At 43.7% G+C, this 71512-nt stretch overlaps 4 protein-coding genes across 11 annotated transcripts in view; all 4 read right to left on the bottom strand.

Annotated features, from left to right (window-relative positions):
• Positions 1 to 17576: 17576 nt before the first annotated feature.
• On the bottom strand, positions 17577 to 28081 carry LOC135542505 (NGFI-A-binding protein 1-like). Of its 3 annotated transcripts, none has more exons than XM_064969511.1 (7): positions 27942 to 28081; positions 22448 to 23265; positions 22047 to 22180; positions 21549 to 21720; positions 20988 to 21162; positions 20112 to 20249; positions 17577 to 19908 (listed from the first exon to the last, which is right to left on the bottom strand). In XM_064969511.1, exons 2-7 carry the CDS (start codon positions 23261 to 23263, stop codon positions 19832 to 19834), a joined length of 1512 nt encoding a protein of 503 aa, XP_064825583.1. In that variant the 5' UTR covers positions 23264 to 23265; positions 27942 to 28081; the 3' UTR covers positions 17577 to 19831. The 3 variants fall into 3 exon arrangements, with proteins under 3 accessions (XP_064825583.1, XP_064825582.1, XP_064825585.1); XM_064969510.1 differs by lacking the exon at positions 27942 to 28081 and adding an exon at positions 24122 to 24389; XM_064969513.1 differs by lacking the exon at positions 27942 to 28081 and adding an exon at positions 24122 to 24389 and having other exon boundaries at positions 20994 to 21162.
• A 2219-nt stretch (positions 28082 to 30300) lies between these two features.
• On the bottom strand, positions 30301 to 39786 carry LOC135542503 (major facilitator superfamily domain-containing protein 6-A-like). Of its 6 annotated transcripts, XM_064969506.1 has the most exons (12): positions 39488 to 39782; positions 37314 to 38626; positions 37086 to 37156; positions 36801 to 36855; positions 36346 to 36674; positions 35565 to 35662; positions 32630 to 32791; positions 32249 to 32347; positions 31956 to 32041; positions 31618 to 31818; positions 31166 to 31187; positions 30879 to 30957 (listed from the first exon to the last, which is right to left on the bottom strand). In XM_064969506.1, exons 2-12 carry the CDS (start codon positions 38622 to 38624, stop codon positions 30947 to 30949), a joined length of 2445 nt encoding a protein of 814 aa, XP_064825578.1. In that variant the 5' UTR covers positions 38625 to 38626; positions 39488 to 39782; the 3' UTR covers positions 30879 to 30946. The 6 variants fall into 6 exon arrangements, with proteins under 6 accessions (XP_064825576.1, XP_064825577.1, XP_064825579.1 ...); XM_064969504.1 differs by having other exon boundaries at positions 30301 to 31187; positions 39488 to 39783; XM_064969505.1 differs by lacking the exon at positions 31166 to 31187 and having other exon boundaries at positions 30301 to 30957; positions 39488 to 39780.
• Positions 39787 to 39969: 183 nt separating this feature from the next.
• Positions 39970 to 45041, bottom strand: LOC135541182 (insulin-like growth factor-binding protein complex acid labile subunit). The gene is made up of 6 exons (XM_064967292.1): positions 44777 to 45041; positions 44507 to 44639; positions 41933 to 42072; positions 41291 to 41634; positions 40963 to 41122; positions 39970 to 40837 (listed from the first exon to the last, which is right to left on the bottom strand). Exons 4-6 carry the CDS (start codon positions 41617 to 41619, stop codon positions 40265 to 40267), a joined length of 1062 nt encoding a protein of 353 aa, XP_064823364.1. The 5' UTR covers positions 41620 to 41634; positions 41933 to 42072; positions 44507 to 44639; positions 44777 to 45041; the 3' UTR covers positions 39970 to 40264.
• A 19206-nt stretch (positions 45042 to 64247) lies between these two features.
• ahr1b (aryl hydrocarbon receptor 1b) overlaps positions 64248 to 71512 on the bottom strand; it is a 96776-nt gene continuing 89511 nt past the window's right edge. Inside the window, 3 exon segments of the mRNA XM_064969503.1 lie at positions 64248 to 64456; positions 68300 to 69533; positions 69765 to 70268. Coding sequence (XP_064825575.1) covers positions 64304 to 64456; positions 68300 to 69533; positions 69765 to 70268 — 1891 coding nt within the window. The 3' untranslated portion in view covers positions 64248 to 64303.

Genomic DNA, 71512 nt, shown 5'->3' with positions numbered 1-71512 from the left:
CTACATATTCGTCACCAGACCCACTGGCTCCAGGTCATCTATAAGTCTTTGTTAGGTAAAGCTCCACCTTATCTCAGCTCACTGGTCACGATAACAACACCCACCCGTAGCACGCACTCCAGCAGGTATATCTCACTGGTCATCCCCAAAGCCAGCACCTCCTTTGGCCGCCTTTACTTCCAGTTCTCTGTTGCCAATGACTGGAATGAATTGCAAAACTCGCTGAAGCTGGAGACTTATATTTTCCTCACTAACTTTAAACATCAGCTATCTGAGCAGCTAACCGATCGCTGCAACTGTACCTACCTCATCCCCATATGGTTTTATTTACTTTTCTGCTCTTTTGCACACCAGTATTTCTACTTGCACATCATCATCTGCACATCTATCACTCCAGTGTTAATTTGATCAATTGTAATTACTTGCTACTATGGCCTATTTATTGCCTTACCTCCTCACGCCATTTGCACACATTGTATATAGGACTTTCTTTTTTTCTATTGTGTTATTGCCTGTACGCTTGTTTATTCTATGTGTAACTGAGGTTGTTGTCTGTGTCACACTGCTTTGCTTTATCTTGGCCAGGTCGCAGTTGTAAATGAGAACTTGTTCTTAACTAGCCTACCTGGTTAAATAAAGGTGAAATAAAAACATTAACTTAAAATAATGCTGCCTGTGATGTCAAGCTGCTCTCTTGGCTGCTGGGCTGACATTGACTTTGCCGAAGCAATGCATTTCAGACTCCAGCCTTGATGGATTTGCTTTCATTGATCAGTATTGTTCAGCCATTTCTACCAGGGCCTCACTGTAGTAGTCATCCTTGGTCAAGGAACTGAAACCCTTTAGCATGTCTTTCACCAGATCAGGTGAATCAGGCCGAATGTCTGTAAGATAAACACATGATATCGATGAGGGGAACTTAAACTGTTCGAGACAAACCGTATCATTCAAATGGATTGGAGTTAAAGGTTTTATTCTGGGACTTTTAGTTAATAAAACTCATCAACTGTTGATATACAGATGTATATACAGTATCAGTCAAAAGTTGACACACCTACTCATTCCAAGGTTTTTCTTTATTTTTTTAAATGATTATTTCCTACATTGTAGATTAATAGTGAAGACATCAAAACTATGAAATAGCACATATGGAATCATGTAGTCAACAAAAAAGTGTTAAACAAATCAAAATATATTTTATATTTGAGATTCTTCAAAGTAGCCACCCTATGCCTTGATGACAGATTTGCACACTCTTGGTATTCTACCAACCAGCTTCATGAGGTAGTCACCTGGAATGCATTTCAGTTAACAGGTGACCCTTGTTAAAAGTTCATTTGGGGAATTTCTTTCCTTCTTAATGCGTTTGAGCCAATCAGTTGTGTTGTGACAATGATGTATCTTATGAGGTCATTGCGTCACCTGAAATGTAGCTGTTAAATACATAATATATACTGTATCTATATTTAATAATACAACTAAAATATACTTCATAGTTTTATGAAGCAAATAAGTAACATAGCTGTGGTAATTCATCATGGACTTCATCAAACTAGTTATTCCGACAGGTCACGAGCTGGGCTGGGACGTCACTAATTTGTCAAGATGCTTATGAATTCCTCAAATGGCAATTTGAAACTCTTCAAACTAGTTGCATGTGTTTTCATTTTGAAATACTCAAATAGATGTCTATTAAAATACCCTGAAATAAAAGATGACTGTTAAATGTGCTCACTCACCAGCTAATGGCTGAATTGGCTATCTCAATGGCTGCAGAAAATCCAGAGGTATTGTTGCCATAAGATATATTTTAAATCAATTTCAGCACTCTGCTTTGGTACTTAAAATACTAACATAAATGATTGTCTAACAATCAACTATAATAAAATAGTCACTATTTTACCTCTTGTTATCTTCAGCAACTCAGCCCTCATCTCCAGTGTTGTCGGGAGGAAGTTGCTGGACAGGCATTTGCATATCTGGACCAGGACCACAGCAGCCAGGTGCTTGCATGGAGCTCCTGTGTGCCCAACTGGACAAGTGCAGAGGTCCATCTTCATGTCCACAGTATAGGTCTGGCCTGGTGTGGTGCCCTTTACCCTGTACTGCTTCTCCCTCAGCTGGCAGACATTAGGAGAGATAGAGGATAGACAACTTATAATGTGAGCTATAAGATATAATAAAATGACCACGATGGGTTTTTGTAATATAATATTACAAACCTATTCATCACTATGTTACCTGCTCGATGTCAGATGGGTTGACGTTGCTCTCCTGGGCCAGAAAATGTGAGCACTGGAACGATCTCCGGCGGGCCAAGAGCAACTTCAGTCACCCAGCCTCCAGGCAGCATGTCAGAAGGTCAAATCAGGCAGGGAGTTTCAACGTTTTGTCATCTGGAGGATTTTCTCCTTAAGGACCCGCATTGCTGCCTACACAAAGTGTTTTGTGTTGTTCCCTTGGGTTGGCAGCTCCTCCCGATAGCGGAGTACCCAACAGTCTCGATGACTGAACCATCAGTCCAAGTAGGCTGTGAGTTTCTTGTACCTGTAATTAGGGTCAAATATGTCATTGAACAATGTCTTGTACTATCACATGTTGGTGTCAAATAAGGGAAATGTATCCCAAATAACAACATATCCCAAACATGGACTGGGAAAATGTCATTTGACAAAAAACTAAAACTGATCAGCAAGTCCTGGTTTTATCATAAAAACAGTTACTAAGAATAAAGCATAAATTGGGCAAGTTGCTGCAGGGGGTGCTGAGATGTTGGCCGGGGAAGGGGTAGCCAGGTGGAGAGGATGGCCAGCCGTTGAAAAATGCTTAATGAAATGATCGATTATTGTAGATTTATCACTGGTGACAGTGTTTCCTATCCTCAGTGAAATGGGCAGCTGGGAGGAGGTGCTCTTATTCTCCATGGACATTATAGTCTCAAAACCTTTTGGGAATTAGTGCTACAGGATGCAAATTTCTGTTTGAAAAAGCTAGCCTTAGCTTTTCTAACTGACTGAGTATATCGGTTCCTGACTTCCCTGAAAAGTTGCATATCGCAGGGGCTATTCGATGCTAATGCAGAATGCCACAGGATGTTTTTGTGCTGGTCAGAGCAGTCTGGGGTGAACCAAAGGCTATATCTGTTCTTAGTTCTATTTTTTTTGAATGGGCATGCTTATTTAAGATGGTGAGGAAAGCACTTTTAAACAACAACCAGGCATCCTCTACTGACGGGAAGAGGTCAATATCCTTCCAGGAATCCCGGGCCAGGTCGATTAGAAAGGCCTGCTCGCTGAAGTGTTTTAGGGAGGGTTTGACAGTGATGAGGGGTGGTTGGTTGACCGCGGACCCATTACGCATGCAGGCAATGAGGCAGTGATCGCTGAAATCCTGGTTGAAGACAGCAGAGGAGTATTTAGAGGGCAAGTTGGTCAGAATGATATCTAAGGGGGTGCCCATGGTTATGGATTTAGGGTTGTACCTGGTAGGTTCCTTGATCATTTGTGTGAGATTGAGGGCATCTAGCTTAGATTGTAGGACAGCTGGGGTGTTAAGAATGTCCCAGTTTAGGTCACCTAACAGAACGAACTCTGAAGATAGATGGGGGGCAATCAATTCACACATGGTGTCCATGGAAAGGTGGATTTTAAAAAGTAGAAGCTCGAATTGTTTGGGCACAGACCTGGATAGTATGACAGAACTCTGCAGGCTATCTCTGCAGTAGATTGCAACTCCGCCCCCTTTCGAATGTCTGTCTTGTCGGAAAATGTTATAGTTAGGCATGGAAATTTCAGGATTTTTGGTGGCCTTCCTAAGCCAGGATTCAGACACGGCTAGGACATCCGGGTCGGCGGAGTGTGCTAAAGCAGTGAATAAAACAAACTTAGGAAGGAGGCTTCTAATGTTAACATGTATGAAACCAAGGCTTTTACGGTTACAGAAGTTAACAAATGAGAGAGCCTGGGGAGTGGGAGTGATGCTGGGGGCTGCAGGGCCTGGGTTAATCTCTACATCACCAGTGGAACAGAGGAGTAGGATAAGGGTACGTCTAAAGGCTATAAGAACTAGTTGTCTAGTGCATTTGGAACAGAGAGTAAAAGGAGCAGATTTCTGGACGCGGAAGTATAGAATCAAGGCATAATGTACAGAGAAGGGTATGGTAGGATGTGAGGACAGGGGTGGTAAACCTAGGCATTGCGCGATGATGGGAGAGGTCTTGTCTCTAGAGGCACCATTTCAGCCAGGTGAGGTCACTGCATGTGTGGGAGGGCTATCTAAGGCATATTGAGCAGGCTGGAGGCTCTACAGTGAAATAAGACAATAATCACTAACCAAAACAGCAATAGACAAGGCATATTGACATTAAGGAGAGGCATGTGTAGTCAAGTGATCATAGGGTCCAGTGAGTAGCTAGGAGAAGGATTTGAGTGGTATGTAAAGCTGGAGACACGGCGATTCAGACAGCTAGCGGGCCGGGGCTAGCAGATGAGCCTCCGGGGGACAACGCAACGGAAGAGCCTGTTGAAACCCCCTCAGACGGTTACATCAGCAGACCAGTCGTGATGGATCGGCGGGGCTCTGGGTCGGCAGTAAAAGGGTCCAGGCCAACTGGCAAAATAGGTATTGTAGCCCAAGAATTGGCTGATGGACCTCTTCGGCTAGCCGGGAGATGGGCCCAGCTCGAGGCTAACTGGTGCTTGCTTCGGGACAGAGATGTTAGCCAGGAGTAGCCACTTGGAGGGCAGCTAGTTAGCTGCGATGATCCGGTGTAAAGGTTCAACGCTTGCGGTAGGAATCTGGAGATGTGGTAGAGAAAAAGCAGTCCGATATGCTCTGGGTTGATATCACGTTGTGCAGACTGGCAGGAATTGATCGGGCTGAGGCTGGCTGATGTCTGAGTTAACGGTGATGACCGCTAGCAGTGGCTAACTGACTACTAGCTAGTAGCTAGTTAGCTGGCTAGCTCTGATGTGGGTTCCGGTTCTAAAGTATAAAATTAGCAGATCCGTACCACATGGGGTGAGGCGGATTGCAGGAGAGTATGTTCAGTCTGTTGATGGAAATTGAGATTAAAAATATTGAATATAGAAAACAATATATACATGGTACGGGACAAGGGAAAACAGGCATCCGACTGCTATGCCATCTTGAAACATGCAAGACCATTAACTAGACCATTTTTAAATTGTAAAGTTAGACACATGATGACTTAGACCCACTTAACTACGTATTTTATTCTATTTTCTCTGTCAGTAGTAGATTTTTAGTATGGTAACCTTTGTAGGAGTGAACATTAAACCTAAAATTCCCTTTGTTTACTCACTTCCTAGTGCCCAAAGAGACCCAGGTAGGCAGAATCTCAGCAGAAAGCTGTCTGGCAGAGCAGGAAGAGGAGTTAAAGAGTAGCAGCAGTGCCAGTGAAGGAGTAACAGAAGAGATTGAACAAGCAAGTAATAAGGGAAAGGAAAGGTATGGACAGATTCGAATTGAGGAAGAGGAGGTTTTAGATGATCCAGCACTGTGGCCAGAGAAAGTACAAGAACATGAAAGAGAAGCTATTGTTCGCAGACTAGCCAACAGGTGTGGTGAGGAGACAGAAGTGTATAAAATCATGCCCCCAGACTCAGAAGGCAAGACATTTCCCAACTATTTACAGTACAGTAAATCAGCAAACGGGAAGAGAAAAGGTGCAGAGAGACGGGCTTATTTGTAGTAAGAGTGTAAAGGCATTCTATTGCATTCCATGTGTTCTCATGAGCAAAGTAAACCATCACCCTGTTATCTGAATAGTAAGGAAGGCTATAAGATATCATCAGTGAAATGACGGAGAATGTCTGACAAACTACCAGAGCATGAGGATGACGTCTCACAAGGACTGTTACTGGAAATGGACAAATCTGCAGCATACCGTCACAGCTACAGGTATAGACAGTCAGCTGCAGAAACAAATCCAGTCAGAAATGTATTAAAACAGAGCACTTCTAGAAAGGATTGTGGATGATGACACTGTACTTAGCATCTAGGAACCTGCCATTCTGGGGGGAAACCACTCAAGATTGAGGATGTGCATAATGGACATTACCTAGGCTTACTCCAGTAACAGTTCTTGTGAGACACAATCCTCCTGCTCTGGTAGTTTGAACTGTTGTCAAATTGGCTATGATAACGGTCAGGGAAAGTGAAGGGAGTTCAAGCACACATACTGCAAAAATAATCCACTGGCCACATACTCACCTCGTGCCTCCCGTACTCTTAATCTCGAGGGTGTACATGCAGCTCCGTCGTGCCCAGAAGTATCAACCTTTTTTGGCCGTGTGAATCATATTTACAATCTGATCAGAGCCTGTCCAGAGCGATGGGCCATTCTCAAGGAAAGGACTGGCTGCTGTCTTAACCACCTTTCAGACAGTTTTGCAGTGTATTGAGAATAGAGGCATAATTCTTCAGTCCAGGAAATGTTTCTCTGGACACTGAAGCAGCTCACATTAAGGCACTACAGGAAGAAATACAGGCGCTGCGTAGTCAAAGGGGCGCTCTTCTGGCAGAAGCCTCCATGGTGGCAAATTAAATGGGTGTAACTGCTCCGTTTCACAGTGAACAGAGGAGCCGCCAGAAAAAAAAGAAAACGTTGCCCTGATGAGACTGAAGATTACATAGCAAATGAACAGAAGACAGTCACTGGATTTCGCAACACAGTGTTTTATGTGGCTCTAGATAGAATGTCATTTGGACATGCGGTTCCACATGATTGCAGCTATATGTGAGGAGTTTTCACCAATACTTACATTTAGGAAAATGACTGAAAACCAAATTTGTGTATCTTGCCACAAATTTAGAAACAAGTACTCCAAAGATTTCACAGATGGATTTGAAAATGAAGCTGGACATCTAAAGACGCTATATGGTGCCACTTCTTCAGATGGTCTTTCTCCTGTTGAAATCCTAAATGTCATCCACAGAGCATTTTTGGAGAGGTGTGCACTGCACTGTGAATCTTCTGCACAATGCCTGTAACAGTTGCTGGAGGTGAACGTGCCTTCAGTAAACTGAAACGTATAAGGAACTAAGATCTATAATGTGCCAAGACAGGTTGAACAGCCTTGCCATCCTTTCAATTGAAAACCAGTTAACTAGAAAATGTTACTTTAAAAATACATAAATGAGTTTGCTCACAAGAAGGCTCGACGCTGGGCTCTTGGTGCAGTGTAATCTCTCAGTTTTGTTTACAGGGAACAAACACAAGGAGAAATGCCTTAACGTGTTCTACCCAATCCTGCCCAGGGATGGGCAAAAATACTGTCATTTTCTGCTATGGTTTATCTCCTGTTGAACTTACTCAGGAATTCCCACATAATGTATTGACACTACAGTTGCAGTTTCACAGATGCTTGATCTCTGTAGGTACCACATTTATGCCTGCAGTCCACATAGTTTGGGGAAAAAACATTTTATGTATGTTATTTAGGCATATATTTAGGAATTATGCATAGGGCAGAAGAGGGTTAGCCTTGTTTATAAGAATTGGTAATACATTCTTTATTCTGAAACATGGATCATTGGTCATTTCTTAATTAAAACTGACTACAATGCCATATATTAAACAATAAGTTACCAATTGTGTAGTTATTTATAATAAAGCATCCTAAAAATCTCATGACACAGACAGCTTTTGTTAACATTGGGAACCAAAAATGTTTGCAATAATGTTAATATATATAGGCAAAGGATGAAGGTGGAAAATATTGTAGTGTAGAGCAGCAGAAGCTTATAGTTAGTACATTTAATAACACATATTGTTCAGTACGTTATTGTAATCTGAAACATTCTTTCTATGTTAGGGGCCCTGCCACCATCTTCCGGTCTAGTCAGCATATGTTAGCAGGATACAGGTCCTCTTTGCCTTACAGCAGGTATTCTTGAACAGTCTTCTGTCATTGGTTGTTTGGGCCCTTCTTCTGCTTTAAATTTGTATTGGAGGATTGCAACCAACTGAAAAGTGCATACACTGCCACCTACTGTACTGGAGTGTGAGGCCTCCTTATTACTATACAGTATCTAACCATGTTCCCCCTACTGTTTTCAAGTGTGAATTCATTACACTTTGTGACACAAAGAGGGAAGGGGAAAATTATGAGGAAAAGGGAAGAAAAATTGCCCTACCACCTACCATCATTGTCGGTGATCAGGCCTAGAGTGGTTCCTCCTTTAAAAGTTGCGGGCTGCTGCAGCATTCTGTGGCACGTTATCTATTTGTCAGCCATTTTTTATGTTAATGCTAGTTATTGCTAGTTTGACCACCAGAGGGCATCTTTGAGAAGCATTTGATAGTCTTCCATATTGCAGGCACGCGGGAGACTGGCATTCAATTTCCCGACAGGGAGGAAGGAGTAGACTGTCCTTGCAAATAAGAATTTGTTTTTAACTGATTCCATATGTGTTATTTCATAGTTGTGACGGCTTCACTATTATTCTACAATGTAGGAAATAGTACAAATAAAGAAAAATCCTGGAATGTGTAGGTGTGTCCAAATATGGCACTGTACAACGTGACGGTCGGGAGTAGGCTACAGCATAAGTGGATTGGAGGATTCTAAATTAATATCTAAGGGGCATAACATTTCCACACCCTAATTGTAGTGCAACCAAACTTTCAGTTGAGTGTACTAGCTCTTTGCCTTCACTACCAGAAGTTGATGCTGTTGCTATTGTATGCAACCTCTTGCTAGCTAGTTAGCATAACAAATGACAAGTTAGACATTTTTCGACTTTGGGTGTGTTCTTAAATTCAATCTGGACTGCCTGCACTCATACAATCAGAGCATTGTCAGATTGTCAGTTTGTAAATTCAGACCAATTCGCTCTCAGAGCGCACACTGGACGTTCGGGCCGAGGAGTAACGTTAGGGTTGATTTGAGCGTTCTGGCCTTACAACGGCAGTCAAGCACCCAAGCTAAAGTTGGCTAGCTTACGAGCTACTTCCAAACACAAATGAAACCACTCTGACCATACTCACCCTAGCAGAGCTGGTTATGCAGTTTTCGTGTTAACCAGAGCGTTGGTGACTGTAACTGTGCAGCTGAAACAATTCAATTGCGCTTTTTTGCCGACGTTTACTGACACCGGCCATATTAAATGGGTGTTGAGCGCTCATAAATTCATTATTCTGCACTCTGGTACACTCAGACGAGAGTGCTCTGAAATCGATGTAGATAGGCCAGAGTGAATTTCCCGAAAGCACCCGAATGTCCATTGACAACGCACAACGACTATACCATTTAGCTAAGCTAAGAATGACGGGGAAAAATCAAGTCAATAAACGTTGGATGAGCTAGGCTGAAATAACTGCATTTTGAAGCTGCCTTACTTAACTTAAACTTAAAACAAAACAGAGACCATGTTTGTATGTGGCTTTAGAAACTCAATGAGATATATATATATCACACACTACCGTCACTTAGAAATGTCCTTGTTGTTGAAAGAAAAGTATGTTTTTTGTCCATTAAAATACCATCAAATTGATCAGAATTATAGTGTAGACATGGCTAATGTTGTAAATGACTATTGTAGCTGGAAATGGCAGATTTTTAATGGAATATCTACATAATCGTACAGAGGCCCATTATCAGCAACCATCACTCCTGTGTTCCAATGGCACATTGTATTAGCTAATCCAAGTTTAAGGCTAATTGATCATTAGAAAACCCTTTGCAATTATGTTAGCACAGCTGAAAACTGTTGTGCTGATTAAAGATGCAAATAAACTGGCCTTCTTTAGACGAGTTGAGTATCTGGAGGATCAGCATTTGTGGGTTCGATTACAGGCTCAAAATGGCAAGAAACAAAGAAATTTCTCCTGAAACTCATCAGTCTATTCTTGTTTTGAGAAATGAAGGCTATTTCATGCGAGAAATGACCAAGAAACTGAAGATCTTGTACAATGCTGTGTACTACTCCCTTCACAGAACAGCGCAAACTGGCACTAACCAGAACAGAAAGAGGAGTGGGAGGCCCCAGTGCACAACTGAGCAAGAGGACAAGTACATTAGATTGTCCAGTTTGAGAAACAGATGCCTCACAAGTCCTCAGCTGGCAGCGAAATAGTATCCGCAAAACACCAGTCTCAATGTCAACAGTGAAGAGGTGACTCTGGGATGCTGGCCTTTTAGGCAGAGTTGCAAAGAAAAAGCCATATCTCAGACTAGCCAATAAAAAGAAAAGATTAAGATGGGAAAAAGAACACAGACACTGGACAGAGGAAGATTGGAAAAAAGTGTTATGGGCAGACAAATCCAAGTTTGAGGTGTTCGGATCACAATGAATAACATTTGTAAGACGCAGAAAAAATGAAAAGATGCTGGAGGAGTACTTGACGCCATCTGTCAAGCATGGTGGAGGCAATGTGATGGTCTGGGAGCGCTTTGGTTGTGGTAAGGTGGAAGATTTGTACAGGGTATAAGGGATCTTGAAGAAGGAAGGCTATCACTCCATTCTGCAATGCCATGCCATACCTTGTGGACAGCGCTTAATTGTGGCCAATTTCCTCCTACAACAGGACAATGATCCAAAGCACAGCTCCAAACTATGCAAGAACTATTTAGGGAAGAAGCAGTCAGCTGGTATTCTGTCTATTATGGAGTGGTCAGCAGTCACCGGATCTCAACCCTATTGATCTGTTGTGGGAGCAGCTTGACCCTATTGTACGTATGAAGTGGCCATCAAGCCAATCCAACTTGTGGGAGTTGTTTCAGGAAGCATGGGGTGAAATCTCTTCAGATTACCTCAACAAATTGACAACTAGAATGCCAAAGGTCTGCAAGGCTGTGATTGCTGCAAATGGAGGACTCTTTGACGAAATCAAAGTTTGAAGGACACAATTATTATTTCAATTAAAAATCATTATTTATAACCTTGTCAACGTCATAACCATGCCAACAGCTTGACTATATTTCCTATTCATTTTGCAGCTCCATTTCATGTATGTTTTCATGGAAAACAATAACATTTCTAAGTGACCCCAAACTTTGAAATGTTCTTGTTTTCCATGAAAACATACATATATATGTATATATAGGGTAGAAGTCGGAAGTTTACAGTGGGGCAAAAAAGTATTTAGTCAGCCACCAATTGTGCAGGTTCTCCCACTTAAAAAGATGAGAGAGACCTGTAATTTTCACCATAGGTACACTTCAACTATGACAGACAAAATGAGAATGTAGGATTTTTTATGAATTTATTTGCAAATTATGGTGGAAAATAAGTATTTGGTCAATAACAAAAGTTTATCTCAATACTTTGTTATATACCCTTTGTTGGCAATGACAGAGGTTAAACGTTTTCTGTAAGTCTTCACAAGGTTTTCACACACTGTTGCTGGTATTTTGGCCCATTCCTCCATGCAGATCTCCTCTAGAGCAGTGATGTTTTGGGGCTGTTGCTGGGCAACACAGACTTTCAACTCCCTCCAAAGATTCTCTATGGATTTGAGATCTGGAGACTGGCTAGGCCACTCCAGGACCTTGAAATGCTTCTTACGAAGCCACTCCTTCGTTGCCCGGGCGGTGTGTTTGGGATCATTGTCATGCTGAAAGACCCAGCCACGTTTCATCTTCAATGCCCTTGCTGATAGAAGGAGGTTTTCACTCAAAATCTCACGATACATGGCCCCATTCATTCTTTCCTTTACACAGATCAGTCATCCTGGTCCCTTTGCAGAAAAACAGCCCCAAAGCATGATGTTTCCACCCCCATGCTTCACAGTAGGTATGGTGTTCTTTGGATGCAACTCAGCATTCTTTGTCCTCCAAACACGACGAGTTGAGTTTTTACCAAAAAGTTATATTTTGGTTTCATCTGACCATATGACATTCTCCCAAACTTCTTCTGGATCATCCAAAATGCTCTCTAGCAAACTTCAGACGGTCCTGGACATGTACTGGCTTAAGCAGGGGGACACGTCTGGCACTGCAGGATTTGAATCCCTGGCGGCGTATTGTGTTACTGATGGTAGGCTTTGTTACTTTGGTCCCAGCTCTCTGCAGGTCATTCACTAGGTCCCCCCGTGTGGTTCTGGGATTTTTGCTCACCGTTCTTGTGATCATTTTGACCCCACGGGGTGAGATCATGCGTGGAGCCCCAGATCGAGGGTGATTATCAGTGGTCTTGTATGTCTTCCATTTCCTAATAATTGCTCCCACAGTTGATGTCTTCAAACCAAGCTGCTTACCTATTGCAGATTGTCTTCCCAGCCTGGTGCAGGTCTACAATTTTGTTTCTGGTGTCCTTTGACAGCTCTTTGGTCTTGGCCATTGTGGAGTTTGGAGTGTGACTGTTTGAGGTTGTGGACAGGTGTCTTTTATACTGATAACAAGTTCAAACAGGTGCCATTAATACAGGTAACGAGTGGAGGACAGAGGAGCCTCTTAAAGAAGAAGTTACAGGTCTGTGAGAGCCAGAAATCTTGCTTGTTTGTTGGTGACCAAATACTTATTTTCCACCATAATTTGCAAATAAATTCATTAAAAATCCTACAATGTGATTTTCTGGATTTTTTTTCTCATTTTGTCTGTCATAGTTGAAGTGTACCTATGATGAAAATTACAGGCCTCTCTCGTCTTTTTAAGTGGAAGAACTTGCACAATTGGTGGCTGACTAAATACTTTTTTGCCCCACTGTACGTACACCTTAGCCAAATACATTTAAACTCAGTTTTTCACAATTACTGTCTTCAAGAAATCCTTGTCTTAGGTCAGTTAGGATCACCACATTATTTTTAGAATGTGAAATGTCAGAATAATAGTAGAGAATGATTTATATCAGCTTTTATTTCTTTCATCCTAACCGACTTGACAAAAATATAGTTTGTTAACAAGAAATTTGTGGAGTGGTTGAAAAACTAGTTTTAACGACCCCAACCTAAGTGTATGTAAACTTTCGACTTCAACTGTGTGTATGTATGTGTAACCGATGTGAAATGGCTAGCTAGTTAGCGGTGGTGCGCGCTAATAGCGTTTCAATCCGTGACGTCACTCGCTCTGAGACCTTTAAGTAGTTGTTCCCCTTGCACTGCAAGAGCCGCGGCTTTTGTGGAGCGATGGGTAACGATGCTTTGTGGGTGTCACTTGTTGATGTGTGCAGAGGGTCCCTGGTTCGAGCCGAGGTAGGGGAGAGGGACGGAAGCTATACTGTTACGTATGTATGTATGTAGTTTGCAAACTGATATGTGACACATATTAATGTCAAAATAACATGCCAAACAGGCAAGCCCCCCGTCAAAAGAAAATCTGCCCCACCTGCCCTGAATGATGGGTCGTCATTGATCCTTCGACATCACCGGACCATCTGGTGAAGCATCCAGGGTCCCAGACCCCGTGACCCAAAGCTCGGACTCCTGCACATCCATCCCTGTAGTCATTTTGAATGCCTTGACGCCCTCCTCTTTGTTATCTGTTCCCCACTACAAACAACACTCATCCAACGACTCATTGACTGAACATCTTGAAATACATTCATTTTAATAAATGTGCTATATGAATAAAGTTTGATTTGATTGATGACATTACAGCTGTAGAATATTTAAGTGCAGTTTTTCCATAAACTTTTAATTGTTAACTTGGGATTGTATCACTTGACCTATCAATTATATAATGGAAATTATCCTATAAATCAAGACTGTGAATGCATGTACCACTCCTAATAAATAAATAAGTTGCATTTGAAGATTTGTCTCTGGTCATGAAACTACAATACAGGCTGGATGTCTAAACAAAGTCAATTTTGAATGTCAATAGATTTTTTTGATTCATTCTCATCAATGAAAACATTATAGAACTGAGTTATCAGTCATCAAGGTCTGGTATCCAGGGTAATCTGGTTAATTGATTAAGTGGCTCTTTCCTTGTAGAATGTTGACAGCTGTATGAGACACATTGTATTGCTAAGACGCTCAAACGTAACTTAATAGCTACACTCACCGACTCAGGATAAACGTTTATCCCTCATACGTGCCCTGACCAAACTGGTAAGTTACCCCTCAGTATATCTGCATTTCTCCGCATGGCCAGACTTCTAGTGGTCTTCTCCCCTTTTATTAATGCACTTCTGCTCATCCTTGAAAAATGTCATAAGGTCTGAAATACACACCAAAGTCGACATAATGTACAAACAATGATCTTGGCTAAGTAAAACAAAATGATTGTTTTGATATACTGCTCTGCTAACTAAAGTCTAGTCATTGGCAAGCTAAGACAGAAAGGGGACATACATTCATGGATGGGCACAAGGGTTTCTGATCGTGTTGGTGAACGGTAGCTGACGGTGCCAGCTGGAGATGATGTGCAGCAGCTTCCCGCAGGAATTTGTCTTGCTGAGGTCTTCTCTGGTGCTAATTAGCATTTTGAATTTTTATAGTAAATTAAGGTGGATATATTGACAAAATTCACTTTGTCCAAGAGAGAATTGCATGGCAATCAAAACGTCACGCCTGTGTAAACCTACACGAAACACAGAACGTATATGAAGTAGCTCTAAAATCCCAGACGCAAAAAAATGAATGGGGAAAAAACGATTGAGACCATAACCGGGTTTCACAGCTAAATGTTATCGATATTATGACCCGTCCACTGTGCCAGACGATTTTCTCCTCCACAATAACTGGATTGGTGGAACAGTGCAGAAGAGAAACTCTCCCGAAAGTACTTATATTTTTTATTCTCGTCAAGATCAGAATGTGTGGGGGACTTATAAAGTTTCAGGGGTTTATTTTATGCCTGGCTACGTTAGGTAATTTGTAGACAGTTGGCGCCTACACACACCAGCATTTATTGTTACTGAATTGTAGGCTACCGGTAATTACATTTCCCCAAAACCTTTATGATTTTCCTGTGATGTTTTATTGACCTGCGCTGTGATGGAAAAGAAATGATGAAAAAAATACACACTCAAATAAACAACACCACTCAAATGGGTAGACCCGTCTAAATAAATACTATTAGCATATTCTTTACAATGAAACAGATTATCTAGATGTCATGCCAAAGAGAGTGATCCACATGCATGATAATAAAAATCACGCATTATAGTTATACAGGTTATACTTCACTTGTTATACTGTCAACAGTATATGTCTGTCTGACTGCCCATGTGCCATTACACTAGAGTGCCATTTTGTGGTAACTTGACAGGATATGTCCACACACGTTTAAATGTTAATTGCCTTTACTTGCAAACTAGAAAATAAAGGCGCAATAAATAAAGGTACAAACGGTAGAATACTGAGCGATATAGCCAATTTAACATGAGAAGTGTCCCGTTTTACTGCGCCGACTCTGGGCAATGACATCACAGGAGGGTAAAGGTCACGGTCAATACTCATGTCCATAATAACAACTCTTACATGAATAGTAATAATACTATACTGCAGTCAAGTACAATTCAGTAGGAATTATTTGTATAGTGTTCACCGTATAACACATTTGTACAATGACCAGAATAAACAACGCAGGCCCAGTTTATTGTTCCGTTTGTTTGTAGAGAAAGTCAAGCTGCTTTTCACTGAATCTGAGCATAAAATGGGCCAATCTTTCTCAAACCTTTCCCCTCTTTGACAGTGCAGGCAGCTGTAGGCCTACCATCCCACTGCATTACACCCTCGTATTGCTCAGAGAAGAGAGGAATAATGTACCTTTCTTAAAGTTTAAAACCCATCCTTTGAAATTATTTTCTATTTACTGTCATTTTCATCTCGCTCATGAAAGCATTTTTGATTGTATTCTGACACCTTCTGGCTAACATGTATACTGCAGCCAATGAGTGAAATAGCATAAATGCCAACTTCTGCACAGCCTGTACACAAACTCAAACCTCTCGCATAGAAACATAAAAATAAACAAAAATACGCCAAAAACTGTGATGGTGGTGCCGAGTAGGGCGAGCACAGATCAGCACTGACAATCGAATACATGCAGACAATAAAAAATCTATTAGGTCATTGGATAGTTCACCCAAATGACAAAATTACATATTGGTTATCCTTACCCTGTAAGCCTGGGGTTTCCAAAAAACAAATGGACCACGACATGTGAAAAAAAGTGATGTCATCAACAGCCAATGTTTACTTTTTTAATTTGGGCGATGACAGTCTGTTACAAATCAGTCTGATAGTACTTTTGACAGTATTTCCACCTGACAAATCAGTTTGACAGTATTTCAATCTGAAGGAAGTATGGCTTGAGGTGACTGAAATGCATCAGAAAGGTATTGGGAAGTTCAGAAGATCATCAGGTCATCAGATCATTTTTCCCCCAGTCAGATTTAGTGCCTGGTCTTGCCAACTTTGTTCTAATGAGCTGCATGGTTTGTGGGCATTGTAGAGGGAAACAGAATTGTATTTTGTAGCGTAAACGGTTCAAAAGATAGAAACACATTTGTTGGAAGAAAACAGAAACCGCTCTGTTTATTACAACCACATCTAGCTAACCACGGTTCTATGAACCAAGCTCAATTTTATTTCAGTTTCTCCCGCGACTGTAATTTTCAAATGAGGTGACCCCACATTGGGCCACGACCCCTAGTTTGGGAAACACTGCTGAAATAAAACCAAAGCATACCTTCCCCATACACTGATTACAGGGTAAGGAAACAAATGTAATTTTGCAATTGGTGTGAACTATCCCTTTAAAAAAAAGCTACCTCCTGGACTTAACACTGATAAAAATGGTTAAAATAGAAAACAAACAAACAACTAACTAATCAATATTTTATTAGTTGCACTATTGGAGAAGATAATTCACTTGATACTCACCTCTGTTCAAGCACCGTTACTTTCATACTTTGTTAAACGGGGGTGATGGCGCATTCACCAGATCACACCCACGCAGTTTAGCAGCCGGGCTGAGCTCCCTCCCACTGCCTGTAGTCCCGCCGCCTACAATCACTATTGCCATGGCAACACATCAGTGACTTGCATTGGCAGGGAGGCCATCACACAGGGCTGAGATTGTGGAGGGTGGGAGGGCGCTACACATGTGGGTGTTCAGTGATGAGTTGACCTGATCTCAGGAGAAAATCTGTGTGTGAGAGAAAGAGATGAGAGGGAGGAGAGAGAGCGAGGGAGTGTGTGTGTGTAAGAGAGAGAGAGAGAGAGAGAGAGGGCAAAAGAGAGAGAGAGAGATGTGAAGTATGAAAAGGATCTGCGTCAGAGTGAGCAGTGAGTCATCGGGCAGTTTCAGAATGTTTTAATATGACACTGATGCAAATACTTTACCCCAGACAGCGGTTCATCATCCCTTTCTTTTTTAAGAAGAGAAACTGTTGACTGGACCACATTCAGTCTGTCTGTCAGCGTTCATTATACCTTATAAATACCAGTATAGGTTCTCTGCCATGGAACAGTTTAGCTGTCTAGCTGTAAAAAAAAAAAAAAAAAAAAGAAGAACCGAAAAAATCTAAATGTTGTTATTTTATCGTAGGACATAATAATAAGATTAATATAAAATATATATTTTTAAATCTGATAAGATAGAAAATATAATTTTCCTTCTTTCAGGATCAGTCATATATCATGAATGAGGAAAGACAACCGCCATAAAAAATAAAGTTTAATAATGTTTATGTGCTGTATAACAAATAAAATATATTAGTGTTTAAAAAAAAAACAGGTGCATATCTACTGTGTAGGCAAGCCTGGGCTAACTCGATGACTTACGATAACAGTAATAAGAACATGAATCAATGTACTATCAACATCTTGGCTGTCTATCACACTGCTGGACATGCGTTGGTCTGTGAACATTACATGACACTGATTAAACTAAACCAGTACAGAGGACAGGGGAAGTCACCTAGCACAGAACAGAACAGACAGTGGGCCCAGAAAGTATGTACTTAGTACTTAAACAGTACTTACAAAAGTATTGCATTTGTTGCAGCCTATTTGACCTAGAGACACTATTATTACAAAACTGTTGTGACTGCGATGAACCAAAAAAGACCAACAGACTCTATAGCGAGACAGATTTACACATTTGGAAACACAACATTAAACAACCATCTGAGAGCTAATTCTAACATACGAACATCTTTTGAATTATACATTGGTGGTCACAGGTGAAACACTGCTAGGATCTAAGACTACGAGGCTGTGTAACATGAACATCTTATGATACCAGACACTTTCACTTGTTTCCTCTAACAACAGTTATTCGGTTTTTGCTCTACACACATAAACACAGTAGTGAGATTGACACCAACATTACACTGACAAAAACCCTGCTTTTGGGATTAGGCAAATATTATTGTAATAGTACAGGCCGAATTGGCCCTGTCGGTCCTACAGTGAGATACGTATTAAAACACAACTTTCTGGAGTGCAACAATATAACGGGGAAGAAATCAAGAAGTTACATATTGGAATATTCTTTTTGACAATATATCGCAATATTATTTTGGACAATCTCGCAATGTTATTTTTGTGCTTGTTAGCTGTACATGCGCAAAAACTCCAGTATTTCCCCTTCTATAGCTTGTTATCTATCTTCTTTTAAAAATGGTGAGCTAACATCCTTTCGGCACTTTTATTCATATGACTGACCAAAACACATTTTTTCATAGCTTTCGTGGCTCTTTTTTCATGGCTTTCATGGCTCTTTTTTCATGGCTCTGCAGTATCAAATCACAATACATATCGAATTGGCACCTAAGTATCGTGATAATATCGTATCGTGAGGTCCCTGGCAATTCCCAGCCCTAATAACAGACCAGGGGCCCTACTCAATAAAATGGGTAACTCAATTAATGTTGTGTTGAGGTTCAAATGTGCATTCTTACAGTACAACATCATGTGTTTGACAGACTTATCAAGGAAACTCGATTTGTCTCGGCCAACCCACGGGCAGACTGGCCATCTGGCATTTCGGGCAAATGCCAGATGGGCTGGTCAATTTTTTTGACTAGTGTGCCTGTCTAAACAGTTTTTTAGTGCACAATTATCATGGGGAAAAGAATGGGCTGGTATGGGGGCCTTGAGGGAAGAAATGGGCAGGTGTGGGGGCCTTGAGGAAAGAAATGGGCAGGTGTGGGGGCATCAAAGTAAAAAAAAATGATAGGGCTGGTTTTTGGTCCCAGTCCATCTCCGGGCCAACCTATCCCATAACACTGAACTCTAACTGGAGGTCTATACACAAACAATTCTGCAGCCTCTGTTTAATTTACAGTACCACTCATAAATACATACAGTACATACAGTAGGATGATGCAAAACTATAATTTCTCCTCTCCAGATAGCTCTCTTTCCACCTCTGATTAAAACAGAATCCTACTATATTCTTTACAGTACATCAGTTACCCACCGATCGAACACGACAAGACAAAACTAGCTTGGGGTATTTTTTGTTCTTTTTCATATCCTGACCGCTGCGCTCTTGTTTCACTTAACTTCATTCAAATTCATGTAGCGAAACAGAATGTAAGCTCATGAGATCAGGATTGTAGTACAAGGCTACTTTCCCAACCCATCATTCTTAAATAATATCATGTACATCAATCAATAAATACATAAAGGCCTATACAGCATGAAAGTTATCCTGTGAAAGGACATCCTTGTTCAGTTTTCCCCGTGACTGAATCTATGCTCTACTCTAGACGCTTTGGCAAAAACCTTAGACAAAATGAAAGAAAATAAAAGTTTTGTTTTTTTGAGGCAACGTTGGTTTGTTAAGGCTCTACTGTGGCTGTGCTCGCTTTAGTATCCATTGATTTGACTGAGATAGATGCTTAGTGTAAAAAGTGTAAATGATGACTAAAACCAGATGGGGAAACAGACGAAGGATGGGAGGCACTATGTGGAATCCTCTGGTTCTGATTTGATGGTCTTCCTGTCAGTGTGGTTGGCCGGTTGATGCGAGGATCCATTTTCTAAGGTAAAACACAAAGAAAAGATCATCAGAATAAAACATGCCATGTGTTTTCTAACCATATACCTTTTCACTCATAGTGGAGCTTGAATGTAGGCAGGTGTGTGCATGCAACAGACCATTACTAATACTCACTGTTTGTAGTGTGTACGTATACATACGTGACTCAAGAATGAACATACATTTGCCCGAGTGGTGCTGTACCTGTCGCTGGTGCTTTGGCCTCATCTGTGTTATGGTTGTTATGGAATCGTTTGAGCTCATTGGCTAGTTGCTTCCCCAGGGGAAGCTCCCCCTCCGCCACACTCTTACTGGGCACCCGCAAGTTCATTGGTCGCTCGTCTGAAAACATCCATAAACACACAGACAAACATTAGGGCATGGGGATAAACCATTGAGATGCACGCTGCCATCTTACACAATCAATTCCAATGGCACTGCTGTTAGAGTACCATACAAAAAAATGACATTAACATTCTGTCTCTCAAAATCTTGAGAGATCTGATGCGCATTTGCTCTGGGCCCGAGTTTGTACTCCACTCGGTGCCCCCCCAAAAAAGATTTTATACTCTTCTTCTCATTCAACTTGAATAAGGTGCTTTAAATAGCTTATGAAGGAGAGACAGGATGAAACAGAGAGCGACAGAGAGAGAGTGGGGGAGAGGAGAAAGACAAAGAGAGAGAGAAAGAGAGCGAGAGAGACGCCCCTGGGCAGCCACATGGCGGAGGAGGTAAACAGGCGTGGGAGAGTTAATGACAGGTGCAGAGAGAGGATAATTATGGGTAACATGAATATAATGAGCTGTCAGGAGTATGGGCCGTGCGAGAGAGAAAAGGGCGAGAGAGAAAAGGACGAAGATGGGATGAGTCCCTGAGGGATGGCTACCGGCTTAACACAGTTATGATTCCTCCTCACTTTGAGATGTGTGAAGAAAAAAACAGATACAAAATGATTCCCTGACTTAGAAAATAAGATTTGAAGGCTGGAAATGGTGATTCACAGAGCTGTGAATTTGGAGCATGAGGATAGCACTCGTGTACGAGCGCACTCCAAAGAGAGATGCAGAAGACAGACCGTACCGTTACCTTGGTGCTCTGTGCTTTTGTCTACCGACGTGCCGTTGGTGCCTGGAGCCTCGCTGAGGTACTTCAAAGCCCCTGCAGGTATCCTCCAGTCCAGAGCGTGTAACCTCTCCTGTACCGCGGCATCATGGAGGATCTCCATCTGTCTGGCTAACAGACGGTCCAACTGCACCTGTTAAAACACAATACATTTACAGGGCGTTAGCAACGGCTCCTACTCTTGTAAAAAAAAACATGCCTCCGGAAATGACCGTGTCAAATAAACGTGTCTCTGATAATGTTTACTTTATACAATTAGAAAAAATGTAACCCCCTTTTCTCCCCCAATGGAAGCCAGCCACTGCAATGTATTGGAGGACACACCGTTCACCTGACGACCGCAAGGTCGCCCGGCCCACCACAAGGAGTCGCTAGAGCGCAATGAGCCAAGTAAAGCGCTCCCCTAACACGGGCGAACCTGTAATGACGCCTCTAGCACTGCGATGCAGTGCCTTAGACCGCTGCGCCACTCGGGAGGCCCATGTTTACATTTTATAATCCACTTTTCAAGTATGTTACCTGAAGGTTTCTCCCAACTATCTCCTCTCCTTTGGACTTGGCGCAGGCTAGCTGTTCTCTCAGTATGCCCTGTCTCATGTGGATGGCCTGCAGAGCCTCCTGGATGTCAAAGAAATTCTCCTCTGTCTTGATTCTTTTAGGAGACGGCTCATCTCTGTCGCCGCAGCGAGACCTACAGTGGAGAAGACAATACATTCAGTTTGTATGCAGAGAAACATTGAAAGATATGGAAAGCATCGTCTGAACATGACATGAATCAAACCATAAGATAATTCACATAACTGAAAAATATGTCTCTGTAAAATGTAACACATTACAGTAACGAGTTACATAATAATAACCACGAGGAGAAAATGTACATAGCAAGTAAATAAGTCACCCATGCTTCCCAACTTACCTTGACATGGTCCTCTAACTTTATGCTCTTAACTGAGTTAGCATTGCTAACTCTAACAAGCAAAGGTTGTGTGCGGTGCAGTGGAGGAGAGTGGCTCTTACTTGCTGGTCCTGTAGGTGTATTTGTAGGTGACCTCTCTGGAGATCTGCCTGGCCAGACCAAACAGCTCGTCTCTACGGGTCAGTAGCACCACGTCTCTCATACACAGCTGGGCTGCTGCTTCGTTCACTGTCAGCTGAAAGGCAGGACACGCATGATAATAAGTCATGTTGTCAACTATAACTGTAGATACACAACTCTGTCAGTGAGCTCTTCAGTTGTAACTTCTACTACTGCCGACCTACTTTTAGACGGCTGAAGCAAAGCGCACGCACACATCTTCTTCAGGTGATGTACCTTTTTGTAGTTTTCACTTGTGGAACTGAGGTTTGTCACCTGTATTGCACTGCCACTGCGTAGACTAACCTAGTACTGCAAAAAGTATCCCATCTCTTATCCCTACCTCATGAAGCGTCAGTTGTTTGCCGTCCCTCCTCTTCGAGTCGAAGCGTCCGTAGATGGCGCTATACTTCCTGATCTCCTCCGCTCTCCTTGGATCATCATCACCCATATCAAAGATGTGGCTAATCATCTTAGCAAGTTTCTTATTGGTCTTCAGCTGCTCTTTGACCTCTGTGGGGTCGCTCTTGGACAGGGCCGGGGTTATCCGGTCCACACACTCCAGGACAGACTGCAAAGCTGCAGCGTCAAGTGCCTCCAGACCCTCTCGGGGGGACGACGGAGACCCCCGGTCGGACGGAGAGAGGCTCTGCTCACTGTCGTTGCTGTGACCCGACCAGAAGCGCCCCTCGCTGCCGCTCTGCAGTGGAGACCCCCCTGACACTCTGTCCCTGGCCACTTCCAGCTTTCCTGGATCCAGACATGTCGCAGCTATGATTTTGGGAACCTTGACATGGGTCTCGCCACGGGCGCTGTTGTTACCCCCTCGCTCCGCGCCGACTGGCGTGGGTGAACCCTCGGGTAACTTATAGACTGGTATACTACACACCGGTACAGATGTCAGGGGCTGATTAAACAACGTTGGATTGGTGACCCAGTCTCGCAGGGATTTCTGGAGCCTCCGGACGTGCAGGGGCTTGCTGGCCATGCCCACCAGAGCCATAATCTCTAGAAACTCCTCCTCCCCAGCCTCACAGAGCTGCTGCACGTCATCTCCTCCCTGCTGGATGAAGGCCTCGTAGTAGTACAGCAGGTTGGCCCTCTGGAGGATTCGGTAGAGCTGCAGCTCCCCCAGAGTTCTGGGCAACGCTGCCGCCATGCCTGGGAGAGAGAACACAAGACGGGATGGGCAAGAGGTTCTGCCTGACCAGAGAGTGTTGGTGTATGTGTGTGTGTGTGTGTGTGTGTGTGTGTGTGTGTGTGTGACTGACTGACTGAGAGAGGAAGAGGCACTCCCTCCACCCCGCCTGAGTTCCCTGTGTAAGTTCTGCAGTACTAGGGCTGCAGAAGGAAGAGTGGCGGTTCACAGTTAGAGTCCTGTTAGTTGCTGATGGGACCACATGCCACAATCCTCCTTTGCAGCATGCGTAGGTGGCCTCTCACACACACACATGCTCCACTTGCTTTAGCCAAGGGTTTGTTAACTACCCATTTCTTGCAAGTTAGAGGACTATGTCACAAATAATTAGATATTGCTGAACGACCCTCAGTTATGTGAATAATATCATTTGATTGTTTATCATCAATGGGAATTCAGAGTGTTTGCAAACAACTGCACAACTACTTCATAAACACATGCTGTCAAAACCTCTGGGCAAAATGCAACGCAGCCTGATAAAACGACCTTCCAAAGAACAGAGCAGATCAAGAGGCAAATCCAGACAATATGACCATGGAATATTTGCACAAATCAACCTAGCTAAATAGAAAATAAAAGAAATTCGTTTCAAAACACCACAAAGTAAAAATGTAAATGCAAAATGCAGTAATCCAGCTCCAGACTAAACGTCACTCAAAACCGGTCTTGCAAGTAAATCCACATCAAGAAGATGAGTAAAAAATACAATTTTTGCCAATAATAGAACAGTGCCGCAACATTGTATCAAGGCTACAACCTGTTACATTATTGTCATAGCCCAATAACTTATTCCAACGATGTATTTTAAGTGTTACATACCTGGTAAACGTTAGTCCCCTTTAGTTTCCTTTATCTAGTTGTTATAATCTATCAGCTACAGTATAGGCAGAACTGCCATAAACTGTACAATTATCGGTAGATCTATAATTTCCTAATAAGCGCCCTCTCTGGCCTAAAAAGTCCTCGCGTTCTTTGACAACGTTTGCCTTCCCTCCTTCGCCTCCTTGAATAGAAATGCGATTGTGTTGAACGTCTGTAGACGAGATGAGTGTGAGCTGCCTGCTTGCTACCCTACCCCCTCCTCCCCGGCGATTGAAATTGGGATACTCCGCGGTTGCTACAGTGCTCACTCCCACGCGCCTGCGTGACGCAAATCCTGGCGTGGGCGGACAGGGGCGTGGGAGGCTTCTGCATGGAATACCAAGCATCTCAGCAGTGGCAGAGGCAGGCAGCGCCGGTCAACTGGGACGGTGTGAGGCGAGGGCGGAGTAGACCCTAAAACGCCCTTTTGGCTATAAGACTGTATAGAGGTGCAACTGTTGACATTTCAGATAGACTAATAAGGATTGGCTCATGTCATCTATGACGTAATTCGGTTATTTGATCTTTGACTTTATTGATTGAGATGTTTTTTTTACTCCTTCACTCTTTGGATAAAACACGTTAGTATATGCAAATTATGTTTCTATGCAAACATTTATTTTGAGTCTCTTGCCATGACAATTTAGTGTCTTAGTGTTTTACCCATCACATTACTCTCAGAATTGAGGCAGTAAGTGGGAATATAGGCAGAGAGAGAAGGGGGACTTTGCCCTATGTGTGCATGGGAACCACAAACATTTCTCTAAGGACTTACACACACCCACACAAATCTTCGGCTTGCACCAGCCCCTTTTCCAAATATACTCTCAGACTTGTGCATTGCCCATTTCACTTTGGGCGTGGACTGTCTACAATACTAACCAACTCACAGAATATAATATAATCAACTCACAGAATAAGATGTTCATTCTGTGTCCTTCACTGTCATGTGAATATAAACCCTTCACATTATTATCACAAATTATAGAAAGGAGAAAGGCTTGTTCTCTCTCTCTCTCTCTCTCTCTCTCTCTCTCGAGAGAGAGAGAGAGAGAGAGAGAGAGAGACACAACAGAAAGCGTCCTGCTTACTGTTATGATAACTCAATCTGCTTCTGTATCAATGAGCTATTTCTGGCAAGTAGGCCATGCAGCCACAGCACACAGCACAGCCTTAGGGAGATAATGAGGCTTTGTTTTTATCCTGGAGAATAGATCTAGAATATATCTAGAATCTACACACTGCTACTGAACAAATTCTCAGTGCACATTTCTTGTACTCATGAGAAAAGAAACTCAGAAGCATGGTACACTTACTAACTTCTGTCTATATTTGCAGAGCTACTTTTTTTCAGCTGCACATTTTTTTTAAAGAAAAATTTTAATAATGATTACGTATTTACCGAGCTAGGCTACTACTTTAGCTGCTACGTTTTTATTTTTCACCAAGAAGATGAATTATCAGGATAATTGAGTAGAGGAGCATATACTGTATTTCCCATCCTTGAGACCAGCGAACAGAGAAAAGAACAGACTAGCTACTTTTTACTATCCTTCCTGTTTGGCCCTGTCTGGGGGTGTCCTCGGATGGGGCCACAGTGTCTCCTGAGCCCTCCTGTCTCAGCCTCCAGTATTTATGCTGCAGTAGTTTATGTGTCGGGGGCTAGGGTCAGTTTGTTATATCTGGAGTACTTCTCCTGTCCTATTCGGTGTCCTGTGTGAATTTAAGTGTGCTCTCTCTAATTCTCTCTTTCTCTCTCTCGGAGGACCTGAGCCCTAGGACCATGCCTCAGGACTACCTGACATGATGACTCCTTGCTGTCCCCAGTCCACCTGGCCGTGCTGCTGCTCCAGTTTCAACTGTTCTGGCTTATTGGACCATGCTGGTCATTTATGAACGTTTGAACATCTTGGCCATGTTCTGTTATAATCTCCACCCGGCACAGCCAGAAGAGGACTGGCCACCCCACATAGCCTGGTTCCTTTCTAGGTTTCTTCCTAGGTTTTGGCCTTTCTAGGGAGTTTTTCCTAGCCACCGTGCTTCTACACCTGCATTGCTTGCTGTTTGGGGTTTTAGGCTGGGTTTCTGTACAGCACTTTGAGATATCAGCTGATGTACGAAGGGCTATATAAATAAATTTGATTTGATTTATTCACAGTAGTTTACTACATTATATTTTATGAAGGAGATTAATGATGAGGATAGGTAATTGAGTCAGAGAATGCGTTCCAAATGGGCACCCTATTCCCTATATAGCGCACTACTTTGGACCAGAGCCCTATGGGGAACAGGGAATAGGTAGCCATTTGGGACACAGGCAGGGTAGAGGAGCAGCTGTTGTGTGGTTTTAATGATGTGCTTACCACACAGCCAGACAGGGCCAGGGTAACAGAGAACAGGTACGTTTAGCCCAGATAGTTTCCAGCAGCACACCCACTCCTTCAATCCTGTCTGTGGACGACCCTGACCTGCCAGAGCGCGCGCGCGCACACACACACACACACACACACACACACACACACACACACACACACACACACACACACACACACACACACACACACACACACACACACACACACACACACACACACACACTCCCTCCGAGTACACCCAGGTCGCAATTGTAAATGAGAACTTGTTCTAAACTTGCCTACCTGGTTAAACAAAGGTGAAATAAAATGTAAATAAATAAACACCTGGCATTGCTGCCACACACCCTGTTACATGGCTACATATAGGCTATATATGTTTTCCATTGAATATGTCCACTTTTAGAGATGAGATAACATTTATATTTTCCATTTGCCTCAAATCGTTTCATCGGTACTGTATTTCAGATTTCTAATAGTGCTCTTTTTAAAAGTGTTCTGTACATCTTCACTGTTGTGCCAATGACAAACACGTTTCACCGACACCCACGCACGTGTGCACGCTTGTCAGCCCCTCGCCTTACCCTGTGATACCACCCCCACACACACACCAGAGAAAGCTTCCTGGTCTCAAAATGGTTCAGATGAAGGACATGAATATCACATCAATTAGAATATAATAAATGCAATATTTACAGACATGAGCACTTATGCAGGTGTTATGACACATTATGCATTAAACACTATTAAACTAGAAATGTGAATAGTTGACTTTCATAGTTTTGTTAGTAAGTGAAAAAGTAACATTTTGTAGGCGAACCCTAAACAGCATGTAACGTATAGCCCATTACTTTGTGTTTTTGTGTCCGATGCCATGAGCATCTTACGTCTGAGTGAACATGTGTCTGCGAGCTAAGTGTGGGTGGAAGTGTGTGTGTGGGCGGCAGAGTGTGCTGTGTATGTGGGCGGAAGTGTGTGTGTGTGTGTGGGTGCGGGTTGAGATAAGTACTACAATCTTAGAACTGACGAGGTAGTATTATTACTATAAGCTTGACGCCATTTTTAGATCAATGTCACTATGTTGGTTATGCATCTATATGTTCATAAATGCAGCAGCTGAACATTCAGTGAATCCCCCCCCAGTAAATAGTGGTCTGTCCATACGAAAACAGATACATCGAACTAGTACCTAATGACAAACACAGAGGCAGGCTAGGATGATTGGCCCACAATCAGGGTCCGTAGTGGGCTTCTCAGAGTCATAATGAATGGAGGTTACATTCCTAAACCCCGGGGGGTTTTTACCCATGTGGGTGGGCCTTCGATTACGCAGGTTCCAGAGACCCCCTCACCGCCCACCGCCTAGCCCAGCTAATGTGTGTCAAATTATCTTCCAATGTACTCACCCACTCACTCACTTATCCCCATCACGACTGGGCTGGCTCATAGGGCAGCAACAAAGGCTCTCCACTTCTGCCGGTCTTCGGACATCTTTCCCACTGTGCACCAGCCCTGATGGTGTTGGAGCTCAAACTGCTAACGCAGGGGAAATATCACCTCACACAGATGCTAAGTCTAGACTTGTGCTCTTAAATTACGGTTTAATATGATCATTTATTTCAGAGACATTGTAATCTATCCTCAGTCTATCAAAGATAACCCGGTTCCCTTTATAAAAAACGAGTAGAACTGATGAAACAAACTACGCAAACAAGAAAAGGAGTAAAACTAATGTTGGTGTTCTCTTTGAAGCGAAAGCCAGACAATTTTGCATGATTATTGGCGTTAAGTTTTTGATCTCAACCCAACAGGCATGAAAAACAACAGCAGACGCTAGGGATTAGGATTCCCCCCCACTCACACGCCCACCCGCAAATCAAGTCCCTGACTCAGTCACAAAACCTCAGCAACATAGTTTGCCTCACATGTACTTTACTCTACAGTACTTATCATATAAACAGACTCATCCAAAAGGATGAGTCTGTTTATCTCTCTCTGCACTTGACAAGAAACTGACGTACCAATTATTTAAGTTCGGAAATGTTAAGTCGACTGCTTCGTACCTCAGTGAACCACTACTTAGGCCTAAATGGCTGTGGGTTGGGGAGTCGTTCTATTCCTCAACACTGTCCTTGCTCCTTGGATCCTACGGCTTTGCTGCCCAACCGGGTATTGGGGTGGGAGTAACCATGGCTCTGAGCTCCCCTGGTGTGCCTCCTGAAGGCTAAGGCTGGGGCTGGTGTGGGCTGTGGGCTAGTGGCTGGCCCTGTGGGCGTTATGTATGGTTGTATTGATGACGGTAGAGACAAAAGCCTCTCACTGTGTCACACGGGGCACTTTTTCCTCACTCTGCAGGACATCCCGGGTCATGCTTAGTAGGGCACACAGCCACCGCAGCAAAACTGTTTGCAATGGAAAGCGACAATCTGAGCTCTAATTTGACACATACAGGTAGTAGGCCGAAGCTACCACTTTCACTGTTTTAAAAACATTTTCCACCAACTTAACAATATGACCCTGATGACTGTATATCCTGGAATGTTCCTAAAAGATGACGCATGCCTACACCATATCACACCTATCATTCTAATGTTCAGCATGATTATTACCATGTGCAGCTATTTCGTCAGTGCACCACTGTCAGTGTACAGTGCAAATCAATAAAAGGATGCTGCTACAGTGCTACAACAGTCCCATGATGCCCTGCTGAACGGGGCAGCTGTTTGGTCCCATCATGGTCTAGCATGTTGGAGTGTCCACACCGCAGGCATAAATAGGACCAGTTCATGACTCAACACTTTCAGCAAAGCCATACGTACCCACAAGGCATCGCAGCGGGACTAATGTATGTGCGAGTCCGTGTGGTCAAGAGTAAACAAATATTATACTGGTGTTTGCCTCAATAAGATCGTTGAGGAACATGGGAATGTCATCATTTTTTATTAGACTTTTAAATGAACTGATTCATGGAGTACTTTCAGATGAACTGATTCATGGAGTACTTTCAAATGAACTGATTCATGGAGTACTTTCAAATGAACTGATTCATGGAGTACTTTCAAATGAACTGATTCATGGAGTACTTTCAAATGAACTGATTCATGGAGTACTTTCAAATGAACTGATTCATGGAGTACTTTCAAATGAACTGATTCATGAGAGTACTTTCAAATGAACTGATTCATGAGAGTACTTTCAAATGAACTGATTCATGGAGTGCAGCTGATGGAGAAACCTTAATGTAAAATTGAAAAATGATTAATTCCTTAGATGTAGACAACAGGCTTAACAATATTGGATAAGACAGCTGCCACGGTCAGTCTTGTCTCTTGAGACTGTTATAGTATAATCACTTTATATAGAGTACACCTAATAAGGATAATGAAGGACATTAATTGCTGTGTTCAAAACAAAGACGATTCGGGGGAAACAAGTCCAATAATTAAAAAAAAAAATTTCTTCCCATCTTCAACATCAATATTAGCTTATATTTTCTGCCGAGACAAGGGATGTTGCAGATGGCACTGTGGTGTAGTTTCTGAAGAGAACACTATTACTGTCCTCCCACACACTCCCATCAGCAGCAACAGCAAGCACACCCTGACCTGAACACACACACACACACACACACACACACTTAGGGTTAGTACTTCAATACGGTACACTACTGCCACCAAGTGTCTCCTCTTAGGATTTTAAAAACATGCCGGAATAGACAGCCATAATATAATTGAGACACCAGAAAAGCAGTGAGAGTTAATGATCTACCTACAAATACATTTTTATTGCCTATACACACATAATTTCATCCCAAGAGTCAAAATAATAACATGATTGTCAGAAGCACGTGCAGGAAGACACAGAGGAAATAAATACATTACATTCTAGACGGAAACAATCCATTTTGACCCTTTCTAGATCAAATTCTATTTACACAATGCCAGATCTCTCTCTCTCACACACACACACACACACACACACACACACACACACACACACACACACACACACACAGAAAGCTTATCACTCAGTACTTTTTACAGCACACAGTCATCGATGTGGAGTAGTGCTCACTGCTCCCTACCCCTTCCCTACTGTACATGTCGCAGGAACCAAAGGAGACACGCGAGTGAATGTAAGTACCGTCTCGAAACTCAACTCAAGCCTTTAATCTACTGCCGGAAAGAGTTTTGTACTAAACAGTTGATGTGAAGCCTCAAAGTTACCAGGTGAAAAAGGCAGGCTGCTCCACAGAGTTCCCCTAGTCTGGTATGGGAGAGGGCTGGGATTCGGGGTGCTCTGCGGGGTGGGCCTTGCTAGGTATGCTGCCTGGGGGAACCGTTATGGGGGTGTGGTGACTTCTGTTGCTCTGTGTTCAGTCTCCACTGCCTTGTATTCAGAAGAGTTCTCATCATTTTGCTCCTGGCAACAGACGAGATAATATAACGTCATTGGCTAATCAATCATGACAAAATGTTTTGTATACACTAAAGATATAACCAAACCATGCACTACACTAGTAAACCAAACACGGGCACATAGGACATTTGACCACATTCACCAACGCATGTCACAAATACAGTGTGGAATTCACCTCTATAGTGCACACAAAGAGCAAACACAGTCTCACCTTTCTTTAGTTCACATGAAGGCTTGGGGAGAAATCGTTCACATAATGTCACTGTTAATCATACGATCTAAAAATAAATCCCATTGAAGTCAGATATTTAAAAGGTTATAAAAAAAAGAAAGAAAAAATGAACATGAATTGGGCATGAAATTCTTAAACTTTGGATTCGCCACATCTGAGGACAAGAGTTCTCATTGAGATTCGACACATCTGAGGACAAGAGTTCTCATTGAGATTCGCCACATCTGAGGACAAGAGTTCTCATTGAGATTCGCCACATCTGAGGACAAGAGTTCTCATTGAGATTCGCCACATCTGAGGACAAGAGTTCTCATTGAGATTCGCCACATCTGAGGACAAGAGTTCTCATTGAGATTCGACACATCTGAGGACAAGAGTTCTCATTGAGATTCGCCACATCTTTATAAGATGACTACCGTCCATCGTCCTACCTGCAGTGGCTGTGTCTCTGAGGGTAGACTACTCTTGGCCATGCAGTAGATCTCTCTGATCTGGCAGACAGCGAAGGCTATGGTGACCCAGGGGGATCCACTCAGCACCCAGGCCGGTCTGTTAACATCCTCCTGATCCTCCTGGTGCTTGGTCTTCTTAGCCGGGGGTCTAGGGTTAAACTGGGGCACCATCACACCCACCTGGCAGTAGTAGTAGTAGTAGTAGTAGTAGTAGTAGTTGTAATTAGTAGTAGTAGTACTAATAGTACACGTCATTGTCCCACAATGGGAAGTTGGTTTGCTGAAAGAAGCAGTACAACAATTTGGAGAGTTCTGACCTGGCTCTGGTTCTGCATCAAGTCTATGGTAGCGATGGGAACTGGACTGGAAGGAACCGGAATGTTCTCTGCTAGCATCCTGTCCTCTATTGAGGGGAACACAATTTAGGTTATTTGTGTATGGTACACTGTTAAAAATACGGGTGGTTTGCAGTTCTATAAATATTTTGTTTTTAGTGTAATATATGAAGCAATCCACTAATCCATTCTATACAGAACAAATTCCTCTAACAGTGCAGGGTCTGTAAAAAAAAAAGAAGAGGGTTAGGGTTAGGTGCTCTCCCCTCCCTCACCCTTTTCCTCGTTCTGTCCGGTCAGACATTGAATGAAGGAGAAGATGAGGAGTATCACCAGGGAAGCCATTCCAATCCCTCTGAACGTCTCTGCAGCTCCTGGAAAAAGAAAGATGCACTTTACAGACACAGAAACAACACAACGGTTACACTTCATGTCAAAGGTGTCATTTAACAGGGTTATGAAAGGTTTATGCATCGTTTGTAGACAGTTGATTATTAGTGGGCATGTATGTAGTTCATAAATGTGTAATAAATAGTATAACTCATTGGTTCTCAAAATCATATTCTATTATAAAAACACGGCTGTATGTCAAGAGTTGCTAAATTTCACGACTCAAATGGGACTGTCAAAAGGGGCCGCTGTCGTCGCAGCCGTACCAAAATAGTTGACGAAGACTCCCCCCACCATGGCCCCACAGCCCCGTCCCAGCCCCAGGTGTAGACCCTGGAGGATACCCTGGGCAGAGGTCCTCAGAGCTGGGGGCACCGCGGCACTCAGGTAGGAGATACAGGCTGCCCAAACGGACGCATGAGTCACACCTACGGTACAAAGAGACAAGACAGAAAGACAGACAAAACAAAAATGGTTAGAAAAGTGCAATACTGTGTGTGGCTCAGTTGGTAGAGCATGGAGCTTGCAAAGCCAGGGTTGTAGGTTTGATTCCCACGGGGAACAGTACGAAAAAGTACAAAAATCTATGCACTCACGACTGTAAGTAACTCTGCATAAGAGCGTCTGCTAAATGAGTGTAATGTCAATGATGCCAGAGGACAAGCATTGATGGAGGTGTTAAACATTACACAGCGTATAAGGATAAAAATGCTTCTTCAAAGTAGGGGCGGCAGGTAGCCTAGCGGTTAAGAGTGTTGGGCCAGTAACCGAAAGGTCGCTGGTTTGAATCCCTGAGCCGACTAGGTGAAAAATCTGTTGATGTGCCCTTGAGCAAGGCCCTCAACCCTAATTTCTCCTGTAAGTCACTCTGCATAAGAGTGTCTGCTAAATGACAAAAACACGCAAAATGTTCTACATTATTTCAATAATAACGTCATATAGAAGAAAATGCAGTCTGTCTTGTAGTATTAGCGCCAATTGGGAAAACAATCTAACAGGAAACCTGGCCTCTCTTTTATTTAAGTCCAATGGATAAGGAAGTGTTGACACTTAGACTTCCATTCATCATCAGTCAGGCAGACGGACTTCTCATTCCCTGACCACAGATTCATGACGTCGGATAGATATATACACACACATCCTTTTACGCTGAACTAACGGGGTGGTCATCTAACACTCCTCTAAGACAGAGTTCAGAAAGAAGCTATAGCACCAAAGCAAACAGTGCCTCTCACTAATGACCAGTAATAACGAGATTATTCTTATGTATTGAGTTTTTACTAGAAAAAATTGTCATGAGGCGTAGGCCTATAAGACATTTTATCCGCCACCGTTCAAAACACAACGCCATAGTTAAATTCCTTGCAAGAATCATGGATGAGTACATTCACTATACAATATGGGGCCTCTGTCCTAGAGCAGGGGTTGGCAACAGGCTTTATTTTTGGCCCCCCAAAGTTTTTAGTAAAAAAACAACAAATAATCATCATATACACTACATGACCAAAAGTATGTGGACACCTGCTCGTCGAACCTCTCATCCCAAAATCACGGCCATTAATATGGAGTTGGTTCCCCTTTTGCTGCTATAACAGCCTCCACTCTTCTGGGAAGGCTTTCCACTAGATGTTGGAACATTGCTGTGGGGACTTGCTTCCATTCAGCCACAAGAGCATTACTGAGGTCGGTCACTGGTGTTGGACGATTAGGCCTGGCTCGCAGTAGGCGTTCCAATTCATCCTAAAGGTGTTTGATGGGGTTGAGGTCAGGGTTCTGTGCAGGCCAGTCAAATTCTTCCACACCGATCTCGAACAAACCATTTCTGTATGGACCTCGCTTTGTACACGGGGGTATTGTCATGCTGAAACAGGAAAGGGCCTTTCCCAAACGGTTGCCACAAAGTTGGAAGCACAGAATCATCTAGAATGTCATTGTATGCTGTAGCGTTAAGAATTCCCATCACTGGGGATCCCGAGTGGCGCAGTGGTCTCAGGCACTTTATCACAATGCTAGGTGTACCAGTAGAGATTCTGGGTTCGAGTCCAGGCTCTGTCACAGCCATCTGTGACCGGGTGACCCATGGGGCGGCGCACAATCAGGGAAGGGTTTGGCCGGCAGGGATATCCTTGTCCCACAGCACACCAGCGACTCCTGTGGCAGGCCGGGCACAGTGCATGCTGCACGGTGTTTCCCCCGACACATTGGTGCAGCTGACTTCCGGGTTAAGTGGGCATTGTGTCAAGAAGCAGTGCGGCTTGGTTGGGTTGTGTTTTGGAGGAGTTTCGACCTTCGCCTCTCCCGAGTCCGTATGGGAGTTGCAGCGATGTATGAATGTAACTACCAATTGGATATCACGAAATTGGGGAGAAAAGGAGATTTTAAAAATATTTCCCTTCACTGGAACTAAGGGGCCTAGCCCGAACCATGAAAAACAACCCCAGACTATTATTCCTCATCCACCAAACTTTACAGTTGGTACTTTGCATAGTAGTTTTGGGTAAAAGAAAGAGTGTAAAATCACCAGGAATTCATCTAAAAATGTGTTTCATTTAGGAAGTCTGTTTGTACACCAAAAAAATATATAATACATGATTATGTCTCAAAATACAATCTCTTTTTGGGTCAATTTGCAGTGTACAAATTATAATTATTTTCTGGGCCCCGACCATTCTCTTCGACAAAAATCAGCCCACTCTGGATCTAGTTGCCTACCTCTGTCCTATTGGTTATTTTGCACCCAAGGTGTCTGAAAGAGGGAGTGGAACAATATTATTCTCCTGTCCAGTGTTTGACAAGACCCATCCAACCTGCTCTTAAATAATCTCTCATCTGTAACCACAGAAAGACAAACAGGGGTAATATTGTGCCTATTCACTAGTCATATGACATTACCAGGATATCCTTATTCAATTTCCTTTTGCTGTCTTTTAATATGACCGTTTTTGATGTGATACTGTAATGTCCTTTTCACTTAAAATCAATATTAACATTCCTTTAAGTTATATTTTATCCTGTTCTTGTTTCGTTGGCATGGAAAAAGGTGTTTTTTAAGGCAGCGATTGCTTGAAACAACAGAGATTCCCATCCTAAGATGTACTTTACTGGGGCTCTACAGTCCTTAACAACGCACTCAAATTTGAACCTTTCCTCGGTCAGATGTCAACAGGAAGTAACGTCAATGTCGGACCTGCTCTCTCTTACCTTGCAAGACCTCCATAGGCAGAACTATCCATGCATTCTCCAAGTAAGAAATGTACAGGTAGCGTGCTGTGTTACATGCCAAGCCAATGTACAAGACCCTAAGTTAGGAAAACAGGGAGGAAAGAAAGAAATTAGTGATGAGATTTTCAGAGGTTAGGTACTCCGAGCAAAAGTTATTAAGAGGAAGCAAACAGATCAGCGTCTTTTGTCGCGTTAATTATCTCAGGTCCAAAGAGATGCCCTACCAGGCATAGTTAGTATGACTCTTTACGTACAGTGCCCATTGAACTGGTGAGGCAAAAAGCAGTGGCACAAATTCCTCTTGAGACCTTTGCACTAATAGGTAACTGCATTACTTGCCGGGTTATAACCACCCAAGATGTTAAGAGAAGAATGTTTGTGCGTCAAAATGACATAGGTCACACAGAGCTGATAGAGTGACGGCCCTCTCTCCTTAAACATAACACCACACTCTCAAATGTCCCTGCTCTGTGCTAGGTCTGTCTGTCTGACTATAGTATACGCTGACTATAGTATAGGCATGTGTGACGTTCAAGCAAGAGGCACTCTAAATGAACATGATTTGTTTACATGCAGCATGTCTAGCTGAGGTGAAACGGGACGGAAAATGTGGAAATCCTCAGTTTCAGAAAATACTCTGTGCTTTGGTTGTTGTTGTTGCTGCTGCTGTTTCTGGTAAAAGATTTGGCTAAAAGAGATGGATAATGCGATATCCCTTCCTCCACCACCCTCCCCAAAACAACAACAACCCTATCCTTACCTGATGTGTCCCACCAGCTCAATAAACTTATGACTGGTGAAGTAAGCAGCCAGCTCCGACACATGACTCAGAACCGAACACACACCAAACAGCGTGGTGGTCCCCTTCAGGTCCTCTAGATGCCAATACAGGAAGGTGAACACAAATCCGTAACCGAAGCCCATGAACCAGGCGACGAACAGCACCGTGCTGTACTGAACACTACAGAACAGCCTGAGGAGGTCACTGTAGTGGAAAGGCTGTTCGGGGATGGTAGACTCTGGGGTGATGGGGGTCTGGTCCGAGGTGGAGCTCTCACTCCCCTCTGGAGATGCCACGTTCCCGCCTACCTGTGTGAAAAAAATGAAGGTGTGAAACAAATAATAACAATAAAAAGATTCTATTTAAAGCAGTATTTAAAGAAATTAGAAAGACTATTCCACTTAGTGTGAGTTTTAATTTTCCAGTTGATTTACCTGTGGTATCTCTACCTCCTGGGGCCTCTGAGACAACTCCTGTCTGTAGTCCCCACTGTCAAATCAAATCAAACTTCATTTAAAAGATAATTTAAAACCACCACACATTTACAGTAAAATAATCAAATGAAAGATATTAAAAACAAACAGCAATTGTATAAAATAGACAAATAAAAGTACATAAAACAAAAAGGAAGTCTAAAATAACAATAAAATCATTGATTTAAGGCAAAGCTAAAAGGGTAGGGTTTCAAACATAATTTAAATTGTGTCTGCCCCTATTACCTGTCGAAGTAGAATTGTGTTGCTACCACCAGGGCCAGGCCCATCATCACTCCAAACACTATGAAGGCCACCTGGACAAGGAATGAAAGAAAGAGAGAATGAGTGAATGTATGAATGAGTGAACAACTGAACAAATTGAATTACCTCCGTTTGTATTTACGCATCAACTATGTTGCCCGTAGCGACCCATTGCTTATTATTTGTCACATGTTCAATGTCATACATTACCTGGTAGTTCTTATACTCGGGCAGGATACAGCCGACCACGCCGTCGATGAGCAGTGTAAGGTGGGTGTGGTCTATCCAGATACCCACTAGCAGCATGGTCACGCCCCAGCCAAGGGACCCCCACATTCTCTGCAGGCCGTAGCGGTCCCGGTGCTTCCCCAGGTACTGTAACGTCACCGTGTCCACAATGGTGACTGCCGGCGTGCTGAAGAACTCCCCCACGATGATGACCAAGAGGATTAGGAGAAAGATGCTCTCTACCTGATCCTCGTTGTACTCAATGATGTACTCTCTGGGTTGGGTGGGGGCAGGGGTAGTGGTTGCCATAGTTGTTGAAGTAGTATTTGGTGTAGCTTGAGTGGTATTGCCCTGTTCGTGAGGCACCAATATGGAATGTGTGGTGGGGGCATGGTTAGGGGCAAGGGTGGGGTTTTTAGTGGTTAGTGGCATAGTTGTGGTATTCAGTAAAAGCTGAGTGGTATTGGCTTGCTCACTAGGCACCACTCTGGGTTGGGCATGGGTGGGGGTGTAAGTGGTTGTTGCCGTGGCATTGTTCTGCTCGTAAGACACCCCTGTGGATTGGGTGGTATTGCTATCAGCACCTCTTCTATGCCTGCGGCGTACACTATAGCCAGAATCACGGCCATTCAAAACAAAAAGGAAGCTAGGAAAGTAACTTTGAAACAAATCCCGGCGACTTCTCCTCGTGTGATTGGTGGAAACGTCCGGTAGCGAGCCGTTAATTGGTATCATTGTCGTCAAGGGGAGTATTGGTGGAGCCACAGTGGTGATGTCCACCTTCTCCTTACAGACCATGGCAGCTGGTTTGACAAAGCCGATGCCACAGTTGAACACTAACCAACACAGCACAGAGAACAGCAACAATGGCTTCCCTTTCTTAAAACGATCGGCCACCACTCCCCAGAATGGCGCACTGCAGAACTCTATAAAGTACCGGATCCCAACCAACAGTCCACTACGGCTTGGCGACATCCCGAGCTGCTTGTAGTAAACGGCTAGGAGTGGGTGCAGGGAACCGTATGCTGCATAGAAGAAGAAGTAGAAGATCTTGGAGATGAGGAGCTGGGAGTTGACTCGAAGGCACATCCTCTCAAAGCAGCCTAGGTCTTTCAGTGGCGAGGCCATGGGTGTCTCTGGAGCAGACTGTGTATCTGATGCTGCAGCAGACATTGGCTCTCGGTCGGTCTGCAGCTCCAGGGAAAGAGTGCTGAAGGGTTGGTCCAGGACGTACTTCCTCTTCTGGTCCTCTTCGTCGTCCGATAGGATTACCACTTTGTCTTCTGCAGCCATCTCTGGAAGGCAGGAAGTTAGATTCATGTTTACTGGAACCTAAACAGTAGGCTACACTGATTATCAGAAGCATACAGTCTATGTGTAGAAATATTGATGTTACGCATATTGATGTTACACAGGAAACGGAAACTACTTGTTACTTAGCTACTTCATGTACTTGATGTGCTGGTTAACAATATGCATAGTAAAGTTTGCTTAACTAATATATATATATATATATATATATATATATATATATATATATATATCCTAATATTTATTGTAGCCAATTCTAGCCATGCTAAACATATTTACTTTATAGCATAGTGTTTCAATATGCTTTGTGTTGTAGTCACGAATTATTGAAACACTATGCTATACAGTAAATATGTTTAGCATGGCTAGAATTGGCTACAATAAATATATATATTTGTCTTTCGTGACTACAACACAAAGCATATTGAAACACTATGCTATACAGTAAATATGTTTAGTATGGCTAGAATTGGCTACAATAAATATTAGGCTTCAACCAGTTGAACAAGTGGTGTAACAAATATAGTAACATTGTTACAACCCAATAACTCATGTTGATCGTGAGTGGGAATGTCATATAGAAGACCCGTGAAACCGGTGAAAAAATACATTTCACCGTCCAATGCGGAAGTGTAAACGAAATGCATGTTTCACTATCAAATAACACTTCACACCAAATTGAAGAAATAAAAGTACGTTTACTTTAAACAGTGCTGAACAGCGCACTTAAATCATACTATTGTAGATACGCAATCAAATAATATAAAACGTCAAAAATGTGAATTAGCACAGTTTCTCTTTAAATTGGAAATGAGCTTGGACGCCGATGATCTCATCAATCTTACCTGCAAAAGTCCCTGGTCCGCGTTTTCTATTCTTTCAACCTTGACTACGCAGGTTCGGCGGTGGCAGTTGTGTCTCCCCGTCTGAAATCGAAAGCTTTCTGCATTGCCTACAATGCAGCTTATTCCGTCGTTATCCTATGCATCCATGATACCGATGATATACCATAAGTAATATCCTTAATAAACACATCCTAGTTCAGGCCATTTCGCTTAGACTGGAACTCCGAACTCGATTCGCCCAGAGGATGGGCCTCGTGTGACGCCTCTGCTATCTGTTAAAGCGAACCCAACCTCCCAAATAGTGTCCCGCCGCCTTTCAACATACACCAACTACTACTGTAAATGCATTAAGAGCATGTTTATAACGAAGTGTGAAGGCAAGATGTGCAATTGTTATTGTTTCTAATATATATATATATATAAATATAAAATGTATTTTTCTTACATCATAAAGGAAATGGATAGAGTACAATGCGGCTAGTGCACATTTCAATTGCGTTGAATTTATTATTTTTCACACCGTTAGTATTGCTCATATTGGATTTCAAAGTATCTAATAGAACACTACAAATTCTGGTATTATTACAAAAGCAAAATGTGTACATATTGAGTAATTGATTAATGCATTTGTGTACAACAAATACTTGGTGAAATTGTACAATAGCCGACTAAATGCCCTTTAAAATATGACGCTTATAACTGTCTCAGATAGATATTTTCTTCGTGTTACTGTACAAATGTATTAAAAGGATTGTGTTGCCGAGAAAAAGTCAATCCCTAGTGATCTGAGTCAGACAAGTTGCCCTGCTCCGTCCAATGCTTTCCCCTCTTCTTCTTCTTTCTCTTCCTCTCCGCCATGACGATGGCCCCCAACACTGTTATCATCACGGTGATCGTGATAATCAGCACAATAACCACCTCGGCGATACACAGCTCCGTATCCACATCCATCAACCTGAAGTTCGCTAGTTCTGTCGGAGCATTGCAGCTAAGATTATAGTAATCATCCAAGAATAGCCTTTGAACACTTCTAAGTTTGTGGAACACTTTCTGCAGGTCACAATTGCAGTTCCAGGGGTTTCCTTCCAACAGGATATGGGTACTGTAGGTGTGGATGCTTAGGAAGGTCTTGAAGTAGATGGTGCTCATCTGGTTGTGGGCCAGGTTGAGCAGGGCCAGGGAGATCATGGGTGTGAAGACACCCTCTTGGGTCTTGTTGATCTGGTTCCCCTGCAGGTTGAGGACCTCCAGGGACTTCAGCATGGAGAACACCCCATTGTTCAGGGAGACGAGATGGTTGCCCTCCAGGTGGAGCTGACGCAAGGTGGACATGGAGCCAAAGGACCTCACCTGGATGGAATAGAACAAAATAAAACACAATACAATATAGTAAAATAGAACAGAATAGAATCAAATTGTATAAGCCCTGTATCACTTTATTCGATGATGATCAACAAAAGTAAAAACAACCTCACCTGGATGTTATGAATGGCGTTGCCAGTAAGGTTGAGCCTCTGTAGGCCATCCAGGTGCATGAAACTCTTGCTGTGCAGGGTGTGCAGGTGGTTGTGGCTCAGCTGCAGCTCTCTCAGAGCATTCAGGCCCAGGGAGAAGCTCTCGCTCAGGGACGAGATCCTGTTTAATCAATCGATAAATCAATCAATAAATCCATCCATCAAATTGAATTGACAAAGCCCCTTTGACATGAACAGTTGTCACAAAGTACTTTACAGTAACCCGGCCAAGACCTCAAAGAGCAAAACAAAAACAAGAGCACGGCGGCCAGGAAAAACATCCCACTACCTGTTACAACTCAGGTCCAACTTCTGAAGGAACTCTAGCTGGGCGAAGGCCCCGTCGGCTACAGCGCTGATGTTGTTGTCCTTTATAAGCAGAACCCTCAGTTTGCGTTCCATTTGGAAGGAACTCTTCGGAATAAAGGTTAGAAGGTTCATAGATAGGTCCAGGTGTTCCGTGTAAGGAGGGATGTGGTTGGGCAGTTGGGTTAAGAGGGCGTTAGTGCACGTGGTGAGTTTCAGCTCTTCGTGACAGTCGCAGCCTTTCTCGCACGGGGTGCTGCGAGACTTGGAGTAAACCGCCATCAACAGTAGGAGACTAAAGAAGTACTGCATTTTGTCCCTTTACGCCTGAAAAAACAAGACAGAGAAAGTGTGGTAACGCTTAACATAAAGTTGTTGTACCTGTGTATTAAGGCTGGAAGTACACTAGCAACTGCAGTCTATTTGCATGTTGTTGTGTTGTAATTTCGGAACGGGATTCTAGATCGCGTAATGGAGTTGAGTAATATAGCCCTGAAAACGTTCAGGAAGTATGCTACCATTTATACAAGTATCCCTGACACAACAGTCTACAACAAAGCATCCATTTTGACCAAATATGGCAATTTGGCCTTAATAAAATAAAGAGAAAACATGAACGCCTTACATGTGTGAGGAGCAGCAGATCTGTCTTTATTCACCCCGCTGTTGTTCTATCAACAACCTGTCTGGTGGAAAACGTACCGAGGGAACCAGATGGCCCTCAGAACGCAGACAGAAGGGTGGCCCTATTGTTCAGGGCTGTTGCTGTTGAGAGAGAGAGAGAGAGAGGGAGAGAGAGAGAGAGAGTCAATAATTCACATCTCTGATGAGGAGGGGGCTGGAGAGGAGAAGAGAGGAGAAGGGGTTTAAAGAGATTGCTTGTGAACTGGGGCAACATCTGAGAATAAGGCGACACTTCCCTCTTTGAAACATGAGTGTGTGGGTTATGTGATTTAGGGACAGCAGGTGTCTACAGGGGTGGAAGGGTGTGAGATGATCCACCATTTATGTAGCCTAGTTGATGAATCAGATATTTATCTGCTGAACCTGTTGAACTGCAGTGAGACAGATGATAGTAATTCCAACCAAATCCCTAACTTAGTTTCAATATCTATCCTTCAATGAATCCATCCACCGATATTAATCTGACATCTCAGTTTACCCACATAAGCCTTTTCCCGATCACCATGTGAAAGACAGAAATTGTTTCTTCATGGTGGATGCTTGTGGATAGCTAGCTTCTCCTCTACGTATCTGTTGTGTTGTGTAGCTCAGTTAGCAAGTGCATGGAGCTAGCATCCACAATGCTGTGGGTTCAATTCCTGGGTGTATTAAATACACACACAGCCTACTAAAAAGGTATGCATTCCCTGAACTGTAATTTGCTTTAGATCAGAGTTTCCCAAACTCGATCCTGGGGCCTCCACTGGGTACATGTTTTGTTTTTCCCCCTGTACTACACAGCTTATTCAAATTACCAACTCATCATCAAGCTTTGACTATTTGAAATCAGCTGTCACAGCTGCTAGGGCAAAAACCAAGACGTGGACCCAGAGGGGGCCCCAGGACCGAGTTAGGGAGACCCTGTTTTAGATAATAGCGTCTGCTCAGTGGCATACATAATCCAATGACTGCAGATCAGGTGTCTGCTATGAAAGAGAAGTTAGACAGAGTTGTGTAGGGGTTTGAGTTTCATTCTGGCCCCTGGTTTTCCAGCAAGGCCTGACCTGGACATCTGTCTGTGACTGGAAACAAAGTATTGATATTTCAATATAGCAGATCTTTAGTCTGCCACACAAATCGTACACTGAACAAAAATATAAACGCAACATGCAACAATTTCTGAGTTACAGTTCATATAAGGAAATCAGTCAATTGAAATAAAATCATTAGGCCATAATCTATGGATGTCACATGACTGGGAATACAGATATGCATCTGGGGGTTACAAATACCTTTTTAAAAAAGTAGGGGTGTGTATCAGAAAACTAGTCAGTTTCTGGTGTGACCAACACATCTCCTTCGCATAGAGCTGATTAGGAAGTTGATCGTGGCCTGTGGAATGTTGTCGCACTCTTCTTCAATGGCTGTGTGAAGTTTCTGGAGATTGGCGGGAACTGGAAGACGCTGTCATACAATTCGATCCAGAGCATCCCACACATGCTCAATTGGTGACATGTCTGGTGAGTATGCAGTCCATAGAAGAACTAGGACATTTTCAGCTTCCAGGAATTGTGACATGCGACATGGGGCCGTGCATTATCATGCTGAAATATAAGGTGAGGGAGGCGAATGAATGGCACGACAATGGGCCTCAGGATCTCGTCATGGCATTCAAATTGCCATCGATAAAATGCAAACGTGTTTGTTGTCCATAGCTTATGCGTCCTGCAGATGAAGCCAAATGTGGAGGTCTTGGACTGGCGTGGTGACATGTGGTCTGCAGTTGTGTGGCCGGTTGGACGTACTGCCAAATTCTCTATAACAACGTGGGAAACGGCTTATGGTAGAGAAATTAACATTAAATTCTCTGGCAACAGCTCCGGTGGACATTCCTGCAGTCAACATGCCAATTGCACGCTCCCTCAAAACTTGAGACATCTATGGCATTGTGTTGTGAGACAAAACTGCACATTTTAGTGTGGCCTTTTATTGTCCCTAGCACAAGGTGCACCTGTGTAATAACCATGTTGTTTAATTAGCTTCTTGATATGCCACATCTGTCAGGTGGATGAATTATCTTGGCTAAGAAATAAGCTTATGGAACATTTCTGGGATCTTTTATTTCAGTTCATGAAACATGGGACCAACACTTTACATTTTGTGTTAGTATTTTTGTTCACTATACTTATAGAAGACTGACTGGACAGATTATAGATCATATTTAGTTACATGCCTAATGCAAAGTAAGTGTGTGCAATTGATATACATTATTTTAACATTCCATAAAATATATACGTTTTACTAAGTAGTGTACTACCCTAATCGTGTTTGGATATCTTTACTTTTGCAATATTAGTTTACCTTATTATCTTACTGAAACAACATCCCATTACTCTCATTTCCCCTATGGCTTTTCTGTTGGTAGATTGACTTCATTTGCATCAACAATATCTTTTGAATGATGCCAAAAGTCAAACACATAATGTCATGTTTGTGGAGGGAAACAACATTCAATGTAAAATGTAATAACACATACCTTTTCCTGCTTGTCCTTTGAACAGTGTTGTACATCCAGTGACATCCAGGGTTTTATCTGTTGTCCACATGTAAGAGCAGAGAGAGGGCCGGTACTGGAAGGAGTGCATCGGTAAGCCTCCCCCTTATAAGTCCTATAAACAAGGATGGTCTCTGTCAGAGCCACAAGACTACAGGTGCAAAAAGGCAACCTCCCAGGGGCCAAATCAATGTAAATATCTCTATAAGTAGTCAGCAGCATCAGAAGACTTGTGAATTACTGCAAGAATACCACTGATGAATTTGTCATCCCCGCCCCGGATTACACAGACGCAGTGATGGTGACGTCACCGTGCTCCACATTGCCCTTGATCTGTCCCAGTGTCCCAGAGTCTCATCTGTCACTGCGGTGTGATGGAACAGGGGTTGTCATGGAGACACCTGTCAACTGCTCCAGCCTAGCTGTGGGATACATGATTGATTAAAGACATGATTTTGACCAACAGCTGGAGCAGTTGGATTAAGAGAACATCCAATGGAAGCTCACAGGTGCCCGGGATGACTTCTCTAGACATTCTATATCATGGTTCTGTAGTAGGATACACCTGTACACACCGTGCTGCCAGACCTGTAGGGACAATGGATGTGTCAGTAGAAATAACGAGTGACCTAAGTGAAATCAACATTCTAACATTAGACCCAGTTATTTCCAATTCCACCCATTCCACAGCCATCTAAAGATGAAAGATAATGGTGGATGAATGTGTGTAAAAATCTACATTAAATCTACATGGATGCCTGAATCAGATCTTTATTAGAAGCATAACGCAGCCCAGACAAACGGGGGGCATAAATGGGTTGTGGTGCTTGTGATGTAATGACTCCTCCTGTGATTCTGTTGTTGACCAGCAGAGGGTATCAGTCACTCGTTTAAAATCAATACACACCAAGCTATTTTACAGTACCTTCTAGCTTTGAATTTGGTACTGCATGTACCAACTGCTATTGTATTTTTGCTGTCATGTTGATCATGTCAAGTGAAGAGTGTCATGTGGTATTCAGATAGTTTCCTATCCTCATTGTATGGCAGCGCAATGGCACCCTATTCCCTATACAGAGCACTACTTCTGACCAAAGCCATGTGGTCCCCAAACAAAAGTAGTGCAATAGGGTGCCATTTCGGACTCAAGCAATGTTTGGGTCACATTTGATAAGCACATTGAAACACATTAGAACAACTGTCTGAGGGCTTCTAGTCCTGCCAATGGAATGGTCCTCACATGTCAAGGCTCAGGACAAGACCCAGATGCAGACAGTTTCGAAGTAACAAAAGTTTATTACAGAAACAGGGGGGGGGGGGTCAGGAAAATGACAGGTCAAGGGCAGGCAGAGGTCAGTGGTCCAGAGCAGAGTCTGAAAGGTACAGAACGGCAGGCAGGCTCAGGGTCAGGGCAGGCGGAATGGTCAAACACCGGGAAAGATAGAAAACAGGAACTAGAGAAAGACGAGAGCCCGGGAAAAATGCTGGCAGGCTTGATGAAACAAAACGAAAAGGCAACAGGCAAACAGAGAAAATAGGTATAAGTACACTGGGGATAATGGGGAAGATGGGTAATACCTGGAGGATGGTGGAGACAAGCACAAAGACAGGTGAAACAGATCAGGGTGTGACACTCACAGATCCATCAGACCAGTTTCCACCAGCATGCATTAGCCTGCAAATGAGACTAGAGAGAGAGAGAGAGAGAGAGAGAGAGAGAGAGAGAGGGGGGGGAGAGAGAGAGAACAAGAGAAAGGGAGAGAGAGAAAGAAAGAAAGAGAAAGAGAGCACGAGAGAGAGAGAGAGAGAATGGAAAGAAAGAAAGAGAAAGTGAGAGAGGGAGAGAGAGAGAGAGGGACTCATTACACGTTTGCCTTATAATGTTTGATAAGAATGAGGAACAGGGGGTCCATACAGAGCTTTATGACTGGTAGGAGGAACACAGGAACAAACAAAAATTCATTTTTTTAAACAAGTAAGTGAACCTACCAATGATCCTGTGCACTTTGACTCAACAGACAGAAGCTTATGGCCAATTTAAGCAGTTTAATTTGAAATAGAACATGTGTGGGGTGATCAGAGTTTATGGGAATGTGTGAGAAAGAGCTGTGAAAACAGCCACTTTGCACTCCAAACCAAGCTGTCTAAGCTGTCTAAGCTGTCCAGGCTGTCCAACAAACTTGGTAACATTTGCAGCAGCGTAATGTAACTTGCTGCAGTGTTCTTATTGTTAGCTGTAGGAACAGATTGGGAGCAGCTGGATAGCCAGACTGAACGTTCACAATAACCAACGTCAAATGTAGCACCTCACACAGACAGACAGCGAGGAAGAGGGTGTGTGTGTGTGTGTGTGTGTGTGTGTGTGTGTGTGTGTGTGTGTGTGTGTGTGTGTGTGTGTGTGTGTGTGTGTGTGTGTGTGTGTGTGTGTGTGTGTGTGTGTGGAAGGAAGAAGGAGGGAATTAACATAGCCAGTGCTGATTGTATGCGACTCATGTCAACATCCAACCACAACAAGGGGAGTGGGCCAGGGATCCACAGATGTGGCACTGGGACTGGGACTGGGACTGGGACTGGGACTGGGACTACCATGACTCATTTCTATGAGGTGTTAGTAGAAAACACATGCCTCAAATACAGTACAGCCTTCTGTTAGAGGAAATGGTGCTATAGGCTATAGGCTATATAACTAAATTGGTAAATAACGCCCTGTGGCACCGGGCGGTTAGCCAGCCAAGCGGTAAAGAGACACTAAGGTAGGCAGCAAGCCACGCATGACTGGAGACCTGCTTCAGCTGCGCAGGGTATGTGTTGTTGTGGCCCAACAAATGATATCCGCTGTTTGAATGACACACACCAAACACGCAGGCCCAACCGACCCACAAACACATGCTCAGTCACGCTTGTATAACGCATAACACATACAGAGAGAGCTACACACACACACACACACACACACACACACACACACACACACACACACACACACACACACACACACACACACACACACACACACTCACACACACACACACACACACACACACACACACACACACACACACACACACACACACACACACACACACACACACACACACACACACACATTGTTGAATGTGGGTCAAAAAGACCCACAGGAATTTGTTTTGATTCCTCCTTATACAATGTGTTATATAGAGACACGTTGAATAATGTGGACCACGTTTTTCTTTCCCTGTGTGACTCAGTCGGTAGAGCATGGTGCTTGCAAAACCAAAGTTGTGGGTTCGATTCCTGCTGTGGCCACCCAATACAAAAAAAATGTGTGCATGCATGACAGTAGGTTGCTATGAGGTCTGCCAGATATATTATCTCTACACGGTATACGATTGTGGGGAGACCTCTTGTGTGGTGTTTGGCAAAGATATGCAACAGATTCCACTGGTTCATGCAGTCAGCTCCCGAGTAATGCTTTGTTGGAGAGGATTTCCTCAAACCTGTGGAACTAATGTGGAGTTAGGTAAACTCAGGAGTAAATTGTTTGTACAAACATCATTTAATATGGGACTATGGTATTACGTGGATTATGGTCACACAATGTGACTCTTTCACATGGTTTTGGAAGGAATTCCTAGCACTTGCCTTGATTGTGCAACGCACGCGCGCACGCACGCACGCACGCACGCACACACACACACACACACACACACACACACACACACACACACACACACACACACACACACACACACACACACACACACACACACACACACACACACACACAGTCTTGTATAACTAACCTTGTAGGGGCACACAATTTCATCCCATTCAAAATCCTATTAACCATAACCCTAACCCCTAGCCCTAAACCTGACCCTAGCTCCTAACCCTAACCCTAACACTAACCTTAAACCTAAACCCCGTAGAAATAGCATTTCACCTTGTGGATGCACACACACACACACACACACACACACACACACACACACACACACACACACACACACACACACACACACACACACACACACACACACACACACACACACACACACACACACACACACACACACACACACACACACACACGCACGCACGCACATACGCACACACACGCACGCACGCACATCTTACATATGACTTAATCCTTAGGTTTTAATCTATGCTGTTTTTGGAGGGAATTACACAAAATAAATCATAAGCAGATGAAATCAGAATAACAACCATATCGAAACAACAGAGAACCAAGGAACATTTGCTCCCTCTCAGAAAGCCTTTGATAAAACCAAGAGAGATTCACTTTCCCTTGGCTAACCCAGATGGTTAGTGAACCTGACAATTCAGAGCAGGATGACACACAGAAATGGGCCGAGATGGAAGAGAAGGAACTGAGGAGGGAAAACTACCAGGAGGGAATTTTTGGAGAAAGGTCACTGTGGTGATGGGGTAATTCATATGTAAATATTTAGATGTGTCGTTCTGCTGAGGAACAGGCTGCGTCCGTGCGTCAGAGGCTGATTGGAGAGACTGACTCAGTGGTCCATCTGGGCTGAGAGGGGAGGAATGAATTCCTGTTGAGTTTAGAGGCAGAGAGAAGACGGAGAGGGAGAGAGGAGTAGGGGAGAAGGTAAAGGGGACAGAGAGGGAGAGAGGAGTAGGGGAGAAGGTAGAGGGGACAGAGAGGGAGATAGGAGTAGGGGAGAAGGTAGAGGGGACAGAGAGGGAGAGAGGAGTAGGGGAGAAGGTAGAGGGGACAGAGAGGGAAGCGAGACAGAGGGGAGAGAGAGGTTAAGGGGAGGGAAGGAGGAGAGGGGAGAGATGGGAAGACAGGGAGAGAGAGAGGGAGAGAAGGGAGAGAAGGAGAGAAGGAGAGAAGGGAGAGAGGGGACTGACATCAAGGCTAAAACCTGCTTCATGTCCATTCTTCCATTTTTTCTCTTACTTCATTTTTTGTATACTTTATTAGATTAGAAAATGTAATAGTCACATGTACAGGGTTGCAGATGTAATTGCAGGGTAGAGTGAAATTCTTGAGGGGGGGTGTAAGGGAGCAGATGTGGGAGGGGAGCAGAAGAGGGAGGGGTAACAGGGAGAGCAGGTAGCTGACTAGTGGTGGATAGTGGATATTCTGCATGATAAATGTCCATTGGGGTGGGGGTAGGGTAAACATTTCAGTATAGGGGAGGGGGGGGGTCCATAGGAGGAGCAGCAGGGAAGTAGGTGGAGCAGGTAGCTGACTAGTGGTTGCTATTCAGCAGCTTGATGGTCTGGGGGGTAGAAGCTATTGGCCAGTGGTACATGATGATCCTGTAATGAGTGATGGAAATGAGGAGAACAGGCCATGTTCAGCCATGAGGAGAGCAGGCCGTGGCTCGGGTGGCTGGGGTCCCTGATGATCTTCTTGGCCTTCCTGCAATACCTGGGGTTGTAGGTGTCCTGGAGGGCAGGCTGTGTGCACCCAAGCGCCGTGTGTTGCGACAGAGGTGTAGTTGCTGTATCAGGCTATAATGCCTGGTACAGTAGAACACTGTGAGGGCTCTCGGGGACATGACAAATTTCTTCAGCATCCTGAGGTTGAAGAGTCGCTGTCGTGCCTTCTTCACCATGGTGTAGGTGTGCTATGACCATTTCAGCTCCTCTGAGATGTGTACGCAGAGGAACTTCAAGTTTTTGACCGTCTCTACGGCGGCCCCGTTGATGAGGATGGGGACATGCCTAGCCTGGTTCCTTCTGAAGTCCACAATCAGCTCCTTTGTTTTGCTGACATTGAGGGAGAGGTTGTTCACCTGGCACCACGCCATCAGAGTGCCTACCCCCTCCCTGTAGGCCATCCCGTTGTTGTTGGTAATCAGACCTACTACTGACGTGCAATCAGCGAACTTGATGATGGAGTGGGAACTATGTGAGGGCACGCAGTCGCGGGTATACAGGGAGTACAGGAGAGGACTGAGGACGCACACTTGTGGGGCCCCCGTGTTGAGAATCAGTGTTGAGGAGGTAATGTGGCCTAATTCACAGCCCGTCAGGAAGTCCAGGACCCAGTTGCATATGGAGGAGTTCAGTCCCAGGGCTGTGAGCTTGGTGGTCAGCGTAGAGCACAGAACCAACCAAACCACCCTTTTGGTTGGTAGCTAGGTAAGTTAGGTCATTGTCATGCGGCTGGAACTGGGGTTACAGAGGAAGCAGGCTGCCAGGCAGACTATTAAAGTGACGGTACACATTACACAGCTGAGTGAACTGAGGTGAGACAGAGAACATCTCCAGACAGAACCACGGTCGATAAAGAAAACACCTCCGGGGGAGAGAAGGGAGAAGGGTGTGTGTGCATGTGTGTGTGTGTTCATGTATGTTTGTATGTGTGTTTGTATAGTGCCTGTAACAATTTTCTGGAATTCTCTGTAAATGATGTGTGCATGTGTGCATGTGTGCATGTGTGTGTGTGTGTGTGTGTGTGTGTGTGTGTGTGTGTGTATACTACACACACACCCCTTGTGTGTGTGTAGTATATGGAGGACGACTGGACAGCCAGGTACAGATGTAGGATCTTAATTTGATCACCCTGTTGCCGGAGAACTTGATTCAATGCAGAAAATGTCTAACTTGTCGTGTATTTGAAGTTGAAAAGGGCGTTTGAAGTCTGTAATTTCCACTTGCAAATTTCAGATTTGATTTCTCCTCACGAAAAAAGGATGACGCGTTTTAGATCATGTGATGCATATCTCGAAATCCAGATTGCTGACAAGCCAAACATTTTGGGACTACAGTATGTCAACAACGAACTAATGAAACAAATACCAAAATAGCGTTTTTGGGTGGAGTTTTCCTCTAAGATCCTACATCTGTAGGCATTGGATATTTTTCAAACCTATAATTGGCTCACAGTGCCAGTCTATGAAGCACTCTGCTGTCACTTCCTATCTTATCAAGGCAACAGGAGATGGTCTCTCTCTGCTCTCCTCCTGCTCCTCCTCCTCCTTTCCTCTTACAGCTCTGTCCTCTGTCTGTTGCAGGTGTCTTTGCTAACAAGTGCAAGGCATAGACAGTATTGCTGTCTGTGTGCACAGCCTGGTTTGAATGAGTAATTACAGTCACTAGCACTGAATGTATAGTATAGACATATACCTGTATGCTGTAATTGAGGAACGCTCAACTCCGTTCTCTTATACCGAGGCAGAGTTGAGTGTTGTCAACTGGTTGTGGGATTTGCTAGCAACAACATTGAGTCACCATCAGTCGATGCTTGTAAAAAATGTCAATTCTGAAAACACTCACCTGTACCAGTGGAGGCTGCTGAGGGGAGGAAGGTTCATAATAATGACCAGAACGGAGTAAATGGAATGGTCGCATAAAAACATAAAATCCATGTGTTTGATTTATTTCAAATCAAATCAAATTTATTTATATAGCCCTTCGTACATCAGCCGATATCTCAAAGTGCTGTACAGAAACCCAGCATAAAACCCCAAACAGCAAGCAATGCAGGTGTAGAAGCATTTATTTGATACCATTCCACTTATCCCACTCCAGTCATTACCACGAGCACATCCTCCCCAAATAAGGCGCCACCAGCCTCCTGTGACCTGTACCTATGTTTGTCCTGTACAACCGCGGTCCTTTCTACAGGGCGCTGAAATTCATACTTCGAATAAAAACTTCTATTTGGAAACAACCGCCAACTTTTTCCTCCTTTGTGTTGCTCAACTAAGCATGAATGGTCATGTGCCAACTGAATGTCAGATTACGTAGTACGAATTTCAACATCCCATGGAAAGACCGCAGTTGTACAGGACAAACGTAGGTACAGGTAAGCGTTTTCAGATTTTCTGAATTGACCTTCATACAAGAATCGACTGATAGTGACTCACTGTTGTTGCGAACAAATCCCACGACCAGCCATCAAAACCATACCCCATATTGTGTAGTTCTTCCACTGAGTGAATATGACCTCGAATACAAATCTCTGAGCATGTAGCAGATGGAACGCACGCACGCACGCACGTACACACACACACACACACACACACACACACACACACACACACACACACACACACACACACACACACACACACACACACACACACACACACACACACACACACACACACACACACACACACACATACCAGAGGCCACAGTGCTTCTCCTGTGCATTGTCTTCAGCCCCAGGACAAAACTAGAGTGATTCTCAGCTCGGTGAATTGTTAACATCGAGAAGCCCAATCAAAATATTATGAGTGGGGGGTATTCTCTTCCTCTTTTCTCCCTTTGTTAATGTTTCGTTTTGGCAGTCTACCAATCAGAATGCATTACCGAGAAACATGTCTGGGTCAGATCCATTATGAGGCAAAACAACAAAGCAGGGTTGGGATCTTGCTCTTTGACAGCAAATGGTCTCATAGCAAATAATATTTACAAGTTTCAAATTTCAAGTTTTAATGTCACATGCACAAGTACAGTGAAATTCCTTTATTGCAAAACTCAAAACCCACAATGCAATAATCAATAACAATGTATTGACAGAAAGAAACACACGATAAATAAGGTTAAGAAATATGAAATACACAATATATTCGAGAAATACTTAACAAGTTAACAAGTCAGTTCCAATACATGCAGGGATAGTGGAATGATAGAGGTAGATATGTATAGGGGTAAGGTGACTGGTCAACAGGATATCAGATAAACAGAGTAGCAGTAGCTTGTATGTGAGTGGGTGTGTGGGTGTGTAGAGTCAGTATAAATGTATGTGCATATTTTGCGTGAATGAGCAAATGATGGCGTGAGTGTTTGTGTTTGTGTTGGTGACCCTGTGTTTGTGTTGGAGTGACAGTGTGTGTGTGTTGGAGTGACAGTGTGTGTGTGTTGGAGTGACCCTGCGTTTGTGTTGGAGTGACAGTGTGTGTGTGTTGGAGTGACCTTGTGTTTGTGTTGTAGTGACAGTGTGTGTGTGATGGAGTGTTTGTGTTGGAGTGACAGTGTGTGTGTGTGTTGGAGTGACAGTGTGTGTGTGTTGGAGTGTTTGTGTTGGACTGACAGTATGTGTGTGTTGGAGTGACAGTATGTGTGTGTTGGAGTGACAGTATGTGTGTGTTGGAGTGTTTGTGTTGGAGTGACAGTATGTGTGTGTTGGAGGGACAGTGTGTGTGTGTTGGAGTGACAGTATGTGTGTGTTGGAGTGACCCTGTGTTTGTGTTGGAGTGACAGTGTGTGTGTGTTGGAGTGACAGTGTGTGTGTGTTGGAGTGTTTGTGTTGGAGTGACAGTGTGTGTGTGTTGGAGTGACCCTGTGTTTGTGTTGGAGTGACAGTGTGTGTGTGTGTTGGAGTGACCCTGTGTTTGTGTTGGAGTGACAGTGTGTGTGTGTGTTGGAGTGACAGTGTGTGTGTGTTGGAGTGACCCTGTGTTTGTGTTGGAGTGACAGTGTGTGTGTATTGGAGTGACAGTGTGTGTGTGTTGGAGTGACCCTGTGTTTGTGTTGGAGTGACAGTGTGTGTGTGTTGGAGTGACAGTGTGTGTGTGTTGGAGTGACCCTGTGTTTGTGTTGGAGTGACAGTGTGTGTGTGTTGGAGTGACCCTGTGTTTGTGTTGGAGTGACAGTGTGTGTGTGTTGGAGTGACCCTGTGTTTGTGTTGGAGTGACAGTGTGTGTGTAGGAGTGTGTGTGTAGGGCCCTGTGAGTGGGCATAGAGTCAGTGCAAATACTGAAATATAAGGTCAATAAAGATACAAGGTAAACTTGGTCCGTGTTGCTATTTTGTTAATTATTTATCAGTTGTATTGCTTGGGAATAGAAGCTGTTCAGGAGCCTGTTGGTGTCAGACTTGATGCACTGGTACCTCTTGCCGTGCGGCAGTCTATGGCTTGGGTGGTTGGGGTCTTTTGACATTTGATCGTAGTCCATGAAGAGATGCAGGAGGGAAATGCAACATGTGTAAGAGAGGCTGATGGCTGTGTCAAGATATCCTGTCTGTGCAAACGAATTGCAACTGTTGCACCGATTTGCAGGTTCCAATTAGTTCCGCATCAGCGTTGGGGTCAACTCGAATAATCAGTCAATTCAAATTTAAATTTAAATTTAAACATGTACATAAATACCTTCCCATTTTCAGATAATGACAAGCAATTGAAAATAGACGCTCCTTTTAACTTTTTTTTAAATTGGGATTTTAGTTCACTTCTTGAATTGACTGCATTCTATTTTGAATTGACCCCCAACCCTGGTTAGTTCCACATAATGAATATTTCATGTTTCCTCCTGTACCCAACTGCCTCCCCCCACATCCACTGGGGCTCACCAACTGAGCAACTGATCAAAACCTGTTGTGGCATATTGACACAAAAGACAAGCTAATGGTTGCCCGCTGCTTTGAGTCACCCATAACACACTGCCAGAGAAGGTTATAAGTTAAACCGTGCTGCAAAATATGCTCACTGAGGCATTATACAAAGGCAGAAGGAATGCCTCCTATTGTCCAATGGATAAACAGTGTACTGTTCATAACATGCACAGTATGTGTGACAGTGTGCAATTGAGCATAGGCTTAGGTTAGATTTCCTGTCGGCTCCCATAGGTAACTTTTATCAATGTTATTTTGTATTGGTTTTATGTGAGAGTATGAGGTCAGGTCCAATGGTCTGTGTCCCAAAAGACCCCTTGGGGCCCTGGTCAAAAGTAGAGTACAATAAAGGGAATAGGGTGTCATTTGGGATGCAACTATTGTGTGTCAAGCCAGGGACATCCAAAACAGCATCTACTCTAGCAAGGTTTCCATGATGCTGGGTCAGGTTGATCTGTGAGGTCCCTGTTTTGTCCACTGGGAACCATCCTTCTCGCTCAAGCAACCGCCCTCAAGAGTGCTGCCGCTGGTGTCTCGCTGAACTGCAGGGAACAGAGCTGTGACAGAGAAAACATCTGACAGACTGTCACTATACCTGGGCCACAGAGGTGAGGTGCTAAGAGTAAACCCCAGCAGCAGGAGATCTCTCGAGTCTACACCTTTTCTACCAAGACGTCCTCTCTCTATATCCTGTTGGTTACCTACCTACAGTACATTGGGCTTCCAGGTCTAACAGAGAAAGTACTCACTGACCTTTGTAGAGAAAAAAACTGCCAATTTGATTTGATCTGTGTCTATTTAAAGCACTAGGCTGGCTGCTGGCTGGCTGGAGAGCGAGCCAGGGTTATCATCGGCGCAGCCCCCTGGATGTGCTAACTCATTGAGTGGAAGGTGGCTGGGCTGGGCTGGGCTGGGTCCCCCCCCCCCCCCCCCCACCGCCCCTGCTGGGAGGAATAACATTGTATTAGCTGATGACACATCCAGATACCGCAGAGCCCCTGGGCTGGTTGGATGACTTCCTGCTTCCCGATGATGATAATGTCTTGTATGAATTTATTAAGATGCCACAGGAAGTGAAATTGTTGAGTGATGTCGCTCTTTATCCTGAGGCATCACATCGTATTAGGCAGTTCCCATCGGATGAGGAGGATGAAGAGTGACATTTACATTCTAGTCATTTAGTTGACGCACTTATCCAGAGTGACTTACAGTTAGTGCATTCATCTTAAGACAACTACAACTAGGCGGGACAACTACAAATCACAGGCGTAGTAAGTTTTAAAAAATCCCTCAAAAAAGTAGTTATTAGCAAAGTCAGCTCTAGTAAGAGGGAAAAGAGTCAAGTGTGAGCGTTAGTTCTCGAAAGGCTTTTAAAAAAAACATTATTTCTAACATAAAGAAAGGGGACAAAGAATCCTTTATGACGGTCTCTTTTGCTAATACAGTGAGCTCAAAAAGAATTGGGACAGTGACACATTTTTGTTGTTGTTTTGGCTCTGTACTCCCGCACGTTGGATGAAATGATACCATGGCTAGGAGGTTAAAGTGCAGACTGTCAGCTTTAATTTGATGGTATTACAGCACTTGTTGTACACAGTCCCACAATTTTAGGGGACCAAAAGTATTGGGACAAATTCACTTGTGTATCAGTGTAGCAAAAAGTTAAGTATTTGGTCCCATATTCATAGCCCGCAATGACTACAAGTTTGTGACTCTGCACGTTTGTGAATGGTAAATAATGTTTTGTGCAATTTTGGAGTAACTTTTATGAATAGAATATGTTTCTAAACACTTCTACATTAATGTGGATGCTACCATGATTACCTGAATGAATTGTGAATAATGATGAGTGAGAAAGTTACAGGCAAACAAATATCATACACCCACCCAAAAATGCTAACCTCCCCTGTTATTTTAATGGTGAGAGGTTAGCATGTCTTGGGAGTATGATATAAAATGCTAATATCCCCTGTTATTTTAATGGTGAGAGGTTAGCATGTCTTGGGAGTATGATATAAAATGCTAACCTCCCCTGTTATTTTAATGGTGAGAGGTTAGCATGTCTTGGGAGTATGATATTTCTGTCACTGACCCAGTACTTTTGTAGCTCACTGTATAGATAGCAACAGGGACATCACATAGCCCAAGTAACAAGTGGAGGCGGCTGAGGGGATGACGGCTCATAATAATGTCTGGAACGGCGCAAGTGGAATGGATTCAAACACATGCAACCCATGTGTTTGATGTACCACGAGCCCATCTTCCCCAATTAAGGTGTCACCAACCCCCTGTGCAGTAACATTTGGCACAATATGCATGCGTTCATTTCAGTTCTATTCTACGCATCATTAAAGCTGTGTGATCTGTCTTAATGTACATTTCCATTTATGTTTAGTACGTTCTGTTGAGCCACTACTTGGCCTCCCTACATATGACATTTAAATGCCGTCCCTACAGTATAGCAGAGTATTGAGTGCTGCTGAAGTCTACACACAGGGGAGCTAGTACAAGGTCAGGAGAATGGGCGTCCAACTGGCTTGGTGAATGCTAGCAGACTGATGACCAATTCATACTCCCTTAGCAACCACCCCCCCACCCTACCCCCTGTGGGCTCACTAGACACTAAGTGCAAGCTTTCAGTTGGCCACCGGATAAGTCCTGACCTTCTCTCCCACACAGCCAGGAAATGGACCATCCAAGAGGCATATATTTAGAACAAATAAATATATGGCTCTGAACCGTCCTAGTTCTTGCCTGTCTAGAACTCTTCAGTCACCAAGAATGTGTTTCTGAATTTTCCAGACTATTTGATGAAAATGTTACTGTACCTTTTCCACTGGAGACAAAAGGTCAATTTTAAAGTCATTTCTCCATAACTAAATTGGTCAGTTTTTTTTCATTCAATTTCATTCGCAATTGCAAAATGAAAAACACGTGGATTATGACGAATATACATTTTAAGGCTCTGTTCAATCTGTATCGCTGAAGCATTACCGATTGCCCAATCCGAATATAAAGGTCATTTCCGACACGTAGCATTTACCGTGAATGCAGGGTGTCTGTCTACTGCATTAGCAGCAGTCTAGATGGCAGGCTAACTCCACTGAGCTCCACACCTCTCAGGGGGGATCTTAGGATCTAGGTTAAGGTCTGTATACTCCGAGGGAGGGGTGCATTATGCCCGGGAGGGGAAGACCATAGGAGCTTTCCTCCCTCTATTCCCACACTGGCCGTGCCTCTTCTTTAAACCTTCATGACAGCTCCCTCTTCCACATGTGGAGGTGTGGCAGACCCATGCCTGTTTTATGCTTGGGCTTGTTGAGCTAAAGGGATTTGATATCTTCATAGTTGATGTTAAGAGCAAACAACATTCTGTACGACCTTCTGAAGCCAAGAGAGGTCAAGTGTCTCGGCGCACAAGTCTTTTGTTATTCCGTTCTTTGTGTGAGTGCAAAGCACATTCCATTAGAGACAACATAATATGGAACGCTGGCTTGTGTCTGCTTTTGAAGTAATGTTGTTTCTAAGCACTGTGTCGGCATATGTAACTACTGTTGCGGCTTCAGGTTATTGGTGCTCTACGCTACAGTTGAAAAGTACAGAGAGAGAGAGAGAAAGAGAGAGAGAGAGAGAGAGAGAGAGAGAGAGAGAGAGAGAGAGAGAGAGAGAAATCCCCTTCAACTCTGCCCCCACCACACCTCCCCGCTACAGAATTTTGTCACAGTCAAATATATATCACTGTTTCAACTCTACGATTTTTTTAGTAGAATTAAAAAGAATAAAAATGATCTTAAAATATATATATATATATATTACCCCAGCAAAAATCAATGTTGCTACGAGGAGGAGAGAGAAAGGGGAGTGTGTGCAACAAGCTGGAAGTAATGTGCATTGACAGCCCACGGGGTGGTGGTGGGGAAACGGTGGGTGTGTGTGTGTGTTGGGGGATGGGGGGGCTGAACGACGGGGGACTAGTGGGGAGGGACGGATGGATGAAGGTAGGGAGGGGTCGATGGAGAGATCTGTCTCCAGCAGCAACACTCTTCCTGGGCAACACAGTGTGTCAAGTGCAGAGAAGACAAGTAAAAAGAGAAGAGAGAAGAAACGGCACAGAAACCGATCGATAAAGAACTCAGAGTCCCTGGAGTGGACAACGGAGAGAGGATACTCCAGGACACAACGCAAGACTCAATGATAAAGTTGAATGGCATGTTCATTCACGGACAAACCACGGTACTTAAAAGCAAGATCAACCTCAACCCTTACTAAAGCAAACACACCATCTTTCTGATGCTTTTGGAGAAAAAAAACTGCAGTATATCTAAGGACCTCTCAGTCCTACCCTGCAGTTATCCTTGATTGTCTGTCGTCAATTATTGGCCAATTGTATTGCATTGTATTCAAGTAGGGAGGCAGGTAGCCGAGGGGTTAAGAACGTTGGGCCATCTGTTGATGTGCCCTTGAGCAAGGCACTTAACCCTAATTTATCCTGTAAGTCGCTCTGGATAAGAGCATCTGCTAAATTACTAAAATGTTATGTGAAATGTAAGTATTGCTGTCACCAGGTCACTCAAAAACCAGGTCACCACTCTCTTTCTCAAGATTGCTGCTCGCAAAGCTTAGGCACAGAACCTATATTTGCCATTCGGGAAATGGCCTGCCCTGAATGGTATGGAACAACCATTGAATATTTAATGTCCTTTCTATGCACTAGGAAATCAGCCCATGTGTAGGCTGCTGTGGTGATATAAAACCAGAATGCTTCCTAATTGAGGAGTAAGTTGTCGTGACCGAATGGGAGGGTGCTCATTGGTTCACTTCCAGGGTTGACGGTGAATCTATAATGCATATAGTGTCGTGCACTACGGCAGTGTCCAAATGGCTTCCTATGTAGTGCACTACTTTTGACCAGGGACCATGGGGCTCTGGTCAAAAGTAGTGCACTTGGAAGGGAATAGGGTACCATTTGGACCGTCTCTGTGTTCACCGTTCACACAGGGGCTGGGTGTGGTGTAGAGAGGGGGACCATCTCAATGACCAGGACATGAACACACACACTCCATTCTCCTCCTATTCCCCAGCAACTGCCTTCTATACATTTGAGCTCCATCCATACCATAAAAACATTCCTCCCTGGAATGGAGTGGGACATGCTGGAAAACACTGGGGAAGACCTCAGGGCTCGACCTGCTTCCTCCTGTTGATCATGTTACAAGCATGCATGGCTAACTGAGGAAGCCAAAGGAGAAGAAAAACTCTCATACATGAGTTCATGTGGGTCATTAAAGAGCTAGTGAGGGAGGCAGAGGCAGACCGGAGGGATTGGTTGGCTTGGGTGAACCTGCGCATCTGTCATTGGGCATTGCGTCTCTCTTTGGTCTCTCAACACTCTCCCCATCGTTCTAAAGTAGACAAACATGTACAGGATATGTGCTGCCGGGGACTGGAATAAAGCCATGTTATTATTACATCAATTTCTAAAGGCGTATGTAATGGAGAAGCTTTGTAAAGCAGGAACTACTTCCAAGATACTACTGTATGTAAAAGTCCCCCGGTGAAAGATTTACAAATACATCTTCCTGAATTAATGCTCCCAAGACGGTTCAACTCAGATTTTTTTTGTGAACATTCAAAAATAGCCCTTTGCGTTTCTATTCAATAAAATTTGTCAGGCTGTCACACTTCATTAGAGAGAGACTGTTTGTAACTTGGCAGGCATTAGAGTGACGAGGCAGGGGGCTGTTTCTGTCTGGACTCTGGACTGTCTAGCTACGCCACAGAGGGTCTCACTTCTGTCTCCACCAACCAACACCTTGTCTATTATGGTCCAACGTGTTCAGTAGGGCAAAGCGTACCAAAAAGGTTTGCAACAGAAATTCAGCTCTACCTCACTCAAGTTTCAAAATATGTTCTCCTATTTCGTTGCTTATGAACACAACCCATGATACACATACAGGAGACATATAGGAGAGAGACAGAAAGGAGATAGGAAGTGATGGAGAAAACGGCGTGCTAGTTTCATGGACGGGAAGTCAGTCAGACAGGCAGAAAGAAAATGGATGCCTGTCACTGTGTGTCCCCTCTGTTGGTGGGTGGAGTTATTCTAGTCTCCAGCGGAGGTGACTGTGATATCAATATGTGTTTGTGTGCTTGCTCCTGGGTGAGTGTTCACACATTGCCATTGTGCAAAAAGGGAGAGATTGTCCTGGGGATTAAGGGGGGGATGGATGGAGAGAAAAGATCAATGAGGATGGAGATAGAAGCACTCTCAGAGAGACTCTCACTTCCTGGTTGGGTGGTGCACAGCGTGCGTCACTCCTGTCTCCAGGAACGAGTCTGTCTGTCTCCTCAAATGTCTGTCTGTCCCACTTAGGTATAGAAGTACCGGAGACAGCGTCCAAGATGGACGCCCGTTGTTTTCAACGTAATCTACTCACGTTTGCATACGCCGCTTCGTGGTTGTTGACATCTTTTTTTTTACCGGGACTACTATGCCTGTTCACTAGTACTGTCCAGACAGCAGTATCGTGCAAACACGCTCCAGGAATTCTTACAGCTGGGCTCATGACACCAGAGCATGAATATAAAATGTAAATATCTTTGGCTGAGTGATTTTAAAAGAAGAAAAGAAAAAAAATCACCTCAGCAACTAATATTTGAATAATTCAATATATTTTTTGTGTGCACAAAGGTGATGACTAAAGTGTTTTATTATGAATTTTTGAATTTGACTCTATGGGGCTGTCTATGGGAATTGTCTTTCTGGGCTGTACTTCAGTTGAACTGCAATACCAAAGCTGTCCTCTGGGAATTTGAAAGCATGCTTCCAGACTGGAACTCTGGTTCCCTGGTTTCTCCCCTACAAGTCTGTCTGTCTGTCTATAACCTACTGTCCAGACAGCACAGCAGCCATTGTCTTTAATGATCCTACTGTATAGGCACACAAGTGAGCTGTGAGACTTGTGGGTGAAGAAATGACCAACCTCCGTATTAGAACATACAAAGCCCATTTTCACTTGTGATTTTAATACCCAGTGTTAAAGAACCAACACCTTTAAGTTCATAGTGTACATTACAGAACCAATCAGAAATAATTGTTAAATGAGCACTTTTCAAAGAGACAAAATAATATGAACACAAACATACTGTGATTAAAATGAACTGTGATTGCACAAATCCTTTATTTCAAGGAACAAATAGTATATTTTATATTTGAACTGATTTTTATTTTTTATTTTTTACATCTACAATAACTTTGAGTGTGTTAGAATATCAAAATAAATTCAACGTGATAAAAAAAGAACAATGACAAAATTGTATCATAAACATAAAACACAAATCTGGGATGTGAGTCTGCAGTATGTCACCACTATGGCACCATATTCGTTGAAGTCAAAAAGTTCTCCAAACATGACTTTGAAATAAAACACAGAACTGTAGGTACTGTGGTCATATAAGAGTCCAACATGATTTTCTAAAAGCCTACTTTTTGTACTAGAGAAAAATTGCTTATAGCAGTGCTTTTAAAAAGTAGTGCTTGCAAAAAAATAAAAATAGCCTTGAACTATTTACACAAAAGTTTTTTTTATTAAGCAGTTTTTTTGTTGTTATTGATTGTCACCTTGCTTTTTTTATTTTTACATGTATCTCCTGGTTGATTGAAATAAATCTATTTCATATAAGAAACATCTATACAAAAAAAGACAAACAAATATAAAGAGAGAGGCAAGTCCGTAAATGCGTTTGATTGTGACATTTATGTAATAAGTTACATCCCAAATGGCACCCCATTTCCTATATAGTGCACTACTTTTGACCAGGGCCCATAGGGAATAGAGTACCATTTAGGACGCATATTTCTAACACTACCAACATTAATTAAAAATGATTTTCCAGAACTTTTTACAACGAAATACTGTAATAGGATATTTTTTACAACTCTTTTACAATATACACAACACATTCAACATTGCACCTTTTCAATATAGAATCTCTTTAAAAAGACTTGTCCTCTCATTTGGTTTTTTTGTATCAATGCTCATGAGGATGATCAAGTCAATCCTCATGGAATGTTTTCAGTGTGATTCATCAGTGGTTCTCAAACCTCTCCTGGGGACCCACACCTGTTTCCACACTTTTGATCTATTCTAAAGCTAGCCCAGCTGATTGAACTTGTCAACTAATCATCGAGCCCTTGTCTAAGTGAATCAAGTGAGCAAGTTCAGGGTTACAACAGAATTGTGAATCTTCCGGGGGTCCCCGAGGAGAGGTTTGAGAACCACTGTGATCGATGACCATGATGGAATCACTTTGGGCCCGCCCTGTAAGAGAGGAAGCCCATTGAAATGATCGTTCTCGTCACGTCAGAAACCGCCGGCATCGAATACAGTTTGTTTAGCTCAATTCCATTTCAATTCAGGAAATCAACTTAAATCCAAATTTCAGTTTTTCCTCAAAGCTTTTCAATGAGGAATGATGGATCTGGAATTTGTTTGTTTACTTCCTGAATTTAAGCTGTGTACTGCTGTATTCCCAAACTTAATTTACTGAGCCATTTCATACTGGAGCCGGTCAAGAAAATGCTTCGGTTGATTTGAGTGCCATTTAAATAAATACACATCATTATACTGGTAATGTAAACTTCTTCCAGGCTAAAATGCAGCATGAAAATAAACACCAAAACGGGCAGCCCTTCCGCCGATCTGCTCTCCCTCTTCATATTTAGATGCCATTTGACCATATGGTATCCGTTTCACATATTCAATCTCAATAACATGCAAGAGGACAACCTAAATACTCTTTTACCAACACGCAGATTAGCAACACCAAAATGATAGGCCTGAATCAATTCCTCTTCATCTCTGTGGGCAGATGACACAAAACATAACACACAGAACAGAACACTTGTAACCTACCTCACAATAATTCCAGACGTCCAGCTCCTTCAATCAATCAGTCTCATCATTCTTCATAAGGAATATTAATCTCCATCACAATCCTTCTCCATCCCCACATTCCCTCCTTTAACAAGTTACACTGTATTGAAGCGCAGTACTGTAGCACTCACAGTCTTAATAATCCTGGTCAGAAACCGTATTTTCTACACCCATAAAGAAAAACAATGATATTCACAGTGGTGAAAAAAAAAAAATCACTGCTCTCTCAACCAACCACATACCCTTCATAAAAAAATGTGTATCATGAGAAGATGCACCCCCCCCCCCCCTCCCCCTAGAGCTGTGTGCCAGTGGGGAAACTACTGTCAGAGTGCAGAGAGACACTATCCTGAGCTCTTTCACTGAGTATGGAGTCCGTCGAACACAAATTAAATGGAGAACATTACATAGAAAGTCGTAACAACCACAGTTCAGTTTAATTCTTATTTTGTTTCTCCTCTCCCCCCCCGACAAAATGGTCCAATGGTCTCTCTTTGCTCCGACACCCCCTCCGCCCCCCCTCTCAGAGGTAGAAGCCAGTAGTCTGTGGGTCTGGCAGGGTATGTAGGGCGTCGGGCTGAAGACTGTCGCTGGTTGTCTGGCTGTTCACATTGGGCAGTAGACAGCTCCCTGTGTAAGCCACGTTGGTGTCGTTGAGGATGCAGCCATTCTCCATCTAAACACAGAACAAGAAAATATAATTGGCGCTGTATAGGACACAAACCCCCCCCCCCCCCCCACCAAAACAAACGACTATATTCACTACACTCTGTTCTGTGGTCATTGACACTAATCAGTTAATATTTTACCGCAGTGGGCTAAATCAGGGTCTTCGTAGTCTTAAACAAATCTACTTTGAAACAAAAGTATACATCTCACACACACATGGTTCTGGGCTTAAAACAAAGAAGACAACTGTACCATGTCAGATATAGAGTTGAAATGTATTACATTGAGTTTTCATCACAATATTACACACACAATCACAGAAGACTGTAAAAATAACAAAAATGTTTGACATAAAAAGATGTGTGGGTTTTTAGAAATAATGTTTATTAACAACATTCTACCCATGAGGACACTAGGTCATTTGACTACAGGAAAGGGCTACTGCAGGTCAGGTCAGCCAGAGAGCGGAGCAAACACACGCGGCGGTGGACTGGGGGCCTGCAGTCATCAGGACAGAGAACACATTACATGACATCGAGATGGACTAAACCATGTACTGCACCAGGGTAGGATTACAATAGGACCAGGCTACTGACTAAACCATGTACTGCACCAGGGCAGGATTACAATAGGACCAGGCTACTGACTAAACCATGTACTGCACCAGGGCAGGATTACAATAGGACCAGGCTACTGACTAAACCATGTACTGCACCAGGGTAGGATTACAATAGGACCAGGCTACTGACTAAACCATGTACTGCACCAGGGCAGGATTACAATAGGACCAGGCTACTGACTAAACCATGTACTGCACCAGGGTAGGATTACAATAGGACCAGGCTACTGACTAAACCTCCCCCACAGAGAGGTCCTGTACGACAAGATAGAGCAGCTAACTGTAGCATGTAGTAGTCGCTCATATACTAGCTAACTACAAAAAGTAGCATATCCGCAAAAACCAACAGAGTACTGACACTGGTACGTACACACACTGAGTTCCACTCTCTATACTCCATAGGTGTGAGTGTGTACTTTGTGGCTTGCTTGTATGAGGGAATCCTGTGTGTGTGTGGGGACAGAGTGTCTGTTGTGACAGCTCCTACCATCGGCCTAATTGTAATCCTGTTTAGTGGGCCCTAACTGGATTAGCTAGGCATCATCCATGTAGAAATCCTAATAGGGCCACCTTATATAGGCCCCCTATAGGGGCAGACCAGCAGGATACTGAGAACCTGCAGCAGGACAAACCCAGTCAGGTTAAAGTAGGCCAAACTCAACTAATCTCTAATTCTCTCATGCTACTCCGTCCCAAATCACATCAACCCCCCCCCCCAGGGAAACAGCACCCCCTGTGGTGGGATGTGACACCACACGTGTAGGCACTTACCCATGCGCGTACACAACATTTCCACACATTCTTCTGCCCCCTGTATGTATTAGGTAACGATGATGGGCAAATTGTAGGTCAGGACAGCTCATGCTTGACTGGCCAGCTTGGCTCTATGTTCCTCTGGGGCATGGTCGCTGACCCCGAAAGAAAACACAGGAAAGGCGGAGTGGGGCAGGGGCATGAATGGACGCCGGTCCGGTTAGCGTTCGCTGCCTGGGAGCTATAGCTCTCATTGTCAGACTCAACCTTTTTCTATTCATTACCGTTCCTCACCGTCGTCTCTCTCCCTCCAAAGAGACCAACCAACTCTATCGTTCGTTACCCTTCATGGATCTTGAAACATTAATTTGGCACAACAACAAACAAGGAGAGGAAGATGGTGTCCAGCATGCAGAATGGACTGTGTGCTGTACTAATGAGCGGAGCTCTATAGTCCAATTTGTCTTGGACCCTGAGGCCTTGTTTTGACTGACTGGGCCCCTTGTGTCCCTATATGACAGGACTACTGTACACAGTTACAAAAGGCACGCGTTGGTCCAAATCTCAACCTCGTCGCCAAATGTACAGAGGCGTGTTATGCAATTAAACTGAACATCTTCACTTCAGATCAACATGTTAGTAACTGGTACAAACTTGTGACACTCACATCCGTGCACGCACACCGCGAGTGACACTTTTTAAACTTCTTATGGCTGGGGGCAGTTTTGAGTAGCTTGGTCATTGCTTATCGAATATACAGTGTCTATGGGGTCATATTGCACTTCCTAAGGCTTCCACTAGATGTCAACAGTCTTTAGAATCTTGTTTGAGGCTTCTACTGTGAAGTGGGGGCGAATGAGAGCTGATTCAACCAGAGGTCTGCCAGAGTGGCATGAGCTGATCACGCGCGCTCACGTGAGAGCAACCTGCGTTCCATTGCAATTCTAAAGACAAAGGAAATCTCCAGTTGGAACATTATTGACGATTTGTTTTAAAAACATCCTAAAGATTGATTCTATACATCGTTTGACATGTTTCTACAGACTAACAGAACTTTTTGACTTTTCGTCTGGACCTAGTGCTCAAGCCTCATGAATTTGGATTCCTGGGAGTGCATTCTGATGAAGATCAAAGGTAAGTGAATATTATAATGCTATTTCTGACTTCTGTTGATCCACAACATGGTGGGTATCTGTTTGCCGTTGTTTTGTTGTCTAAGCGCTGTACTCAGATTATTGCATGGTGTGATTTTTCAGTAAAGGTTTTTTGAAATCTGACACAGCGGTTGCATTAAGGAGAAGTGTATCTATAATTCCATGCATAACAGTATCAATGTTTATTACAGTATTTCTGTAAATTGATGTGGCTCTCTGCAAAATCCCCGGATGTTTTGGAACTACTGAACATAACGGGCCAATGTAAACTGAGATTTTTGGATATAAATATGAACTTCATCAAACAAAACATACATGCATTGTGTAACATGAAGTCCTATGAGTGTCATCTGATGAAGATCATCAAAGGTTAGTGATTAATTTGATCTCTAAATCTGCTTTTTGTGACTCCTCTTCTTGGCTGGAAAAATGTGTGTTTCTGTGACTTGGTGGTGACCTAACATAATTGTTGGGTGTGCTTTCGCTGTAATGCTTTCTTGAAAATCGGACACTGATGAGATTTCAGGCATAAGAAGTTAAAAGCAACATCATTCAATACTAGACTGAGCTAGAACCCTACATTACTGAACACAACATATACTGTATAGTACTGTACGAGACACCCTGAAGCAGCAGCCATGGAAGTGGAATAGCCTACTGTTCTCTCAAATGCCTACACTAGGTACACTTCCAGTCAGTGTCCTGATCTGAAGTCATGCTGTACAATCTGTTCAAAGCTGAAAATGTAAGGTGGGCCTACAGACTAGAGCTGCTTCCTTCACAATCACATTGCGGTAGGATCAGATCGGGCATTTAGGTCAAGGGTATGTTGTGCCGCCTGCAAGGAAACAACCCTGGTAGGGAGAGGTTATTCCTACTGCAGTCGACGGAATCATTTCAACAGTTGACTTCATTGCAGTGCAATCCTCAAAGATCAAAGCCACTCCGTGTGAGACCTACTTCTCCTGTCCATTAATAGACTCTCCACTTCCGTGACCCTTGCTCTCCACACATCTGTTTACATTGCATGTCTGTTCACATCAAACTATCTTACGTTGAACTATAAAGCAGCAGCGGAGACAAGCCCGAGGCTGGGGCTTCCCATGCCATATTAGTGCCTTTACAGAGAACCATCGCTTTCATGACAGACACGGTTCTAAAGCTTCTAAAATGCTGGGTTGTCAATGACTCTTAACAAGACAGTCCCACAAACAACAAGTCAAATAAACATACAGTCACAGAAATTCCCCAAATATTACACAAGAAAAAGACATTAGGTCGATGATCTATCGACGAGCATCTTGCGTTATTCTTTGACTCTTACCTTGCAGTGAGTAGCATCCTGGGAAGCGCGGCTATTCAAAATGCTGTAGGCATCCAGAGTAGGCATGGTGTGTTGAGGCTGTGACAGCCCCAGGATGTAATCTAAAGAGTTCTGTGTGGTGGAGTACTGAGGGACGTAGGTGGATGGGACCTGTGGAGAATGTTGTTTGTGATGCACCAGATGGTCTGAGGGGTTAGCGGTCACCCCTCCTTGTCCCTGGTAGTGACCTATGCCCCCTACCGTAACCCCGTTCATGACCATGCCCACGGTAGTCAAATCACCCATACCGTAATCCGTGTGAGTGACCTCTCCTTCTGTAGTGTGTTTGAGGATGTCCGCGTGCCCGTTGGGGTAGGAGACGGTGCAGGCTCCATTAGCGGTCAGTCCCAACTGGTCGTCGTAGCTGGAACTCTGCCAATCGGGATCAGGGTGCACCCCGTTGAGAGTGGCACTGCTGCTGCTACTAGCCTTCTGCTGTTTGAAATGACACGGAGATTGAAGCTGGACCTGTAAGTGCTGGTTGTGCTGCTGCCACTGGCTCTGAAGATGGATGTTGTTCTGGTGCTGTTTGAGCTGCTCAGCCCCGTGAGGCCCCAGCTGGGATGTCTTACTGTTAACCAGGGGTTGAAGGCTGTGGCAGTGGTCATCCAGCCCCGCAAGCATATGCTGCTGCTGGGGAAGCCAGTGACCATTATGGACCAAGGTTAGTGAGTTCGTGTGCTGCAGGGTGTCTGGCTGGCTTAGCGCTGGGATGTCCGTTTGTGTCGGGGGCCAGGGGTATTTTGCCAGAACGGGCTTTACTAAGTTGAGGTGCTGCTGCATCTGCTGGGAGAGCTGCACTATGGGTGGCTGTTTTGGTAGTCTGTGAGGGGGTAACATGGGTTGAGGGGCAGGAGGGTCAGTAGCTTGGGGGTGAAAGGTAGAGATATGCATAGTGGGGGCGGCTTGGGTATGAGGGTTAAGGATAAGGGCAGAATTAAGGATAGGGCCTGGGGGATGGGTTGTGGTTGAGGTTTGTGGTATGGACACGTGACTGTCCCCACCCTGGCCATCCTCGGTCTTGTTCTCCAGCGAGTCGTGGATGTAGGCGAGGATCTCGTTGTTGGTGAGCAGGTCGTTGAGCGAGGGGATGTAGTCCGGATCCATCTCCACTCTGATCATCCTTTCATCCAGCAGCAGTAGCTCCAGATCCTCTGCGTTCAGACCCAGGTTCTCCAGAGCAGAGAACAGCTCGCTGATAGGAAGACATTTACTTTATTTGACAAATTCTAAATACATAGAGCCATGGCAGTACAACAATGCAAATAGAAAAAAAAACATCTGAATTAAAAAGTCATTATCAGAAGGGTAAAAGAATGGAAAGCTTGGGCAAGACTGGCTGTACACTGGGCAGTCCAATGATACTTTACACTCAATTAAATTGGAAAAAAGTTATAAAATATTATATGCAAAATTATACATTCACCTGTTAGAGCATGTCTCGTCCCCCTCCAGAGACAGTGAGTCCAGGGTGGCGAGCAGTGGGTCGAAGCTGGACGGAGGCTCTCCGTTGAGGCCAGTGGAGATGGTGGTAACCCCGTTGGGCATAGAGCTCCAGCTCTCTCCCACACCCCCACCCAGAGGGCCACCGCTATAGTATCCACTGCTCTGCCCTTTCCCCTTACCTCCCTCACTAAACAGACTACTGTGGAAGGACATCTTGGGCTCGACGGCTGGTTGGCACACATACACGGACTCATCCTGCCTCATCAGCGCCCCGAGCAGGGAGCTGGGGTCCAGTCCACTGTTATCCTTCGACGGGTTCTTGTCCAGCTTGCCCTTCTTGGATTTGGTCTTGCCTTTAGCCTGGAGTGAGTCGGTGAGGCCGTGGATGGGGTAGCTACTCTGGTAGAGAAGGGCCTCGCCCGTGGCGAAGGTGAAGGGGAGGTGCATGGAACGCTTCCTCAGGTGCTCTCCTCCCTCCTCCTCCCTGGGAACGAGAGGATGGAGAGAACCAATCAGAACACACTCTTATTGTTCAGGATACAAAACTCCAGCCAAGTTAAGGTTGTGTGTCCTTAAAGTTGGTGGCAGCTTCATTAACAGTGTGCCACAGCGGGTCCCAAACTAGGGGTCGTTACCCATGTCAGGTCACCTGATATGAAAATGGGGTCGAGGGAGAATTTCCAAAATCCTGGTAAACATTTTTTTTTTTAATATAAGATCTTTTGTCTCTCAAAATCATTGTAATGTGGTTAACTTTAAAATGAAAATGATTCAAATCTAAAAGTTCAAATTCAACCAGTGCGCCCTTAGACCGCTGGAAAAGGTCGCTCTTGACCATTGCACTTGACTAATTTCCATGGTGAATGGCTAAGCCCCGCTACGAAACCACACACTCTTGCAGAGACTGACATTACCAGCCGCAATTGATATGCAGAAAACAATGTGTGGGGAAGCATAGGCACAGAAACTCACATCAAAACCTTTGTCAGACAACACAGAAACTAAAAACTGATGCTATAGCTGACTGAACGACTCAAACTCCCTACCTTACGCTCTCCAAATGGATGTTAGCGGTGAGGGCCAAGATGCCCATACCATTGACTTTAGTTCGCTGCATGCCGGGGGATGCTATTCATGAGGACATATTGTTGTCTCACGGACCCCAAGCATGATATGGCAAAGGGGATGTTCAATGTGCTGAAAAACAGATTCCATGGGATCGAATAGTGGTGCTTTTGCACAGATGGGGCTCCATCTATCACTGGACAGCTGGCCGGGCCTCTGCACTTTAGTTATGAACGTGTCTCCCTCTGCCATATGGACAACATTGGATGATACACCCACTGAGCTAGAATGGATACGCCGAGAGCAGAACTTTGAGATACGCAGCAGGTAAATTCGATTGTGAACTGTACGGAGTTCACCTGTTCACAAAACTATGTGGAGATATGGGATCAGAGCATGACAATGTTCTCTCTCATACCGAGGTTGGGTGGTTACCGATGGGTATTGTTGAAAATATTTTTCGAATTGAGAGGAACTGTTGTCATTCGCAATGGATTTAAATTACAGACTTTGTGCAATGAAAAGAAAACGTGTCTCCTTGCCTATGTAACTGACATATTTGGGGAACTGAACGAACTTGAAGGCAAGCATGCAGGGAAATACAAACAAATTGTACGGATGAGTGAACGAATCAGCGAAATCCGTTTGACTGTGATCCTGGGT

This window comes from Oncorhynchus masou, chromosome 6, assembly GCF_036934945.1.
Source record: "Oncorhynchus masou masou isolate Uvic2021 chromosome 6, UVic_Omas_1.1, whole genome shotgun sequence".
NCBI lineage: Eukaryota > Metazoa > Chordata > Actinopteri > Salmoniformes > Salmonidae > Oncorhynchus > Oncorhynchus masou.
This window is presented reverse-complemented; position numbering and strand designations above follow the sequence as displayed.

Excerpts from the sequence above, each read along its gene's own strand:
- LOC135541182 (XM_064967292.1), bottom strand. The coding sequence starts at position 41,619 with ATGCAGTACTTCTTTAGTCTCCTACTGTTGATGGCGGTTTACTCCAAG. Across the intron at positions 41,123-41,290 it reads TTGGACCTGAGTTGTAACAG|GATCTCGTCCCTGAGCGAGA; the intron begins GTAGTGGGATGT and ends TTGATTAAACAG. Across the intron at positions 40,838-40,962 it reads ACGCCATTCATAACATCCAG|GTGAGGTCCTTTGGCTCCAT; the intron begins GTGAGGTTGTTT and ends TATTCCATCCAG.
- LOC135542505 (XM_064969511.1), bottom strand. The coding sequence starts at position 23,263 with ATGGCGGCAGCGTTGCCCAGAACTCTGGGGGAGCTGCAGCTCTACCGA. Across the intron at positions 21,163-21,548 it reads TAGTTGGGAGAAACCTTCAG|GTGCAGTTGGACCGTCTGTT; the intron begins GTAACATACTTG and ends GTGTTTTAACAG. Across the intron at positions 19,909-20,111 it reads GGCCAAAGCACCAGCGACAG|AAAATGGATCCTCGCATCAA; the intron begins GTACAGCACCAC and ends GTTTTACCTTAG.
- LOC135542503 (XM_064969504.1), bottom strand. The coding sequence starts at position 38,624 with ATGGCTGCAGAAGACAAAGTGGTAATCCTATCGGACGACGAAGAGGAC. Across the intron at positions 37,157-37,313 it reads CCGAGTATAAGAACTACCAG|GTGGCCTTCATAGTGTTTGG; the intron begins GTAATGTATGAC and ends TTCCTTGTCCAG. Across the intron at positions 32,042-32,248 it reads CGGACAGAACGAGGAAAAGG|AGGACAGGATGCTAGCAGAG; the intron begins GTGAGGGAGGGG and ends TCCCCTCAATAG.